Source organism: Bos mutus, chromosome 5 (assembly GCF_027580195.1).
Source record: "Bos mutus isolate GX-2022 chromosome 5, NWIPB_WYAK_1.1, whole genome shotgun sequence".
Taxonomy (NCBI): Eukaryota; Metazoa; Chordata; class Mammalia; order Artiodactyla; family Bovidae; genus Bos; species Bos mutus.
The window spans coordinates 27,868,708-27,929,655 of NC_091621.1; the positions used below are offsets into that span (position 1 = coordinate 27,868,708).

General features: G+C 37.5%; 1 protein-coding gene across 5 annotated transcripts; it reads left to right on the forward strand.

Moving 5' to 3' along the window:
- The first annotated feature begins 16,033 nt into the window (after positions 1-16,033).
- On the forward strand, positions 16,034-48,572 carry CPSF6 (cleavage and polyadenylation specific factor 6). 5 transcript variants are annotated; one of them, XM_070370566.1, is made up of 11 exons: positions 16,034-16,269; positions 24,214-24,423; positions 25,819-25,922; positions 29,317-29,462; positions 30,376-30,549; positions 30,679-30,789; positions 31,240-31,744; positions 34,021-34,136; positions 34,932-35,085; positions 36,925-37,117; positions 37,198-37,436. In XM_070370566.1, the coding sequence occupies exons 1-10, from the start codon at positions 16,210-16,212 to the stop codon at positions 37,112-37,114; spliced, it is 1,770 nt and encodes a 589-aa protein (XP_070226667.1). In that variant the 5' UTR covers positions 16,034-16,209; the 3' UTR covers positions 37,115-37,117; positions 37,198-37,436. The 5 variants fall into 5 exon arrangements, with proteins under 5 accessions (XP_070226667.1, XP_070226666.1, XP_070226668.1 ...); XM_070370565.1 differs by lacking the exon at positions 37,198-37,436 and adding an exon at positions 43,789-48,572 and having other exon boundaries at positions 16,036-16,269; XM_070370567.1 differs by lacking the exon at positions 37,198-37,436 and adding an exon at positions 43,789-48,572 and having other exon boundaries at positions 16,038-16,269; positions 36,928-37,117.
- Positions 48,573-60,948: the final 12,376 nt, after the last annotated feature.

A 60,948-nucleotide genomic window follows, 5' to 3' on the forward strand; every position in this document is an offset into this window, starting at 1 on the left:
CCTTAGAAAGCATCACTACAAACAAAGCTAGTGGAGGTGATGGAATTCCAGTTGAGCTATTCCAAATCCTGAAAGATGATGCCGTGAAAGTTCTGCACTCAATATGCCAGCAAATTTGGAAAACTCAGCAGTGGCCACAGGACTGGAAAAGGTCAGTTTTCACTCTAATCCCAAAGAAAGGCAATGCCAAAGAATGCTCAAACTACCGCACAATTGCACTCATCTCACACGCTAGTAAAGTCATGCTCAAAATTCTCCAAGCCAGGCTTCAGCAATATGTGAACCATGAACTTCCTGATGTTCAAGCTGGTTTTAGAAAAGGCAGAGGAACCAGAGATCAAATTGCCAACATCCGCTGGATCATGGAAAAAGCAAGAGAGTTCCAGAAAAACATCTCTTTCTGCTTTCTTGACTATGCCAAAGCCTTTCATTGTGTGGATCACAATAAACTGTGGAAAATTCTGAAAGAGATGGGAATACCAGACCTCCTGATCTGCCTCTTGAGAAATTTGTATGCAGGTCAGGAAGCAACAGTTAGAACTGGATATGAAACAATAGACTGGTTCCAAATAGGAAAAGGAGATCGTCAAGGCTGTATATTGTCACTCTGTTTATTTAACTTATATGCAGAGTACATCATGAGAAACGCTGGACTGGAAGAAACACCAGCTGGAATCAAGATTGCCAGGAGAAATCTCAATAACCTCAGATATACACATGACACCACCCTTATGGCAGAAAGTGAAGAGGAACTCAAAAGCCTCTTGATGAAAGTGAAAGTGGAGAGTGAGAAAGTTGGCTTAAAGCCCAACATTCAGAAAACGAAGATCATGGCATCCGGTCCCATCAGTTCATGGGAAATAGATGGGGAAACAGTGGAAACAGTGTCAGACTTTATTTTTCTGGGCTCCAAAATCACTACAGATGGTGACTGCAGCCATGAAATTAAAAGACGCTTACTCCTTGGAAGGAAAGTTATGACCAACTTGGATAGCATATTCAAAAGCAAAGACATTACTTTGCCAACAAAGTTTCATCTAGTCGAGGCTATAGTTTTTCCTGTGGTCATGTATGGATGTGAGAGTTGGACTGTGAAGAAGGCTGAGCGCCGAAGAATTGATGCTTTTGAACTGTGGTGTTGGAGAAGACTCTTGAGAGTCCCTTGGACTGCAAGGAGATCCAACCAGTCCATTCTGAAGGAGATCAGCCCTGGGATTTCTTTGGAAGGAATGATGCTAAAGCTGAAACTCCAGTACTTCGACCACCTCGTGCGAAGAGCTGATTCATTGGAAAAGACTCTGATGCTGGGAGGGATTGGGGGCAGGAGGAGAAGGGTCGATAGAGGATGAGATGGCTGGATGGCATCGCTGACTGGATGGACGTGAGTCTGAGTGAACTCCGGGAGTTGGTGATGGACAGGGAGGCCTGGCATGCTGCAATTCATGGGGTCGCAAAGAGTTGGACACGACTGAGCAACAGATCTGATCTAAAGAGGGCTGTCCCTCCCTATTCTAAGGTTGGCAAATGTGGTTACTAATCATATTACCCTATATTGAGAGTCCAAAGACCATGATGTTTGGTTTGCTAATGAGAATATTCATAAATATTTTGTAGTTAAATAATAAATCTCTTTTGGCTTCTCCAAATGCTGGGTTCTAGGTACTTAAAAATGAAAATAAGCTTGGGACTTCCCTGGTGGTACAGTGGATAAGAATCTGCCTACCAACACAGGGGACAAGGGTTCAATCCCTGGTCCAGTAAGATTCCACATACAACTGAAGACACTACTGAGCCCGAGCTCTGGAACCCAAGAGCTGCAACTACTGAGCTCAACAGGGAAGTCACGACAACTAGAAGCCTGTGCACCACAACGAAGAGGAGCCCCCACTCACTGCAACTAGAGAAAGCTCCCACACAGCAACGAAGACCCAGCGCATCCCCCCACCAAAAAAATAATTCTAAAAAAAGAAAGAAAATAAGCCTGTCCTGTACAGGCCCTTATCTATGGAGTTTTAACTAACTGCAGTACCCTGAGCTAAATTTAAATAGATGCGAATTGCTTTTTAAAAAAAATATTCATATGCTGTCTTCCATTTACCTAATAAGAGATGCATGCTCTCAGCTAATTTCTCTGACAAATCACTGTCATAAAATGTGAGTACTCTTCCTGGCAAATAGTCCTCATGGCTGCCATTTTTTCCTCAATGGTGCATGAAAAGGAATAGAAATTCCCCTTCTGCATATAGGAAAATCATCGAGGAGGTGACTTTAGTAATTGTTCACATCACTGAGCACTCTTTGCTTAAAGTGTCAGTGCTACAGAACGAAGCTACATCCAGATGATGATGGCCCCATGAATTCAATACAACCTTGAAGGCTGAGGTCATCTCGCATCAATATGGTACATTTCATCTCTTGTTCTAGCCCTCCATTAACACCATCCATCCGCCCTCCCGCTAACATTTTGTCAAAGAAATATCCACCTCTAAGAACTGCTGTGTTGGCTGCTATTTTGAAGGATATGGCTCAAAAAGATATAATTTTTCATCTTCTTGTCCACTTGGTTGGGTGTATTAGTTACATCTTAGAGCAATACACCATGCTGTGCTTCTACAGAGAAGAATTAGGTCTATCCCATAGCCAAAGTGGATTTTATACACAACTCACTGCATTTCACTACACAGTGAAAGAAACACTTTCTTTCACAGCAGCTGGTTCCATGTTTGCTATTTACCCATACCTTTAAGTACCACCATTACCCACATCAACTGGACAGTACCTGAAGAAGATATAAGCCACGAGAGAGAGCCTGCAGGAAATCCTCCTACTTGCCAGAAAGCAACCTGTGTTTATTAACACTGAACATCAAGGAAATGCACTGAGTGGAGGACATCACTGTCTAGTTATTTTTCTAATGCAAACATATTACCTGCCCATTATAAAACTGGCATTCCTCCAGGTCTTGAAAAACCTTAACCTCATGGCTTACTCTATCAGTTAGAGCACTTTGCATTACAAGTGACAGGAAATCCAATTTAAAACCATTGAAACAACAAAGTCAAAGCCTTTGGTACATCTTAACTCAAAGATCCAGAGTGAGGGTTGGTTCTAAGAAGCCTGAACCAGCAGTACAAATTATATCATTAAGGACTGGGTTTTCCTCTCTCTGTCTCTCCACGTAGTGTTGACTTCATCCTCAGCCTCTGCAACAAGGTCCTCAGTAGTTCTAGAATGCTCTAATGATGACAAGATGGCTGCAGCAGTTCCAGCACATTCCATCATATCACATCATCCAGCAGATGCAAGCAGTTCGTCAGGAACTGAGAGGATTTCTTAGAAGCATATATTCCTTGAATCTCATCAGCTGTGACTAACGTATACGACCATCCCTGAACGAATAACTGGTACCTAGGAAATAAGATTGGAGCTTTCTACCCCAAAGGAAATCAAGATGTGGAATGGATTTGGGGCAGTGAAACAAAGTCTATGCAAGTATCTTACTCATGTGCATTTACCCTATCTTCTACAATTTTCATGCTACCTGACACCAAGTAAAGAAATCTTTGCTTCTCTAAACTGATAAAATTTTTCTCCTTTCTACTCAGGAGGTCACCTTCCACAAGTTATCTCATCTACTGCCAAGGCCTTAAATAACTTCTGTGACGATGCCTCTCAAAGTAGCACCTTCAGGCCAGACCTTTCTCTTGAATGTTAAAGAGATATGCCCAACTGTCTACTAGATATCTACATTTTTTTACTCAAAAGCATTTGAAACTCTTCTTTTTAAAAAATCTATGTGCTTTAGAGATACATGCTAAAATATTTATAGAAGAAAGATACAATATTTGGAATTTGGTTCAAAATATTCCAGTGGAAAGAGGGGGATGTGTGAGTTTAGCTTAAATCAGATAGATGAAGTGGTTATTGTTGAAGTGAAAGTTAAGTATCCATGACATTACCTACTATTCTTTCTACTTTGCATATGTATAACACTTTTCATAAGAAATTTTAAAGGCACCTCAAACTCGACATGAATATGAAAGTTAAAATATGGTTCCAGCCATACAAATAAGACTTCAAATAACAGTGGCTTCACAGGAGAAAAAGTATTTCTCTTTTATGTAAAAATCTGATAAATCACTCCACAGTGTCAGGGGTCCAAGTTCCTTCTATCTTATTGTTTCCCTATCCCTATGGTGTTCTCTTGGACTTCATGGTCCCAGATGTAATATCATATAACATTTCAACCAACAAGAAAGAAAAGAGGAAGGGAATATGCCACTCCTTTTAAGAGTGCAACCTAGAAGTCACAAACATCACTCCCTCTCAGATCCCATTCAGTTAAGTTCAGTTCAGTTCAGTCGCTCAGTCGTGTCTGACTCTTTGCGACCCCATGAATCGCAGTACGCCAGGCCTCCCTGTCCATCGCCAACTCCTGGAGTTCACTCAGACTCATGTCCATCGAGTTGGTGATGCTGTCTAGCCATCTCATCCTCTGTCGTCCCCTTCTCCTCCTGCCCTCGATCCATCCCAGCATCAGGGTCTTTTCCAATGAGTCAACTCTTCGCATGAGGTGTTGGAGAAGACTCTTGAGAGTTCCTTGGACTGCAAGGAGATTCAACCAGTCCATCCTAAAGGAGACCAGTCCTGGCTGTTCATTGGAAGGACTGATGCTGAAGCTGAAACTCCAATACTTTGGTCACCTCATGCGAAGATCCCATTACCTAGGTCTTAATAAATTAGCTGTAAGCAGGCAGGGAAATATACCGTCTTCCTGGGTAGTCATGTGCCAAACTAAAGAATTCTAATATTAAGAAAGACTTCTCTGAGGGGCATACTGAGGGGCAGTTAATAGTCTTTGGCCCATTCTGTCCCTCAAGTCACCCAAATATCCACATACACCTTTCTTCTTATGCATTGATTTCCTCTCTAGGGGCAGAAACCACCAAAGTCCCATCTAGTTTTTGCATCCAGCTCAAAGTTCACAATCTCTGGTTAATTCTCATTCCTATTTATGACATCCACTTATAATTCCTTATAGTCTGGTAGCCTCTAAACTAAAAGAAAGTCACCTGCCTCCAATCATCCTGTTATAAATTGTAAAACAGGAATAGGATTGCCTATTATATACATATATATATATATATATAGAGAGAGAGAGAGAGAGAGAGAGAGAATGAGTAAAGAGAAGAATGGGAAAGAGGGAAAGACACAGCAGCCTCTGGTTCATTCCAACCATCAAATGCTACAGATGAGTAATTGCAGAGATTCCCTGCCCTGGTATTGGAGTGAGTCCCTAGGTTATCCCATATAGCAGTTGCTATTATTGCTGCCTGGGGGATGTGGAGATCTCTCTTCTGAATCCTTGCCCTTTACTCTCCATGACCCAAATTTTACCCTATGGGAGATTCTTTCTGTCCATTCTTGTCTCTGGTTACATCTAAAATAGTCTTTGTAGAATGTGCTATACTTGGGGCTGCTTAGTTTTCAAAAGGAATATCTGTGCTACAGGCTTGGGGGCTATTGTGCACATAATTACACAGTCAAAGGTTTCTGCTAGATATTTTTAAGCTGAAGACTGATCTTTTATCGAAAAGGCATGAAACAGATTCTCCCCTGAAACCTCCAAAAGGAATACAGTCCTGCCAACACTTAGATTTTAGCCCAGTGAGACTCATTTCAGTCTTCTGACCTCCTGAACTCTGATTTTGGAGGTTACCTTTAATTTTCTGAGTAACATATCTAACGTATATAGCAATATAACATATAATCTGTATCTACCTTTGTCTGAAGTTTTTCAATAGATCTATCATAATGCAGAACAGAACCTTAGCACAAGCTATTGTATTCTGTATTTTGCCCCAGGCCTTCACACCAACAAAGATAATCTAATACAATGTGCTAATTTTACAATGGAGGAAGGTGACTTGCTCCAGATCGTAATTAGAAGGGATGCATTTGGTCCCTTTTTAAAAACCGTTATCAAGTTTTACAAAGTGGAGAACATAGGAGATAACACTTCCTCATTTCTTTACGTTCTATGCTACACATTCTTCTTGGTCTCTCCAGATCCACTTTCTGCTCTCTACCCCTTTATGGTACATCTTCCACCCTCCCAGTTGGCTTCATTCAATGAGAGGCTCTACCAGGAGATCCAAGGTCAAGAGAGGAGAAATAACAGGTATTTACTGCCTAGGCTTTCTCTGCCGTGTGCCTCTACTGAAGGCCACAGCCTAGGCAAGCAGTCTTCTCTTAAAAGTTACAGATTTCTCCCTGAGCTTTAGCAACTGATGGCTCTCTTTGTCCCTTCAGGCTTGCCCTACAGTGCTTCATCATCCTTAATTAGTTTCTCTTATCCCTGCCCATGTTCTCATAAATGATTGCTCAATTAAATTCTCTATTTTCCCCAGTGAGCGCGGCATCCCTTTCCTGCTGGGTTCTGGCTGGCACATATTCCCAGAGAATTCCAAAGGAATATCTGTGTTTCTAAGGATTACCAGCTCCCCTACACCACACTGTACATATACTTTCTAATTTGAGTTGATGCTTATAAAGCATTCATCTCAGGGGCACGTATTACTAGATGCTCAATAATTGTTGGCTCTTTCCTGTTTCTTAGGTCTTCAACCTAGAACTCCATATCCTTATTTTTTTCAACAGGTCTTATTGAGGTTAAGTAACTTTTGCTCAAAATGTCACAGTTGGGTCTCAAATGACAGAGCTGGGTGTCAAACCAATATCTGTTACATTGCAGGCTACCATACCACTTCTTATTACAATATGATGAAATTTTATTTACATTTGTAACACTTGTTACTACCTACTACAGTGGTCCACACACAGTAGTTGGATTAAAAATATGTGTTGAGGAAATACCCTGGTGATCCAGTGGTTAGGACTTTGTGCTTTCGCTGCTGAGGGCCCAGATTCAATCCTGGTCTGGGAACTAAGATCTCTCAAGATGCAAAACAAAAAGAGAGAAAAAAAATGTGTTGAATAATGGAACGAATAAATTCTACATTATGTAGAATTTATATGTAGAATTTATTTGTTCTGTTATTCAATTCTCTCTTTTTTTTTTCTTGTGTCTTGCAGAATCTTAGTTCCTGGAGCAGGGATTGAACCTTGGCCATCAGCAATGAAAACACAGAGTCTTGGGGCTTCCCTGTTGGCTCAGACAGTAAAGAATCTGCCTGCAATGCAGCAGACTTGGGTTCAGTCCCTGGATTGGGAACATCCCCTGGAGAAGGGAATGGCAACCCACTCCAGTATTCTTGCTTGGAGATTTCCATGGACAGAGGAGCCTGGTGGGTTACAGTTCATGGGGTCGCAAAGAGTTGGACAAGACTGAGTGATTAACATTAACATTATACATTTGTTTAGTTGCCATAGAAGTTGTAGGAAAAAAATAAACAGTATGATTACTAACTTTGAGCCCCATTACTCCATAAAAAGTGATTTTTGATGTTGAAAAATACTTCCATTCACATTAATATTATTGTATTTTGCTGAAGTACAATCCTTCATGTGGATTGTATATTTCTGTTTCACCTCCAGTAATTTCCAGAAACAAATCATTAAGAATACAAAGACAGGGAGAATGGCATTGAAACATGTATAATATCATATGTGAAATGAATCGCCAGTCCACGTTCGATGCATGCTCAGGGCTGGTGCACTGGGATGACCCAGAGGGAGGGTATGGGGAGGGAGGTGGAAAGGGGGTTCAGGACGGGGAACACGTGTACACCCGTGGCAGATTCATATTGATGTATGGCAAAACCAATACAATATTGTAAAGTAATTAGCCTCCAATTAAAATAAATAAATTTATATATATATTTTTTAAAAAGTAGTTTCCTAGGGCTACCTACAAATCAGCTTTAGTTTTTAAAATAAGTTTTAATATTTAATAAAAGTTATAATTAAAAAAAATAAAAATAAAAACACAAAGACAAATACATTTTACAAAGCACAAAATAAGACTAATTGTAACAAACAATACACTTTAAAGTCATGGAGAGAACCTTTTATTTTTAAACATTCAGTTCAGTTCAGTTCAGTTCAGTTGCTCAGTCGTGTCTGACTCTGCGATCCCATGGACTGCAGCATGCCAGGCTTCCCCGTACATCACCAACTCCTGGAGCCTACTCAAACTCATGTCCATCGCATCGGTGATGCCATCCAACCATCTCATCCTCTGCCATTCCCTTCTCCTCCCACCTTCAATCCCAGCATCAGGGTCTTTTCCAATGAGTTGGTTCTTCGCATCAAGGGGCCAGGCTATTGGAGTTTCAGCTTCAGCATCAGTCCTTCCAATGAATATTCAGGACTGATTTCCTTTAGGATGGACTGGTTGGATCTCCTTGCAGTCCAAGGGATTCTCAAGAGTCTTCTCCAACACCACAGTTCCAAAGCATCAATTCTTCAGTACTCAGCTTTCTTTATAGTCCAACTGTCACATCCGTACATGACTATTGGAAAAATGATAGCTTTGACTAGACGGACCTTTGTTGGTAAAGTAATGTCTCTGCTTTTTCATATGCTGTCTAGGTTGGTCATATCTTTTCCTCCAAGGAGCAAGTGTCTTTTAATTTCATGGCTGCAGTCACCATCTGCAGTGATTCTGGAGCCCCCCAAAATGACGTCTCTCACCGTTTCCATTGTTTCCCCATCTATTTGCCATGAAGTGATGGCATCAGATGCCATGATGTTAGTTTTCTGAATGTTGAGGTTTAAGCCAACTTTTTCACTCTCCTCTTTCACTTTCATCAAGAGGCTCTTTAGTTCTTCTTCACTTTCTGCCATAAGAGTGGTGTCATCTGCATATCTGAGGTTATTGGTATTTCTCCAGGCAGTCTTGATTTCAGCTGGTGCTTCTTCAAGCCTAGCGTTTCTCATGATGTACTCTGCATATAAGTTAAATAAGCAGGGTGACAATATATAGCCTTGACGAACTCCTTTTCCTATTTGGAAAGAGTCTGTTGTTCCATGTCCAGTTCTAACTGTTGCTTCCTGACCTCCATACAGGTTTCTCAAGAGGCAAGTCAAGTGGTCTGGTATTCCCATCTCTTTCAGAATTTTCCACAGTTTATTGTGATCCACACAATCAAAGGCTTTGGCATAGTCAATAAAGTAGAAATAGATGCTTTTTCTGGAACTCTTGCTTTTGTGATGATCCAGCAGATGTTGGCAATTTGATCTCTGGTTCCTCTGCCTTTTCTAAAACCAGCTTGAACATCTGGAAGTTCACGGTTCAAGTATTGCTGAAGCCTGGCTTGGAAAATTTTGAGCATTGCTTTGCTAGCATGTGAGATGAGTGCAATTGTGGGGCAATTTGAGCATTCTTTGTCATTGCCTTTCTTTGGGATTGGAATGAAAACTGACCTTTTCTAGTCCTGCGGCCACTGCTGAGTTTTCCAAATTTGCTGGCATATTGAGTGTAGCACTTTCACAGCATCATCTTTCAGGATTTGAAATAGCTCAACTGGAATTCCATCACCTCCACTAGCTTTGTTTGTAATGATGCTTCCTAAGGCCCACTTGACTTCACATTCCAGGATGTCTGGCTTAGGTGAGTGATCACACTATCATGATTATCTGGGTCATGAAGATCTCTTTTGTACAGTTCTTCTGTATATTCTTGCTACCTCTTCTTAATATCTTCTGCTTCTGTTAAGTCCATACTGTTTCTGTCCTTTATTGAGCCCATCTTTGCATGAAATGTTCCCTTGGTATCTCTAATTTTCTTGAAGAGATCTCTAGTCTTTCCCAATCTATTGTTTTCCTCTATTTCTTTGTATTGATCGCAGAGGAAGTCTTTCTTATCTCTCCCTGCTATTCCTTGGAACTCTGCATTCAAATGGATATATCTTTCCTTTTCTCCTTTGCTTTTCTCTTCTCTTCTTTTCACAGCTATTTGTAAGGCCTCCTCAGACAGCCATTTTGCTTTTTTGCATTTCTTTTCCATGGGGATGGTCTTGATACCTGTCTCTTGTATAATGTCAGGAACCTCCGTCCATAGTTCATCAGGCACTCTGTCTATCAGATCTAGTCCCTTAAATCTATTTCTCACTTCCACTGTATAATCGTTAGGGATTTGATTTAGGTCATCCCTGAATCAAATCATACCAGGTCATACCTGGTCCAGTGGTTTTCCCCACGTTCTTCAATTTAAGTCTGATGTCAATATAACATGTCTCAATAAAATAATATTTATATTTTCATATTTTATGGCTGCATGTTTTAAAATATACTAATAGGGGTAGGTATTTTTAAAAGTTTGGGGACCATAGGGCTAAACTATGACCTGTAGTATGTTAGAACCAAAATCATGTTTCTGTAGAGGTCATGGCCTTGACTTATTTGGGGTAAGTAAGAATGATAGCCTGTGTTAAGTATTTATGGACTGGATTTGCTGTCTCCAACCATCAGGTTTTTGTCTATGTGATGTCATTCAATAAGAGGAATGTGTTAGATAACAAGTGGAGTGTCCGCTTGGTTCAAAACAACCATCTTTCGCTCACAAGTCTCCACACTTCCCTAACTCACACAGTAGAAATTGTAAGCCAAGTTGTTACTCTGGGACCCCACTGCCTTAGACAAACTTGGCTGGACTAGGAGTAGACTTCTATTACAGCTGTGCTAAACAGTTGCTTTCTCCTTAGGTTTTATAATTGAAACTAAGACAGATGGCCATTTTCTTGAATAGTGGTTATTTGAATTCTGCAGCTGAGGCTGCCAATGTTGCAAGACCATGTGCGTGGAAAAGGAGAGAAGGTTTTTCCATACAGAGAAAAAGCAGATGTATAGGGAATCTTAGAATACGATCTCTCTTCTAATCCCTTTGCTAATCTTATATATTTTAATTTTATATTATTTATATTATTAGAGTGATGAGATTGTGGAAAGGGGGTCATAAAGAGAGCATGTGGGCAGCCTCGAGGAGACGGATAAAGCAAGAAAATGAATTTTCCTCTAGAGCAGGGTCCTCAACTCCTGGGCAACATCAACTCCTGGGCAACAGACAGGTACCAGTCTGTTACCTGTCAGAAACTGTGCTGCACGCAGCAGGTGAGCAGTGGGAGAGTGAGGGAAGCTTCATCTGTACTTACAGCTGCGCCCCCGTGCTCGTATTACGTCATTCTCACAATGTAATAGTAATAACGGGCACAATGAAAGCAATGTGCTTGAATCATCCTGAGCCATCCCTGTCCCACCCCCACCACACACACTGTCTTCAACAAAACCAGTCCCTGACGCCAAAAAGATTGGGGAACGCTGCTCTAGAGCCTTCTGGAATGCAGGTCTCCCAACACCTTGATTTTAGCCCAGTGAGATATATTTTAGACTTCTGATCTTCAAAACTGTAAGATAAGATACTTGCGTTGCTTCAGGTCACTCAATGTATGGTAACTTGTTACAGCAGCAATAGGAAACGAATGCAGGTGGGCCAGTAGGAAACTCCTCTACGATATTTAATACACGATTGTCACAAGGTACCTTGAACTTTCAGAGAATTCTCTGTAGCTTTAAACAACAGAAATTTAGAACTGAGAGGGACCTTCATGGAGAATTTGAGGGAAAGGACTTGTCTAAGGTTACTTGGCTAATCAGTTGTAAAGCCAGTACAAGAACCCAAGTCTCCTATCTTTCATCTATGTACAATAACAACTGTAACATGCCTAACAAAGAGACTGTTATGTAGAAGATACTCAATAAGCCACAGAGTTTGTCACTGCTGTCATTATTATTATGTATTTTCCTTTGTAATTCACTACAATGCCATTTTGTGGCCAAATAAGGAAGTACCCTGGAACAACATTTTTAAATCATCGAAAAGTTGGGGGAATGTGAGATGCAAATTACTGGGTGTAAGATAGGCTCAAGGATATATTTTAAAGCACAGGGAATATAGCCAATACTTTGTAATAATTGTAAATGGGAAGTAACCTTTAAAAGCTGCATATAAAAATCCCCTGGCAGTTCAGTGGTTAGGATGCCACACTTTCACTGCCAAGGATAAGGGTTCAATCTCTGGTCGGGGAACTAAGATTCTGCAAGCCACTCAGCATGGCCAAAAAAATTAAAATTAAGAAAACAAAACTGTATAAAAATTATTTTTAAAAATAAAATAATCAAAAAGCTAACCAAGAAGTGAGTTAGGAATTACCTGACCAAGAAGCAGAAGGGAATAGTGTCTATACATTCATAGTGCTTTTGTCCTAGGGGGCATTTTAATTTAATTTTTGTTTCTTTTTTTTTCTCTTTATTTCTTCTTTTTAAAAAATTTTTAATTTTTTAAAACTTTTTAATTTATGTTGGAGTATAACCAGTTAACAATGTTATGACAGTTTCAGGTGCACAGCAGGAGCAACTCAGCCATATATATATATATATATATATATATATGTGTGTGTGTGTGTGTGTGTGTATTCATTCTCCCCTGGGGGACATTTTTAGATTCAAAAGAGATGACCGAGAGGTTGAACCCCACTTTTGACAACTAGAAGAACAAAATATGGAGTCTTGGATCTGTCAAAAGTGTAATTCTGGACCCGTCAACAGCGGGTGATTTTCGGGACTTCCCTGGTGTCCAGTGGTTGGGGATCTGCCTTGCAGTGCAGAGGACGAGGGTTTAATCCCTGGTTAAGGAGCTGAGATTCTACATGCTATGAAGGAACTAAGCCTTTGTGCTGCAATTATGTGCACCAACCTGATGCAGCCAAATAAATATATATATATGTATTTAAAGTGATGATTTTGGCATACCACATTTTGGGCTGGTCTTCACAAGGGCAGTACCCTGGGAAGTAAAGGCCAGCCAAACTAAAGCAGTCTCCCCAAGGTCCCCAGTCCCCTGGGTTAGGGTGATCCTGTTTGTTGGTACTGCAACATGCCTCAAAGAAAATGAAAATCATCTTCCAATCATGGAAGAAAATCATATCCATCTCACATTATTTCTTCAAATGTTTCAATTACGATGCCCAGCTTACAGTCAGGTAACAAGACAACATGAGTGAGAATCAGCACAATGAAGAATAACTAGAACAATGAAGCAATAACAGATACAACAAGACTCCAGATTATGGAATTATCAGAGACCAAAACCGTATACCAGTGATGTCTACTATATACAAAGAGACAAAACCTAAGATTGACAGTTTGAGCAAAAAAAAAAAAAAAAAATTGATGCCATTAAAATGAACCTAAGTTTTAAAAAGAATCAAATAGAAGTTCTAGAACCTAAAATTAAAAAAAAATAAAAAAAATAAATTACAGTTCAGTAGATGAATTTAACACTATAGGAGAAAGAATTAGTAACCCAGAAGAAAAGGAAAAAGCTATTCAAAATGAAGCATAGGGAGATACAGATGTATAAAATAAAAGAGAGAAGGTAAGAGAACTAGTGGATAGAAAAGATCTAACAAACATTTAAATGGAGTTATATGAGAGAAGAAAGAGTGGGGCAGAAACAATATTAAAATAGGTAATATCTGAGAATTTTTCAAAACTCACGAAAGGCATCAATCAATATATTCAAAAGGCCCAATGAATTCAAGGCATCATAAATAAAAAGAAATACACCTCCAGACATACATAGTAAAAGGGCGGAAAACCAAAGTCTAACAGAAAGAAAATCTTTAAAGCAGCCAAAGGGGGAAAAAACTCCAATGACCTTCAAAATAACAGTCACACTAAGAGCTGTTTCACAGGTAGCAATAGAAGTCAGAATCTTGAAATGATTTTTAAGTGTCCTGAAAGAACAGAAACTACTTTTATCCTCATGGTCTCCTCAGATTCTTGACTTGCTCTTTCACTTGTTAGGACTCTTGTGATTCCTTTGGGCCAACCCCAGGAAATCCAGAATTCAAGGTTCTTGTTTCAAGGTCCGTAACTTAATCATATCTGCAAAGTCTGTTTTGGAATATAAGGTAACATAGTCCCAGATTTTAGGAACTGGGATGTGGACCTCTATGACAGGCATTATTGTACCTACCGCATTACCAGTCTAAAAAGTGCTCTTGCCTTTTATGAGGAGTGGTTCTTTTTTCCTATAAAGCCCTTTGGAAAAAGGGGAAACCAAGTGTTTCCAAGAAGCAAAAGTGGATAGGCATTTTTTTGTACATTAAACCACTATCAACCTTCAACCTTGATGTGGTAAACATTACCACCCCAATTTTAAAGATTCTGAGATTGAACCTGAGAGCCCGTAGGTATCTTGACTGAGGTCATCTAGCTGGTAAAGTAACTGACTAGAAATTTGTATCCAGATCACCAGACCTGTCTATAAAACTTCAATGAACCAAGGTTTTCCACCATATCAAGTACAGTTATTACTTTTGCTTACCATTGTATCAGTAATTTCTGGGCAGGATGTATCTTATAAACACACTCTAACTTGGTGGGTTTTTAAAAGGATGAAAAAGAATAGGAGGAGGTTTCAAACTGGAGAGACTAAGGCGATGGCACCCTACTGCAGTACTCTTGCCTGGAAAATCCCATGGACAGAGGAGCCTAGTGGGCTGCAGTCCATGGGGTCGCGAAGAGTCGGACACCACTGAGCAACTTCACTTTCATGCATTGGAGAAGGAAATGGCAGCCCACTCCAGTGTTCTTGCCTGGAGAATCCCAGGGACGGGGGCGCCTGGCGGGCTGCCATCTATGGGGTCACACAGAGTCGGACACGACTGACGCGACTTAGCAGCAGCAGCAGCAGCAGTCTCCACTTGGGGCTTCTCAAGTGGCTAGTGGTAAAGAACCCCAGAAGGGATATGCTCCAAGACCCCTAGTGGATGCCTGAAACTGCTGCTGCTGCTGCTAAGTCGCTTCAGTCGTGTCCGACTCTGTGTGACCCCTGAGACGGCAGCCCACCAGGCTCCCTGGTCCCTGGGATTCTCCAGGCAAGAACACTGGAGTGGGTTGCCATTTCCTTCTCCAATGCATGAAAGTGAAAAGTGAAAGTGAAGTCGCTCAGTCGTGTCCGACTCTTAGCGACCCCATGGACTGCAGCCTACCAGGCTCTTCCGTCCATGGGATTTTCACACGCTGCAGTAGTACCCAAAGCTAAATATACCATGTCTTTTTTCTGGACTAACAGGTAGTGTATAAAAGGTGCTAGACAAAAAGATGATTCATTTCCAGGGATGGTTGGTGTAGGATGGCTAAAGATTTCTTGGATGCTACCCAGAACTATAGCTACTTAAAACTTAGAAACTATTTCTGGAATTTTCCATTTGACATTTTTGGACTGCAGTTGACCCCAGGCAACTGAAACTCTCTTTCAGGACAGACTACTACATTGGCTGGCAAACGCTTTTTTATTAACCACGTGACTCCTGTTAAGCCGCTTAAGATTCTTTAGGCCTCAGTTCCCTTTATCATCTGTAAAATGAGATGTTTGGACCTAAAGTCATCTTTTCTAGTTCCCTTCCTTCTCTGACATTCTATGAGTATAAGAGAGGAGTCCCCTCGTCTGAAGATACCTCCACTTTATGGGGCGGGCCCAACGGTGACCGCATTCAAGTTTGAGACATTTAAACTATCCCACGAACAACCAACTGCAGCTCAAGGAGGTTAAAAATGACGGGCGATGAAAAGGGGGCGGGGGGAGGAGATGAAAGAAGACGATGCAGAAGATACAAATGGAAAGATAAACGGTATGCAAATGACATAAGTAGCATGCAAATAACTCAAGAAAACCATCAACCGGTAACTAGCATTTACGAGGCAGACGAAATTCTGCTGGTCTTTTGAGGATGCAGAGGTAAGACATCCTCTGGAGGCGCTCACGGAAAGCCGGGCTACACTTTTGGTGTTTCATCTAGACATAAAACTTCCATCTCCCTAAAAGCCCTGGCTGTGAGAAACGTAAGAAAAACTGAGAAATGAAAATATCACAAAATGCTTAAGTGTGCCAAAGACAACGTGGAAACTGTCTGGAGACAACTGGGACCACCCCCGCCCCGCCCCCCAAGCCTAATCCAGACACACAAAAGAAACCGCCAGCGCCTTCGGAAACGCAGTTTTCTGTTCTCCGCCAGCCAAGCAAGCGGTGGCGGAGACCCGCGCCCCCGGCTGCCCCCGCCTCGGCCCTCGGGCCTCGGAAGTGACGCAGCGCGCCCCGCCCCCGCCGCTAGATCCGCTGCTGCTGCCGCGGCGGGCGGACCTGCAAGAGGCGGCGGCGGCGGCGGCCGAGGCCGAGGGAAGATGGCGGACGGTGTGGACCATATAGACATTTACGCGGATGTGGGCGAAGAGTTCAACCAGGTACGTGTGGGCCCGGGCTCACGCCGCCGAAGTGGGCGGTGCTGCGGCCGGGACGCGGACCTCGGGCCCGCTGCGGGCCACGAGCCGGCGCGGCTGCAGACCGTGCGCCCTTGGCGCCTGTGGGCCGCGCCGCCCGATCCCGGCGCAGCGCCCGCCTCGCCCCTCGTTCTACCGCGTCGTTTCGTGGGCGGCGGGCGCCGCCACCCTCCGCGGGGCCCCGAGCGCGGACGCCGGCCACTGTGCAGCCGCCGCCGGCTCCTCCCTCGCCGCCGCCTCGCTCCCCATTGTTGGAGGCCGGCGGGCGCTTCCCGCCTCGCTAGGCCCGGGCGGCGGGGCGGCGTGTGCGCGGCGGGGAGAACGGGCCGCCCCCGCGCCCCCACCCCCGCGGCTAGGTCGAGGAGGAAGCCCAGCGGGGCGCGCGCCGGCCTTCTCCTTGCCCCCGGCCCTGCCGCTCGGGCTCCGATTCCTTCGGTCGGTCCATTTTGTGTCTCTGTCGTCACTCGGTCGCCTCATGGAAGGCCGTGTTCACGGCCCTTTGTATCCCGCGCGCCCAGCTTCCTGAGCTCCCCTGCCCACGTTTGCTACAGGTTTCGGCGTGGCGCCGTCCCTGTCCTTCTCTCACTCTTTGGGAAGACGGCTTCGGTGCGGGCACGTTTGCAACAAGTCCTTTGACTTTCGGACCCATGGATCGTGTTTTGAAAGTCGGTGCACTGGCCCTCCCTCGGTGGTCGAGGGCTTGCAGTGCCTCCGGGGCCCAGTCGTTCTCGGTCTTTGTGATGAAAATATCAGTGAAGCTAGGTGGCCCGGGCCCAAAGGAAGACTTGGAAGCGCGAGGGTTGGATGGAACAAAAAAGATGGTAGCTCACCAAGAGAAGAGATCAGAGTAGTGATTAAAGAATCTCACCCAAAATTCACATGGTGTTTGTTAGTTTTATAGCTGTTTCCCGATTTCCGAAAGCAAAATGTTTACTGTTCTCCGAGGGGTTTGGAAAGGCTGGAGAAAGTGAGAATGCAAGGTTTTCCCGGTATCTCATAGGCCACAGTTGCCTAGAAGGACTAGCCGCGGAGCTATGATGTCTGATGTTGTGCATCCTTGCAAAAGGTTGTTACTAGAGCAGTGACGTTTAAGCTGTAAGCATTCTGGTCACATCTGCTGTCTTTTATATAGTAACACATTTTAAAAAAGCAAATTGTGTTTAACTGCAGTGTTCCTAATAGCTTTCTTACATTTTCCAGGTCCATGTGAGAAGCTTAGTAAAATTCTGGTTAATGTGTTTTTGTGGGGTTTTTACCCCTCCGTTAAGGATTTTATTTGTGCAAGGAGTTTAAGGATTTTTTTAAATAGGGAAAACTAGAAATCCGGTGTTTTTTTTTTTTTGAGGGATGATGGTGCCCTTACGTTTAAATATTAGAAGAAAAGTTCAATTAGCTTTAAATGTTTTCTACTCCGTTAAAAAAGAGTATATTTAAACGTAACTCATTGTTATCAAATGTTAAGTTTTAAAATCTTTATTGTGTTGCGCTTAAATTTTTTTTTGCTATGCCTGAGTTGTGTCAGTGACAATTTAGAAAGTTACCTTGAGTGCTAAACACAGTCGGATTCTAATGCTTTTTTTAAGATCAGTAAACAAAGACCTCTGGGAAATTTCTTTTCCTTTTATTTATCAAATGAGTGTAACATTCCATCGACAGGAGGTCCGTACCTGCAAGTAAAAAAACAAATGTTCAAGGCAGTCTTCATTAGCTCTCTTCCAAGAAAATATATTTCCTTTTGTCTTTCTAGTCTAGCTAGAGTCTAGTCTACTAGAGTCTAGCTCTAATAAAGGAAGAGCTGGACTACAGTTTTAGAAGTTGAGCATTGTTCACAACCTTTTAATGAAATAACTTTTTAGGCTTTTGCATACTTAATTTGGGATGGGCATTTTTGTCATCTGTATAGCTGGATGGAGTGATACTTGCTTATCCCTGTGCACCAGCTAGTGCTGACTGAACAGGAGGTAAGAAGAGATTAAAATTTGGTAGCCCTGATGAACTGCTTAATAGGGTTCTTTCAAAAATAACATTTTGTGGATTTTACCTATAGCATTATATTGCACATGTATTTGAATGGTTTTTACCTCTAGGATCTTTATACTTTTGAATCAATTAATGGCATTAAATAGAGGGTTTGTTTTTGTTATTATTTTGTGTATCACTGGCCTTTGTAATCTACTGCTTGCTGTGATAATTCCTGTTCACAATATGGCCATAAATAGATAGTTGATGGTTTTTTAAGGTACATTCTTAATTTTTAAAAATGTTACTAGTATTGAAATATTTACCTGAAATTTTATCAAAATTAGAAGCAACTACAAAATTGTTGGTTGATTTAATTTACATTCTTATTAGCTGGTGACATTACTTCTATTGGTTGCTAAACTGACTTTATTTTGTTGTAGTTGAGTAGAATGTTTTGCTAAGTATAACAGGTTTTATTTCGGCTTCTAAACTGTTGTAAACATTTAAAAAATCTCTTCATTGTGAGCTGTAGTTTTAATTGCATTGTATACTTTGAAATTCTTTGTAATATATGTGTTTTTTATTTTTTCTGTTTTAAATAATTATACTTGTATGATGTTTATTTCATGTATATACTTTGGTAAAGAGCAGTGTAAACCTATTTCAAAAAGTGAGACATTCAATTGTCTTAGAAACTGTAATTTGGAGATGGTGTGAGAAAAAAGTTATTGAAGCTATAGAACAGCTCCTTTCTTCACCAGATGAATTTAGAATGAAGAATAAAATTGGAGAAGGGAAGAATGCACAAGGGCCTCAGTTATCCTTTATAGCTGCTCTTTAGTTCTTAAATTGAAGATCTTTGGATGGAACCAAATTGAGAACAGTTGCTCAAGTGAAAGAATTTGAACTCCTTCCAAACCTCTATATTACTTGGATTTGGAGTTGAAAAGAAAGCTGTTGGTTTCAGTCTCTCACTGAATTGATAGTGTGTATCAGTGCAGTTTGAACTGGAATTTGTACTTGAAGGTAGTAGTTACTAGTCTCATATTTAATAATTACAGACTTTTATTTTGACCTAAACTAAACTAAATTTATTTTAACTCAGTTCAGTATTTTATATGCCAGCAAGGTAGGGCTTCCCTGGTGGCTCGGAAGTTAAAGCGTCTGCCTGCAATGGGGGAGACCAGAGTTCGATCCCTGGGTCAGGAAGGTCTCCTGGAGAAGGAAATGACAACCCACTCCAGTATTCTTGCCTGGAGAATCCCATGGAAGGAGGAGCCTGGTGGTCTACAGTCCACAGGGTCTCAAAGAGTGGACAGACTGAGCGATTTTCACTTTCACTTTCAAGGAAGGATACAAAGTATATATAGTGTCTAGACTAAGTGCACTGTAGTGGGATTACATAAAAGATATGACACACTGACAGGTCATGTGTTACAGAAACCACTCTTCTATGTCTGTCTGTATGTGTAAACTTTTATTGGCAGAGGAGAGGAGAGGGAAGTCAAATTCTGAACTTCAGGAAAGCTTATCCTGGGTGCACTGAAGTAGTGTGTATTTTGCTTGTTTGGGGAGCAAAGCCCTTCATGTAGAATGTAGTTTTTGATGTACCTGGTGGTAGGTCACTGAGAGCAGTGCTCATTCAGTGATCTGACATTCAGACTTTAAAATGAAAATGTATGTAGATAGTGGGAAAAAATTCGTTCGGAAGTTACAGACGTAGACATCCTTATAAGTGTGCTTGTCTTTATATCATGACTCATTATACTTTACATTGAGTTATTGTGTGTCTACTATAGCCAATGTTTAGCTAATTTTGGAAAATAAGTTTTATTAGGCAAATATCTGTGAAATCTTATTTCTACCAAATTTATATTGAATAGAGAACCCTTTAAGATAAGGCATGTAAGATGGAAACTGAAGTAGGTAGAGACTGATTCAGAAACTTGGGTAGAAATGTTTAGGGGAGCTGTAACTCTTAATTATTTTATTATTTATAAGTAGTTCATTCTGTTGTTCACTTTGTGATTTATGTGCCGTATTTGTAGTACCAAATTGGCTTCCTTCCATTAGTTGAGCTTTTAACAGGGATTGGAAACTGATTTTAATATCTACTTGAAATGTAAACAAAATCAGAAACTGAAATATTTTCTAAAAAGATAGGTATGTATTAGATTATCTGTTTTGTGGATTTTGTGGGTTAGTGTATTCTTTTCCATGGTATAGAAAACATGTTATAAGTGCAAACTTGTATTTTGCTTGTATTTCTCTAAATGGAAATTTTTTTTTTCCAATAGAGGAACTTTGAACAAGTGGCCTTTGCTGTGACATTAGTGGTGGTAACATAATGCAGGAGTGGCATTAATACAGTTTTAGGAACACCAAAAGTAGTGTTGTGCCTGTCAGGAAGAGTGAAGGTTACAGGACAACTATCACAGTCTTCCCAGTAATGTACAGAGTATCTGACATTAAAATTACATGGGAGGTGATTAACAAAAGTATGTCCCTCTTCAGAGCAAGGGCATGGTGATAATGAAAAAAAGGTTGAGAAACATTGCTTTTAAGAGGAGCTAATTGAAATTTGGTTATTTTACTATCTGTCTTAATTTGAGTGTTGTCTCTGACCTGGCTACAGCTACTCATTTGTCGTGAGGAACATGATCTTGAGATGCAGAATCTTGAAAGGCTACCTTGCCTTTAAAATAATTATTGTAATTAAATGTAGAAAATGAAATAACTTAGTGGATTTTTTTAACAAACCCTAAGAGCTGTTGCCTACTGGAAGTTAAATATAGTGTATAGTTCTATTGGTTATTAGTTGCTATGAACAAATTGGGCAATATTTGTAATCTAAAATAATTAGAGGGGTAATATTGATTATTTTTTGTTTTTGAGTACCTTTACAATTTCCCAATGGTAATAATTGAAAAGACTGCATATAGAACTTGACACTGTTGACTGTTATTCTTTGACAAAGTTTGTCCAAATAGACTCTCAGAGCTCACCTTCTTTGTATGTGATCTGTGGTGGTGGTGGTGGTGTTTAGTCCCTAAGTCATGCCCAACTCTTTTGGGACCCCGTGGATTGTAGCCTGCCAGGCTCCTCTGTCCATGGTATTCTCCAGGCAAGAATACTGGAGTGGGTTGCCGTTTCCTTCTGGGGATCCTCCCGAACCAGGGATCGAACCTGGGTCACCTGCATTGCAGGCAGTTTCTTTTCCACTGAGCCACCAGGGAAGCCCTGACTTGTGATACTCATTTTACATAATTTTAGAAAGTGCATGTTTTCCCCCCTTTTAGAGTGGGAACAGAAAGTAGGATGTGTTCTGTATATAATTATTTTTTTAATCTGGAGGATAGGTGTGATATGGTGAAGTTGAAAAGGAAGGTTACTGATATTACAGAAGAGTGTGTGTTTTAAGTTGCCTCTTAGTAATGGTGGTAATGTATTCAAATTCATTAATATTTTTTCACCAAGTCCAAATGCATACCATGGGGCTAAAAGTACAGGCTGTGGCCTTGGAACTGAGTGAAGCTAACTAGTCTACTTGGAAATCAAACCCCAGGACTGTGGTCTCAGTTAGCATCATATTTCAATCAGTTGGAAGCAGTCCAACTACCAGACCAAGTGACTGATATTAAATATCGGTAGAATCGTATCAGTATGGAAAATTGATTAGTATCAACACAGGAATTCAGGGATGGACAAAAATAGTAAGTTGTGACTCACCAGGTTAGTGTAGCTGCAGTTATTATGCCTGTAAATTATTGTCGACTTATGTGAACATTTTCCTAGATTTATAACTAGTGAAAAGTCAAATAATATTTCATCAAAGTATAGATTGAAATACTTTTAGTGCTACTATTAATAACCCTTGCATTCTGTTTTACTCTCCCTCAAACCATATATTGTGATTATAGTCTCTGCAGAGGAGGATGGAAACACAACTCCTTTTGAATAATAGTAACAATAATTTACTTGATGTGCAAAACTGGATTGCGAACGATTTCAAAGTGCCTGCTACCCCTTGTGGGAAACTTTGGTATCTTAAGTGTGTGGAATCAACTGCTGCAGCCGTGCCACCTGAAGCCTTAGCTACACTGAAACTTCTTAACAAAACTCAACCTTCTTTTTTCTAATTTTTACTATCACTGCTTTTTTCTAATTTTTTTTTCTTTTTTCTAATTTTTACTGTCACTATCACAATTTTTACTATCATGTTCCTTGGTTTCAAAAAACTCAGTTCTCAAAGGTTATTTTGGTACTGCTGTGGAAAGAAAATTATGGCATTATTCAGTGATTTGTGGTCTTAGTTTCTGCCCATTGCTAAAGAGGGCTTTCTTCTCTGATGTACCTTAAGATTTTGTCCCTTAATAAATAAGTTACATACATTCAGCCTCATAACAATATTGTTATGTAGAGATTCTGTTGCATAATCAGCGAATTGGATAACTTCATTATGCAGAAGATTACCTGATATGCTATGTGTTATGAACTGATAAGTGGTATATTTCCCCTTCTAGATTTTTTTTTTCTTTTCCTGTTTCTTTTAAAAAAAATCTTTTTCTGGCTTCCTTCTGAATAGCAAAACAAGAACCATGTTCCCTTGGGACTCTTATTATAACAGTATTTTGTTGATCTGTTCATAGTCATATTATTCATGCCTTTTTTCAATGTCATTCTTTATCCATAAAATGGTTAGTTCCTAAAACTATTAGTTTCTCCTTATCTACCATTTGTATTCATTCTTACTGAATTGTAATAATGGAGAAGATAAGAATTATATTCGTTTTCTAAGTGTAATTGCCTTTCTTTTATTACCTTGACAGAGGAGCCTGGTAGGCTACAGTCCATGGCCTTGCAAAGAGTCAGACATGACTGAGTGACTTCACTTTCACTTTTCAGAATGAAGTAGTTCACATCCATTTAGATACTTTGTGGTGGAAAGGAAGATAAAAATAGAGCTTTTCCTCTGTTACTGGCTAGTCAAGCCAGTGGCCCAGTAACTGTTACCAAAGGCAATTTAAATGATGCTCAGTGTTCTGCCACTACCTGCATTTCATTTTTCTTGTGCTTATTTACAGGTTGAACCCTATTTTTCTGTTTTTCTCCTGTTCACATATTTGCTTATTATTCATTTTCCTTTTACTTGCATATTACTTAGGCATGTAAGTGGCATCTCCTAGCCTTGTTTTAATTCTGCTGGTGACACTTGATGGCAAAACTTTACTAGATTCTTCCGTGTTCATGTCCCTTTTCTCTTGACCATGTAGATGTTTTGCTAATTGACTGTATATCTAAGAAGTCAGGTAAGCATTAACTCTTTGTTGACTGAGAATAATAAAACTTAATATAGATACTAATTTGGATAGTTTAACCTGTATTTTCTCTTTCCCTTGTTCATTTATTGTAACATATAGAATCATTACATAGCCATATTTCTTTATCCCTTTCCTGTGGCTTAGCTTACTATGCTTTTTCTAAAACTAACAGCTTCCACAGAATTGGGAAGCATGATCCTGAATACTATAGAAAATAATAGTTGTATTTTTCTGCAGTTAAAAATATTATTAAAGATTCATAATGGCTCTGATTTCTGTTTGTGATATTTTTGTATTGAAAATTTGTAGTCAGTGTTGTTACTTTTAGAGTATTTCGCTTCCATGAAAAGTTCATTATTTTATTTTGTCTACATGTTATTCTGTTCCTAGAGGAACATTAGTTCTTATAATAAGTATCAGTGGGGAAATAGGATTCATTGTATAGAAATTCACTTTATAGGCACTGTTCAAGAAGTGCTGTAAAGTGAAAGATTTGTACTAAGATCTTTGACCTATGTCTTCTACCAAATTTTTAAAAGAAAATTGTTGAATAAATTTGCATTCACATCTGTTTTAGAAGTCATCTGACTATTGTATAATCTAGAACATTATTTCTGTATCTCAGGAAGCTGAATATGGTGGGCATGATCAGATAGATTTGTATGATGATGTCATCTCTCCATCTGCAAATAATGGAGATGCCCCGGAAGATCGGGATTACATGGATACTCTCCCACCAACTGTTGGTGATGACGTGGGTAAAGGAGCAGCACCAAATGTGGTCTATACATATACGGGAAAGAGAATTGCATTGTATATTGGGAATCTAACATGGGTAAGTGACTTGATTTGAATTAAATCCTTGGTGATTGATTTCAAACTATTCCAGTAGTTAATTTTTTCTCCAGTATATAAAAATAGGAATTTCAAGTTATTAAATTGGTTCTACATGCTTCGTTATGCACCAAGGGGGGGACATGCATGTACCTTTTAAATATAGTAAGTACCAGAATCTTCTAGTTCTGAATTTTGTAGACATTCAACTTGTTTTGGTAGAGATTCCAGTTAAATGTAGTTCAATTATTTTATCTTTTACTACTCCTACACTTCAGCTATCTCAGTTTACAAAGGAAAATGCTCACATAAAGGCTCAAACCAGGATTCAGTAATGTAGGAGAGAAAGATACACAATATAATTCTTGTTTTTAAGAGTTTTCATTATTCAAACCATAATTACACACACACTGAATTTCATTTTTGCCCTTAAATTTGAAATATGATTTACAGAAATACTGCTATTATACATTGTATTTTAATTTGGTTTATGATACTACAGTAGTAGTAAACCTACAGGTTTATTGATTGGAGTTTCATTAGCTGAATGTTTAGTAGTATTATTATCTGTGTTTTATTAGCATTGAATCTTAAATATTTACTAAAATAGTCCGGTAGAGTTTTTGCATCTCTATTTAAAAACGTTTATTACACATACTTGAAAATTTAAAAATTGCCTAGAAATCAGTTGTTACTGTACATTTCCTTAATAGTATTTTATTTTAAATGTTTGCATATTTAAAAAGCTGGCCAATCTCCCATCATCTGAGCAATTTTTATAATGTTGGAGACAGTTGCATTGTAGATAAAAAGAGTGTGGTTGCTGAGGAAGACTGAGTTTTGGCTCCTATATATGTTTTATAACCTTGGACAACTTCTTTAACCTCTCTATTGCATAGAGTGTAAAACAGAAATTATATGTAAAATGGGACTTCTGTGTTTTGAGAATTAAATATTTGGTAAAAGGGTATGGTAGGCACTGAATACACATTAGGATTTTGTTTTGTATACTTAGAAACATAAGGTGGAGTTTATTTCCCCAAATAATTTCTTTTAAGAAAAAAAGCGGCAGGTGAGATTGGTTTATTGAAAATTTAAAGTCACAGCAGTTGAAAGCTGGAAGAGACCAAAAACTCATTAAGGGTTTTCTTTTTTTAATTCTATATTCTCTCTGAGGGTATGTACCTTCTATTTCCAAAACTCTTATCAAGGGACGAAAGTATGTCTTCAGGTGCTTTTGTGCTATTTAAAAATTGGAGACTGACTGGCGGTAATTGTACATAGTTTGCACTAAGGATTAATTTTGTCTGTCCTGAGTTTACCCTTACAAACTAAATTGAAACAATAAAAATCTTAGATATGTTATGATGGTTAATGAGGGGGAAATATCTTGCAGTGGACAACAGATGAAGACTTAACTGAAGCAGTTCATTCTTTGGGAGTAAATGATATTTTGGAGATAAAGTTTTTTGAAAATCGGGCAAATGGCCAGTCAAAGGGGTAAGAATTTTGTTTTAATTCTTTTTTTTTTTTTCACCCAATGGGAGTTTGTAGCTAACAATTACAATTTTAGGGGTGACTTTCCTTGAAGTTAATACTTATCTACACATGTGTAGGATGTTTCTTTTCTACACTGACAGGAGGTTCTTGGGCAAAGATTCATACTCATTTAATGTATCCTGTGATCTACCTCCCTAAAACTAGTGGAGCTGGGAGATTAGGTCTCTTTTCCAATTTTCCTGCGTTTTCTCCATTGTGGTTGAACAATGACAGTTTGAAGAAGCATCACTATCCCTGTGGTTAAGGGGTATTGGAAGATGGGCCACTGAAGAATACTGTAGCGTGGATGTTTTGCATTATTTGTTTAACTATTAAACTACACAGATGAGGTAGGATACTTATAAAATCCAGATGTCCAAAAGTAAGACAGTAAAAAAATAGAATGTCATCATCTGTAGGTGATTACTCTTGTCATTTTAGTGAATATACTTTCAGGTATTTTCCTAGTGCTTTATTTTTATTGCAAAAATAATAGGATTGCAATTTACGTTTTATAGTGTGTTTGATACACAGTAAAAAAATTAGTAAATATACATCTTCTCTAATGTATTAGTTCTTTCCATCATACTTTGCTACTGTAACTAATTTTACCATTCTTATTTTTGGTTATTTGAGTTTTCAGTTTTTGTCTATTAGAAATAATGTTTTATTTAAATCTCTGGTATAGATTTTGGATTTTTTAGAAGATAATTTGCTAACTACAGAATGATAAAGTAAAAAAATATGCTTAATGTACTTATTTAATATCCAGTGTGCCAGTGTGCAATAACTAGGAATATTTTCAAACATGTGCAGAGTCTGACTGCTTTTCATGAACTCCACTCTACTGCCTGGTCCAAGCCACTGTTATCTCTTACTTGAACAGTAGCTTCCTACCTGATGTACCTGCCTTCACTCTAATTCTCTACAGTCTATATAGAGACATAGCAGAAGTTGAAAAAAAAGTGACATCAGTATTTGTCTCCTCAGAATGTTCTATTGATTGTCCATTTTATTCAGAGTAAAACCCAGAATCTTCACTGTGGTCTATAAGGCACGAAGACCTGTTTTCCCCACTCTGTTACCATCTCTGACCTTATCTCCTACTGCTGTTTACTTTGCTATGCTGCTCAGCTACATTAATTAGTCTTTGCTGTTCCTCAGACATATTGCTACTTGAGACCTTTACACTCTTTCTTCTGTTTGACTTACTTTTCCCCAAAATATCCACATTTGGGATCTTTTCACTTCAATCAGGATTCTGCCTGAGTTCCCCTTATCTGGCCACACTGTGCAAGAGCTTCGACTCCTATCACTGTTCCTTTTTCCTCCGCTTTTCTTACATTGTATGTTACTCGTTTATGGTCTTGTCTCCTACTAGATTTAGATTGTAAGTTCCAAAAGAGCTTTGTTCACTACTGTATTCCCTAACCCTAAAGTGAGGCATGGCATATAGGAAGTGGTGCTCAATTAAATTAGTGAATTAATTAAATTGTCTCTAAATGTTGTGACCCAAGGTAATCTTGAATCAAACAGCAGACTTTGTTGACCAGGATCTAATTAAAGGACCATTTTGAATACTAGGCAGTAAAGACTCCTAAGAGACCTTCTGAGAATAATTTAGAATATTATATAACTTTATGAATTGACACTCATTCATTTTTTTTCTGTTCTAAATTTATTTTTCCTAGTGAGATACAATTCACATACTATAAAATTCACCCTTTTAAAGAATTCAAATCAGTGGACTTTATTTATAAAGTTGTACAACCATTATTATTGTCTATTTCCAGAATGTTCTGATCACCCCCAAAAGAAATCCTGTGTCTGTTAACAACTGTCTTTGTGGATTTGCCTGTTCTGAAGAGGTGTCATAGAGAATGTGGTCCCATGTGCCTAGCTCCTTGCTCTTAGCAGATTTTCAGGTCTCATCATGTTGTAACATGTGTCAGTACTTATTTTTTTAAAAATATTAATATTCCACTAAATATTATACTATGTGAATACACCACATTTAAAATGTTAAAAATTTAGAAATTCTGAAAATTTCATCCATCATTTGGTGGACATTTAGGTGGTTTCCATTTTTGCTATTATGAATAAGGCCCCTATGAATATTCATATATGAGTTTTAGAATGAGCATTTTTTTTAAGGAAATTGTTTCTTTTATCTAAATAGATTACACTGTAGTTCCCGTATGATTTGCAACTGTTCCAAAGCCACCCTTTTATATAGACAGAAAAATCTTTAGTGAAAGAAGTTAAATTTATCAGCATTTATAAAAATTTCTAATTTTGTTCTTAAGAATACTCCTCCTCTGTATTCATGTACCAGTTTGTATGAACGTAATATTTTCAGTCAGTTCTGTTAGGTACATGTATACACTCAGGAGTTTTGTTTCTTTTGCTGCCATAAGGCTTTTAGAATTTAGTTCCCTGACCAGGGATTGAACCTGGGCCATGGCACTGAAAGCTCCAGCTCCAAACCACTAGACCGCCAGAGAATTCCCAGGAGATTTATTGGATCATATTTTAACTCTGTTATATTCAACCGTTTAAGAAGCTACTGGGATATTTGTCGGAGTGTCTGTACTATTATATATTTTTTCATCAAGCAGTGTATGAGGGTTCTAGTTTTTCCCACATCCTCACTAGCACTTGTTAATTATCTTTTTGATTAGTGGGTGAAGTGGTATCATTACGATTTTGATTTACATTTTCCTGTTAGCTAATGATATTGAGCATCTTTTTATGGTGATGTTATTCGTAATAATTAAATTTGGGTTCTGGAAACAACCCAAATGCCTGTCAGTTGGTGGATTTTGAGGAAATGTGGTATATCTATATAATGAAATATTATTCAGTCATGAGAAAGAACTAATCACTGACACATGTTTTAACATGCATTAAACCTTGAAAACATCATGCTAAGTGAAAGAAGCTAGTCCCCATGAAGGACCACACACCGTGTTATTCACATTTAATGAAATGTCCAGAATAGGCAGATGTACAGATTTGTTCTTTAGGGTTGGAGGATGGGAGGAAATGGAGTGACAGCTGACAGTTATGGGGTTTTTTTTTTTGAGTGATGAAAATGTTCTTAAAATTGATGTGGCTGTGATTGTAAAACTCTGAGTATACTAAACAAACAAAGCATTGAATTCTGTACACTTTGAATAATATGATGTGTTATTATAAAAAAAGTTAGAGCTGGAAGTGTGACCATTGTATTCTAAGAAATATTTTGGTTTGTTTTGGTAGGTAAAATTAAATTCAAATCATTTCATTTTTAATAACTGCAATAACAGTTAATCCCTCCTCACTTTCTACCCACATCCCTTTAAACACCTTTTAGGTTTGCCCTTGTTGGTGTTGGATCTGAAGCATCCTCAAAAAAGTTAATGGATCTGTTGCCTAAGAGAGAGCTTCATGGTCAGAATCCTGTTGTAACTCCATGCAATAAACAGTTCCTGAGTCAATTTGAAATGCAGTCCAGGAAAAGTAAGCACCCCCCTCAGAGGCTTTTATTAAAAGATGTGCATTTTAACCAGTCTTGTTAGCATTTGTTATATGTTGTATTGGAGAAGTCATCTTAATATTTATATTTAGTTCATTGGAGAATCCATTTTAGAAAATCCATGCTTTGAGTTTGATTTAAATTACTGATTATGATTGGTTCCGTGTACTGGAAACCTATGCCCATTTTTCTCTAAATGTTACAGACCCAACATTATACGACAGTGTGCAAGTTTTATAGCCCTGCCATTCTTATCCTGTCATTCCCATCCTAAAGAAAGGAAGAAACTACATTCTAATCCTTAGGTTGAAGGAAAGTTATGTGGATGTCTGTTATGGTTGGGGAGAAACTACTGATAACCAGAAAGTATTCGTTGATTTTCTGCTTGGCACCAAGACCTATCACCACTTGGTAAAGTGACTATAGAAAAGATTTGCCATTATATACTTAAAAATGTTATCACTTAAAGAGATAAATGAATGATAATGTAATTAATAGAAATTTGAGTGGTTGTTTTTCTTAATGTTCTAGCACTTAAAACTTAACTGATGAATGTTAAAAAGTTTGAATGATTTATACTTACTGAAATTTAGATTTCTGTTAGAGAATTTTGGTCTTGGCTGCTGCAGAATACTGGTATTTTGAAAGTAACTCATTATTTGTTTATCAGAAATACATTTAAGCCTAGATCTTTGAGACTTCAAAAGAATTTAAATAGATGTGAAGGTTTTCCTAAATGGGTACTTCTCATGTAGTTTGGACGGGCCCAAGGCATCTGGAAGTTAGTAAGCAGTATACCTAAACTTTGATTTAGAGTTGTTTCTAATATCTAACAGTGGTTACATATCAGATAACTATTTTAATAAATGCTATTTATGAGTATTTGGATATTTGCAGCTACACAATCAGGACAAATGTCTGGGGAAGGTAAAGCTGGTCCTCCGGGAGGCAGTTCACGTGCAGCATTTCCACAAGGTGGTAGAGGACGGGGCCGTTTTCCAGGGGCTGTTCCTGGTGGGGACAGATTTCCTGGGCCAGCAGGACCAGGAGGGCCACCTCCACCTTTTCCAGGTAAAATTTTTCTTAAATTGCCATGGATAAAATGTGTCTACCTAATACCTCTTTTCCTTTTCTCTCTTTTTCAAGTAATGCATTATTAATGTGACTTACTCTCCTTGTTATGCTATTTTTGGAATCCAGGAAATTTGATCAAGCATCTTGTTAAAGGAACTCGGCCTTTGTTCCTGGAAACTAGGATTCCATGGCATATGGGGCACAGCATAGAGGAATTACCCATTTTTGGCCTAAAAGGTCTTTATTTTTCTCCAAACTTGCTTGACTTATATATAGAATATTTACATCCGTCTTATTTTCTTACCTCTTAAAAAATCCTTTCAAGACCATTTTTCCTTGTTTCACTTTCTAGCTTGTCATCAGAGTAGACTATAAGGTGGGTGATTTCACTGTAAGAAGTGTGTGTATGCTGAAAGATGGAAACTATCTCTAAGCATTGTAATCTGTTAAAGTTTTTGTTTCAGTAGTTTTTCTTAAGCATTAAATTGAGCTAGTTAAATGTGTAAGGATATACTTCATCCTTGTAACTTGTTAGTGTAGCGTTTACCATATGGGTTTCATTTAAAGAGAAAGAGTCTTGGTCTATGAGTTATGCTTTAAAAGTATAATTGTAGCATGAAGATTAAAACACCTTATTGAAGTGTTTTTTTTTCTCTCTCTCTCTCTCTCTCCCCCTTTATTCTGTAGCTGGACAGACTCCACCACGCCCACCCTTAGGTCCTCCAGGCCCACCCGGTCCGCCAGGTCCTCCACCTCCTGGTCAGGTTCTGCCTCCTCCTTTAGCTGGGCCTCCTAATCGGGGAGATCGCCCTCCACCACCAGTTCTTTTTCCTGGACAGCCTTTTGGGCAGCCTCCATTGGGTCCGCTTCCTCCTGGTCCTCCACCTCCAGTTCCAGGCTACGGCCCCCCTCCTGGTCCACCACCTCCACAACAGGGACCACCTCCACCTCCAGGCCCCTTTCCACCTCGCCCACCTGGCCCTCTTGGGCCACCCCTTACACTCGCTCCTCCTCCGCATCTTCCTGGACCACCTCCAGGGGCCCCACCGCCAGCTCCACATGTGAACCCAGCTTTCTTTCCTCCACCAACTAACAGCGGCATGCCTACATCAGATAGCCGAGGCCCACCACCAACAGATCCATATGGCCGGCCTCCGCCATATGATAGGGGTGACTATGGGCCTCCTGGGAGGTAAGTTAGTATGCGTCTGTAAAAGTAGACTTAGTATATTTGATCTGCAAAAGCTATTTTTCACTCTTGTCTGTGAAGTTTTAAAAAATTAGGAGCTTTCCCGATACATAATGTTGTGTATGTTTTCTCTTACAAGAAGCAGTATGATACGGTGAAAAACATACTGAACAGGGTTGGGAATAATCCAGCTCTTCCACTTCCACAGGCTTGTGATTTTAGGGCAAGTCACATTATTTCTGTCATTTTTAAGTTAAAAGAGGTTGATAAAGATACTGAAGCAAGCTAATGGGATCCTCCAGCTACTTTTAAAATTTTAACATCAATATCATTCATCTACCATTGATGACACTACATAGAAAGTTAAAGTTTCTTCATTGTTTTAGAAATTAGGTCAGTTTATTAGATAGTATCTCATGCTTATCAGGAGTCCTGTATAGCAAAATTACTAACTTTTAATTAAAGTGGGGACATTAAATAATTTATAAACATCTTTGGGTAGACAAAGACTTGTAAAACACAGGCTTTATGGGAATTAAAATAGTTAATGGCCATCCTTAGAGAAAAGCTGCATGGAAACTAAAGTACTTTTAAAGCTGCTGCTGCTGCTAAGTCGCTTCAGTAGTGTTCGACTGTATGCGACCCCACAGACAGCAGCCCACCAGGCTCCCCCGCCCCTGGGATTCTCCAGGCGAGAACACTGGAGTGGGTTGTCATTTCCTTCTTCAGTGCATGAAAGTGAAAAGTGAAAGTGAAGTCGCTCAGTCATATCTGACTCTTTGCGACCCCATGGACTGCAGCCTACCAGGCTCCTCCGTCCATGGGATTTTCCAGGCAAGAGTACTGGAGTGGGGTGCCATCGCCTTCTCCGACTTTTAAAGCTATCCATGCTCAAATCGTAATCTGGAGAGCTGTGTTAATCTTTAAAAACTACTTGAATTTGTCCCCTTCAGTTTCTTGATTTTATATTCTTTTACTGTTATCTTTGAATTACTCTGTATTTCAGTTTGTCTGACAATGTACTGCAGGGATGGATTTGAGCATCTGCCTAATTTCATACAAGGGTACAGGGCCAGGGAAATAAATTTGATGTTGTAGATAAAGTCTTCTGACAGTTATCTATCCATAGACACTGTGCCTGAAATATTTTGTTTTCTTTTGAGAAATGTTATATCTAGGAAGGTAGCACAATTTTTCTTCTATTCAACTTAAATCCAGTGAGCACCTATCTGTTAAGTGTTCATTGTGTGGGAGTGGGTTAGGTGGCTTGGTTTGGTAAGTTTAGTTTGAATTGCATGTCTTTTTTCTAACATAATAGAATTTCTGTAGTACCAGTTTTTCTAAAAATATTTGTGTATATATACTTGGTTATTATTGAGTAATTTTTAATTGGAAGTGGGAGAAAACTGATTTTTTTTTTTTTTTAAAGAAATAGGATGGGTATGAGTCACAGAATTTATCTGAAATCATACATGGATGTTGGAAAACTTGTAATTTGGTTAGACTGCTTATAAAGTTTTGAGAATAACAGTAATACCTTATAAACATGCAGAAGGTTGTATTAGCTCTTCCTCATCTCATCTGAATGAACTGCTTCTGCTTGCCTTGATTCAGCATCCTACCTAGTAACTAATAACTAAGATGGCAAAATGTTTACCTTTTCTGTACTACACATGTAGTCACAATTTTTTAAGTTGTCCAGCAGCTTTAGAAAATCTTGGGATTTTGTTACTTTTTTTTCAGTAAATATTTGTAGGTACTGAGGGTCTTTTATTTGCCAGATATCCTGGGGATTCAGTGGGGCATACAAGATAGGTCTAAGATATTGTCCCTCCTGAAATTTTATTAGTTAGACATTTATTATTCTTCTGTTGTGAGTTGGGCTCTGTGCCTAAAGGATCCAAATATAAATGAAACCAGATTTTGGCCCTGGCTTGTGTAGGGTTGCTTAGATATACATACATATATAGACAGACATCAAAACAATTTTTTACATGGTTTTGTATGACTAAAAATATTTTATTGCAGTTATGTAGATATAGCATTTCTGACCTCCAGAAAGATATTTTTAAGTTGCTACTTTATTTCAGCTGAAAGATAATAATTGTACAAGGGAATTTTTCATACACCTGCTCTGTACGAAAAATAGTATATTTCAATATGAGAAAATAACTGTTAGCTCTGAGGCACTTGTCAAAAGCAGTTATTTGAATTGCATTACACAGTTATGACTAATTTAGAATTTTGAGTATGATTTAAGGTTTATTTTGATTTTATAGGGAAATGGATACTGCAAGAACGCCATTGAGTGAAGCTGAGTTTGAAGAAATCATGAATAGAAATAGGGCAATCTCAAGCAGTGCTATTTCAAGAGCTGTGTCTGATGCCAGTGCTGGTTTGTATATTTCTCTCTGTATTCATATTTCTTATTTATGTTATTAGGAATGACCTAAAACTTTTAAAAAATGATTTTTGTTTTGGCTGTGGGCAGGCTTTCCCTGGTTGCAGCACGCAGGGGCCACTCTAGTTGCGGTGCACTGGCTTATCACTGTGGTGGCTTCTCTTGCTGCGGAGCACAAACTCTAGGCACACAGGCTTCAGTAGTTGCAGCACCCCGGGTCAGTAGTTGTGGCACGTGGGTTTAGTTGCTCCGAGGCATGTAGGATCCTCCTGGACCAGTGATCGAACCTGTGTCCCCTGCATTGGCAGGCAGACTCTTTTCCACTGTACCACCAGGGAAGTCTAGGCATGACCTAAAGCTTTTAAGTACAACTTTGAAGATGGGTCATCTACATGTAGTAGTTATTTTTATATTTCCCAATCATTATCTATCTTATATTTAAAAGGCATGGAAGGAAACTATATGTCACAGTGTAGTGAAATACCCCTAATATAAACATTTTAGGTATAAATTTAAGTATTAGCCCTGACATTTAATGGCTTAGGGGCCTCAAGGCAGCTCATTTATTCCTATATTTACTAAATGATCACATGTTTCATACAGCTATAACAATAACAAACTTCATGTACGTTAAAGCCTTTCCCAAAATGATGAAACTGAAAAAATTAAGACATCGTCTATAATCATTTTGAAGTGCTTTGCTTTTTTAAAATGGTTGCCTCAAATGGTTAGGTGATATTTTTGAAAACAAAATTTGTTTGACTTAAACCTCTCTCTTTCCACTCACAGGTGATTATGGGAGTGCTATTGAGACATTGGTAACTGCAATTTCTTTAATTAAACAATCCAAAGTATCTGCTGATGATCGTTGCAAAGTTCTTATTAGCTCTTTGCAAGATTGCCTGCATGGAATTGAATCCAAGTCTTATGGTTCTGGATCAAGGTAAAACTTTCCTGTCTCATGTCTATATAAAATTGCTGCTTTGCAAATAGAGAAAAATATTGTGTTTGGGACTCTATAGGACTTTGATTTTACTTATTACTGTTTATTTAGCAGCTAATGTGATTTTGTTGTTATTTAATAAATGTCAGGTGTTTGCTTGCTTAAAACACCTCAAAGGCTTTCAGTTGTTCTCACAATTCTTAGAATAAATGTAATAATGCAAATGTAAACATTGTAAACAGTATGATACAGTTTGCCTCATTATGTACCTCTCTTGCTCACTATTCTCTAGCAATATTGGTTTCCCTTTTCTTCCTCTTGAAACTCTTGTTTCTGTATTAACACTTGGTATTTCTTCTACTGGGAGCCCTTTTCCTTGACTCTTCACATAGCTGTTCCTTGTTCTTCTCTCAATTCAATCTTTCTAGGATTGAAGACCCCCTCTAGGAGGGGGTCTTCTCCCAGGTTATTCTGATTATTTCTTTAATAATTCTTCTTGCAATCTGTTCTTATTGTTGTTAAGTATTGTTACTTATTGTTCTTATTTCTTTTCAGTAGAACACATTGAAAAATGGGAGGGGTCTTATTTACCTGTCTTGTTGATTACTGTGTTGGTAATGATGTAGAGAATGGGTGCTAAATAAGTATTTCTTGAACAAGAGAGTTTATGATCATTTCTTAGGGTTTTTTTTTTTTAAATTAGGCAATTCTTTTTTTGGCATTACTGCTAACGTTGAAATTTTACATATTTTAGAAAGGTAAAGCTTAATCTTGACATGATACTTTCCGGTCTTTAGTATACTTACCAGGTGGTAGAGTCATCTTCGTTAAGCTAGGAAAAGGAGCTTGTCTTTGTCATGGTCCCCAACTTTATAATTATTAATTTTGTGACCCGGTTTAAGGATCTTTGAATCTGAACAAATTTTCATAGCTAAAGGCTGTATCTTACATAGTCTTTTAACTTTTTAAGTCCAGAATAACTTCTACCTTGGTCACAAGCTTAACACCTAATAATGTTTGCTAAGTTGAGCTGCCTGGTGCAGAAATACAAAATAAGGATTAAACTAATAGGCAGTTATTTCCTAATTGTGAATTTTAGAACTTAGATTAGTAGGATTTCTAAGATACATACTTTGGTTAACGTACCTGTTTTTTGTTTGTTTCTAAAGGAAGTTCATGCAGCGTTTCTCTTTATTAAATAACAGTATGAATAATTTATCAATCTTTTCTAGTGGTCGTGTTTACTAAGTTTCTTCTTTGCGTCCCACCATGCTTCTCAGCACTACCATCCTCCAAAGCATACATATGTATATATTTCTTTGGAAAGTTTCTTAGCAGGGTAGCACTTACGATGAACCATATTTTGGCTAGTTATAAATGTAAGATTAATATTTACATACATGTTTACAGTAATGGGTGATAATTTTAAGTAGTTAAGTCTCATTGTGTATTGAGTGATTTCATGAATTTTATTTCTAAAAAACTACTTTTCTATATATTCTTTTGGTTAAAACACAAGTTCTATGAGATTTTCTCTACTTTACCTTTCTGCTTTTCATTCAGTAAATATTGCATGTCTCTTTTAGGCTCCTGGTTATAATAGATGATATGATGTATTGCCATGATGTGTCTGGTTCCCAATTTTTAGGTGAATATTTTTTAAAATGGGATTTCTAGTTCTTGGTTGTTGCTGAGTTGATAAATCATTATTGTCTGTTCAGGATATTTTAGTCTAAACTATATTTGTAGGTTACTTTTTTGCCTTGGGTATTTTTAAACATCAAAATACTAAATTTTAAAGCTAATTATGGAGAGCATTAATCCAGTAATTTCTTTTAGAAGACGTGAACGATCAAGAGAAAGGGATCATAGTAGATCACGAGAAAAGAGTCGGCGTCATAAATCCCGCAGTAGAGATCGTCATGATGATTATTACAGAGAGAGAAGCCGAGAACGAGAGAGACACCGGGACCGGGACCGAGACCGGGATCGAGAGCGTGACCGAGAGCGCGAGTATCGTCATCGTTAGAAGGTGGGTATTCCTTGTTCCTGTTGTTTTTAGCATACCTATTATTAATAGTAATTATAACTCCAAGGCTATTGTTTATACAGTATATACCCACATTTTATATCGTCCAACTACTTGTTCTGAGTTTAATCTTCTGGAATCATCTGAGGTAAATGACAGGTGAGTAATGACAGGTAAACATTTTGACCTCTTATCCTTAAATATTGCTTGTTTGAGTTACAGCTTTTAGGTTTCAGACTGTTAATGATCCTAAGAAAGCAAGAAAATAATCAAGAGGACTCATTGTCTACTTCTAAAATCTAAAAATTGGAATTCTCTTAATCACATACATAGTTTGCATGTGATTTAAAGTATAAAATATGAGTTAATTCTTATTATAATATGCTTGGACTTCAAAAAATAAATTTAAAGTTTCTCTCCTTGAACTAACTTTATTTATCCCTAAAAATTTTATAGACAATCTGACACTTGTTGCTAGTTGGAAGGTGGTTTGTTAGCATTGAGAAAAACTTTTTTTTTTTTTTTTAAAGAAAAGACACTTTTCCTGCCATCTGGGCTTTGTTTTTAAAAGAAAAGAAACAGTATTCTTTGATTTGCAAAGAAGATAAGAAAGTTACTCAGTTAAAATGAATTCAGGTATTCCATATAGAGAATTTTAAGCTGTATCAAATCATACATCTCAGGTTAGAATAACCTTGAAGTAATCTTCTTTGATGTTTCATTCATAAACCATAATCATTGTGTCTTTTTTTTCTGTATTTTAAAACTATTGTGTACATTTTTCATAAAGCGGGAAGAGTTTGTCTGTTTATACTTCATTTTCACGTGTAATTTTATTTTTATATTTGTGAACAGCATTTATTCATGTGAAGAGTGGGAAGAGGGCACTATAAGGCTTGTGCATGTGACACAAAAGTTATTCTGTAAACAGATTTTTTTTCTTCATAGGTTGGTGGCATATCCAAATTAAATTAGACTAAAACAAATCCCTTATAGGTTACTACTCTTTACATGATTATTTTCCATAACTAAAATTGGTAAATACTTTTGAAAATTCAGTAATTGTTAGTGTTTAGATTGTTATGGGCAAAACCAAAGACTTGTGTGTAATTCTGTGACAGAATAGCAGTTTCTTTAAGTAAAGTAGATATATTTTAGCAAATGAGATCATTTTTTAAGTAATACTACTTAGAAAACAAGCAATGTAAGTCTTATTTTTGTGGTTTACAAATAAGTTATCATTATTTACAGTTTTAAGAGCTTTTTGAAGGGAAAGGCAAGTTTGAATGCTTTTCCTTGCATTTTGAATATGCATCTTGAATATATATCAAACTGTAATTTTAAAATAGTTCTCCATGTACTGTATTATAGAACTTAATACGATTTTCAAAACATTATTTTAATATAAGGCAAAATTTTTTTTACTTTTAAAACTAAGCTTTTTGGAATTGATACTGTTCTTGGATGTAAGAATTGAATGTTGTGTCATGTAAAACTAAACATTAGATTTTTTAGATGTAGTCCCCCACCTCTCCCCAAGTTGAATGGGCCTAATCCCATCTTAAAAAAAACTCCCAGTGCTCATCAGTTGCTTTAGGTGAGTTATGGCCACCTTAGTGAAATGCTTAATGTTCATCAGTCATTTCATTTAAAGTAAGATACAGGTCCTTCAAGTTATATTTTTACTTAGACTTTGTCAGTTACCAACAAGCTGCTAGTTACTGAAGTCATGAGAATGGAACTTGCATACCTTTTCAGTCTTCTCCAGGACTGAACATGCCCATTAGGGGCATTCTGAACCAGTTTATATCCAAAGTTAATTAACAGGTTTTCTTACTGGTTTTAGTTAAACTAGCATAGATAGATAGGTAAACTCTTTCTGAAAAGCCCAGTGTTAATTTTAAATACCTTAAATTAACTAACATTACATTCCAGTAATGGGTACACCTAACTATATCATGGTTTGAGTTTCATTACATTCAGACATTAACTATGAATTCTTAACTTGCAAACTAAATATTGTTGGCATTTTTTCTTAATCGCTGATGTGTACCATACCAAAATTCCCATGTTTTGTTTGTACATTATAATCAGAATTGAGTTGTAATATTGTTATGTGCCTTCATCCAAGCAAAATTTTACATACGCATTTCCAGTGCAAAAAATTTTGTTAACCTGGAATATTGTACCTTTGCTATATACCAAAAAGTATTTATTGCTGATGTAGACATGGAATAAATGGGGTGGGGGGAATTGGGATTAAATATATCCAAGTGAAAAACTTTCTTAAGCAAATAAAAATATTTTCATATTTAATCACCATCAAAATAAGGTCTATTGACCTTTTTTAGAAGTTTTAAAATATGAGTCCTTTTGAACTTTCATGTAAACCTTAAATGGACTAAATGGAATAAGAGTAATTTGGAAGCTGAAGTGAATGTCACTGTTAAGTCTGTATACAAATAAAACAATAATGTGACCTATTATTAAAGTGATCAATGGCTAAAAGGGCAAGTTCTTAATTTAACTGGAAACTTAATGATGTTGGCAAGCTGTTAATGTCTGTCCCATCTTAATTTTTTTGTGTTTGAACTGTTGGTAATGTTAATTGCATTCTCTCATTTAAAAAATGTATTAGTTTTTCTAAAAGCATTTAATATCTAAGTTCAAATATATAATATTTTAATGAGAATATCAATATTGTGAATTTCAGCATGTAAATACATTGTGCTTCATATTCTGTAATTTCTGCCTCAATTCTCAGACCACTCTGAGCAAAACAAAAGTAGTTCAGTGTTTTTAATATTGTATGCTTTTTACAGAAATAATTTTATTTTCAAAGTTATTTTCTTTCATGTTTCTGTTATTACTTGTTGGGAACAACCCTGTTGAGCAAATTTCTGTTAATGGTTCTGCTTTTGTTTGTATACTGAAGAGTAATGAAAGGATTTTTAAAAAATACTTTTTATTCATGCTTTTCCTCTTCCCGACACATGACTTGACACATTCTCAAATCATTATCCATTCCTTTGATTAGATTTTTAAACATCATGTATGGGGTATAGGTTAAATAATTATTCTTTCCTTTGCTATATGATTTCTCTTCTCCTATCGTAAGTATTATAATCTTAGATTTTGTTGTCATTGTATAAGATTTAGGGTGTTTTACATTCCTTACTCAGTTTTTTAGCTTTGCATTAATTTGGGAAAAACAAACCAAAAAAGCCGAAAGAATCGAATGTTCTTTTTAAATGTTAAGATGTTTTATCTCCTTAAAAGTTAGTGTTACTTTGAGTCTTAGTTGAAAATTAAGTACTTCTAATTATCTGATGAATGATACCGGTGGTGATGAGATTTAAAAATTATTTCTGCAATTCTTAGGTCATCTGAGATCACTAATATTACCCATCCCTGTGTTTATGGTTTCCCCATATATTTTAACTGCTTCATCTGGATATGCTACCTCTCACTTTTAATTTTCCTTGCTTTTAGTAGAAGTAGCAAAACCTGTGTGACTACACAGATATGTTAATTGCAGTGAAAATAAGGTAGTAAGTGATCCCTAGAATGTATGTGTAGTGTGTTTTGCTCACTGTGGTTTAAGAATATGGTTTTATTTACAAATAATTAATGTTCCCTGTTTCTTAAAAAAAAAAAATCAGTACCAATGTGAGTCACCTTGATCTCTCACCTTCATTTCAGTGTAAAATTTGCTACCATTGGTTTAGTTTGTGAGATTGTTTTGAATAAATACTTAATTAGAATGAACAGTTACCATTGTTTAAAAGAAGCCTAATAACCAAAAAAGGAGTAAGGGTGTCATGTATGCTATCCAGATTTACTAATATAATGCCTTGGTGGTAGCATGTTTTAACTCTAAATCACAGCTTATTTTGAAATGGCCATTTTGTCAGATTTTGGAGCAAAGATGAGTATTTCTTTGTGAAGTTTATTTCTGCCATTTAGTGGACTGCCTGGAGCAGCAGTCATGTTATATTTCATAGTGTAATAAAATTCTTTAGTTAAAATGAGGTAAGTACTGTCTCTAGAAGTGGAAAGATAAAAGTACAAAATGTTTTGGTAGTAAGGAGGTTTTTTTGTAAATATCTACCATAAGCAAGATTTTGTGTACTATGTTCTAGTCAATGCAAGAAGGGATGTTGATTTTAAAGAGTTGTTTTAGATACTTCTCTGTCTTCTGCCCACCTCATCTCCATTCCTCTCTGAAATTTTCAGATAAAAAGTGAATTTTATTATACTGAGTTAATAAATTAGAATCCTTCAAATTCAGTATATTAATGTGAAAACCTGTAAAAGATCCATATCTAATATGGATCAGTTACTTCATGAAAGATGAAGTACCTGATACCAGTACATTTTCTTGGATAAATTTCTAACAGAAGCATTCATTATTTGAGTTGTTAATACTGACTTGATCTTAAATTATCTTGGGATTCCCTGGTAACTCAGCTGGTAAAGAATCTGCCTGTAACTCAGGAGACCCCTGTTTGATTCCTGGGTTGGGAAGGTCCCCTGGAGAAGGGATAGGCTACCCACACCATCATTCTTGGGTTTATCTCAAAATCCAGGTGCTTCTCTGTATTGAAATTTTAACTTAGTGATCACTTTATATACTCATTAAAGAGCCATAGATTCCATCTGTCTCAGTTTTTTTTTACATCTGTTTACATAGATCTTCCTTCTATAACTGATAGCTAAAGCAAGACATTGTGTAGCTTTGACATTATAGATTTGACTGCATGGTATTCTGAAAATATGACCACTGAATGTATTTGTTACTTTTAAGCTTCTTTTTTATATCTTTGTTTATGTAGATTTCTGCCTAGAAATTTGAGACTATAATATGGAATTGGGTTATTGGAAATGGGTTGTATTGCCTTCAATTTTGCCTTTTTTTGAGATTGTAAAATTTGTATTTCCAAATGGATACATGTAAAGTGTTTAGAAATAGAAATAAAAACTGTCAGATTATCCCCCAGATTTTATGTCTGTATGGTGAAAATTAGAGATTTATTAGTAGTAAAAGTCTTATCTTTAAAGCAAACAATAAATGTATTCATCCTAAAGATACATGTTGTAATTTCACAAACAGGATTCTTTACATATAAAGTAGTAGAACTTCTCCATTCAGAATGATATAAAATTGCAGAATATGCCATATGGTTTTTGGAAGGGTTGGGTATTTTTGTTTTGCTCATTGTGACTTAATTTTTCCTTCTTAATTAACCCTTTCAGTATGACAGAATAATTAGGGCGATAGTGTTCTCTTACAGTAAGAATTGTGAATTTCCTATTAATTTTTTTTTGGTTAGAATATATGCCTTGTCTCTCTTTAATGCTTCAATACCAGTTTGTTTAAGTGTACTGAAAAGTAGTAAAGATATGTGAAAGCCAGCCATCTTCCAGATTTTTTCCATGAAATAATTCCACCAAAAGCTTTATCAACATAAGATAAAGTACAATAAAAGTTAGCATTAAAAAAGGCTTAAGTATCTATATGAAAAATAAGGGCAAATAAAAATAGTTCAAAAGTTTCAGGATTATAGTGTCTGCTTTTCTCTTTGCAGTTGTAAAATTTAGGTTTTTACTGCTAGGCAATGTGAGTATGTGTATTGATGCTCTTAAGATGCTTACACCCTAGTTGAGAAGGAAAGGACATGAAAGAAAATTTATAGTTAGTTGTGACAGAATACTAATTATTCTTAATTGTAGAGCAAAAAGTATTTTTCTTAATTTTATGGAAGACTGTCACTAAACATTGTGCCCTTTTGCCTCTTACATCATCTTATTATTGACATGCTCTCTTGGAATTTATATTTCAAATAACTGGTGTTTCAGTGGTCACTAATATCACATTAATTGAATATGTTTCCTTTGTGAACCTCTACCTGAAGTTTGCATTTTTATGTATTCCAAAAATTTTAGTTTATCTCATTTATTGGGTTTTTTTTTTCCTTTTTGTGAATTTTCAATGAAATTTGTAGATTCCCATTTAGCTTGTTTTGGTTTAGTTTATATACATTAGATATTTTGATATAGGTGAAATAGAGTGACAGTACTGTTATAAATTTGTATATGTCTAAAGATTTGTACGTGAATGTCATATTTATTTACATGTGCATACTGAGCTTATATTTACAAGTTTTGTAACATGGAGGTCCGTTTGATTTATATTTGCAGAAGTTCCTGTATACTGTCAAATACAACTAATTTGTAAAATAATTTATTGCATTTATATTCAGTTCTCATTTGTTTATGAGTTATATAGAATTTATGTGGATGAATGAAAAATATTTACATTAAAATCATACAGGCATTTTCCATTTTTGTAGTATGAATACTTTAGAAAATGACTTACAAATGTTTCCATTTTCACAGAAACAGTAGCTGCTACAATTTCATTTGTTTCAGTCATTAAATTTATAAGGCAGTAATACTTAAGAAGAAGGAAATCAGAATGTCTCTTTTAATCATCACAGAAATTGGGAGCATTCTCCATCACAAAGGCAGCTACTGTTTCAGTTATCTTATTTTGTGTTAGAATACGTAACAGTGACGTAGATGCACGACTGTGTATGTATAGTTAAGCCAGCGTTTTTCTGTGTATTATGGGGAATAGCAAAATCTACATCATAAATTTTGACACATTACAGCTGAAGGAAGAGGAACACCTTCCAAGACAAAACAGTCTTCTGGAAAAATGACGCTTATCCAGCAGTTTGCTTCTTGTGATTGAACTGAACCTGTAAGGATTCATGGATAAAATGAACAGGAATAGATCTGAATAAAGCAAATCTGCATAAATGGTAACCAGTAGCTCTACTTTTTTTTTATGTTGCTTAACTGTTTTATTTGAAGGAAACCTGTGTGATTTAAAAAGTTAAAGCTTTTGCAACTTTATTACTGGTTATATACATTTGGCCATTATAATGTGCAAGCAATTGGAAAAAAAAAACGTCAAGTAAATGCTTGTTTTATAGTAGTTTGTTCTTGTTAAAAAAATGTTCATATGATAATGTCTGTAAACAGCACCACTTTGATTACAATAGATGTAGTGTTGTAATAAACTGTTTAATGGGGCTGATGTGTAAAGCTGTTCAAGTTATTTGATGTTTACACCTCAGGGAAAGTCTTGTGTTCAGCAATATCTAAAGATAATGTTACTATGACATTTATACTGTCGTTAAAAAAAAACATTGCAATAGCGTTTTTGGATATGCATCAACCTAATCTTGCGTTCAGTGAATTAAACATACTAATTAAGTGTCTCTTGCCCTTGATTTTGATATTAGAATAGGTGATTACCTGGATATTTAATATTTCTATATTCTGCTTTTCTAGCTGTTTTTACCTAGTTAAGCTTGTGACTTTGCTGAATGGTATGTAAACTTGTAAAAAACTGAAATTTCACGACATAGCAATCCAGTCATTGTGTTAGGGGTCAACAAAGATTTTGTGATTTTAACATTTTAGTAGAAACCTACACGTGATTTGCTATAGTAATGCAGCTTAATTACAAGACACATGTACTGAAACGCTTAATTGTAAACTGCTAGCATTGAAGAAATATTTTGACAATTCTGATTTGATGCAGCGGTTATTTGCTATTTTATATTGATAGTGCTTATGGTTTATTTTTGAAGCCATGGGCGATGTAAATATAGGCAGCCGTGCAGCAGACAAATGTGAGTAAAGAAAGCCTTAGTTTTATTTTCCAGTTACAGAAAATAGACTTCTGAAGGGTGTGAGGCTTATTAACATTGGGTTGTATTCTCCTGTATGTGTAATGGGAGATTATAGGTGTACCTGTCTCCACAGTTTAAGGAGTTCTGTGTATTCATGCAGTCTGTTTAATTCACGCTAAAATTATCTAGTTAATCAAAGGTTTTTTCCAAACCTGCCTTGCATATGAGCCCACATTAAAAGCACCTGGCTAGCATGTGTTCTTAATCAGCATAGGCAGAGTGTCAGTTTAGGAAGGTCATTCTGAATCACTGCTTCAGAAATTTGAGTTAAAACCTTTAAGCTTGTTTTTAATGTTTTTAAAATCTAATTATCTTTGAGAGATCTTCTGATAATACACATTTTTAAAGTATAGCTAAATTTTAGGACAGTGCTAGTTGAAGCACCCTGGTATAACATAACGTGCAACCTTAGAAGCCCTCCAGAGAACTGCAGTTCTTCACTTTCATGTTGTCCACCATCGTACTAGCTCTTATAGAATTAGCTGCTCCAAATATTGCCAGTTTTATTTTAAAACATTTTGTGATTAGGGTAAATGCATGGAATCACTGGTGTTCATCAGAACTATTTGCTCTCAGAAATGATTTTTTAAGTGTTCTGTCTTGTTGAAAACGCAGTTGGCTTTTTAACATTTGAAAGTTGTATCAAAATCAGTTTTCTTGCTTTGTGTATAGGTGGTGTTAGTTTTTATTATTTCTTAGCTTTTTTAATATTACAATGCCGTAATGCGAAGAAGTATGGACATAAATATTACAAGGGAATTAGTTAATAGTTTAAAAGGTAAGTAAATGTCCATGAGGATACAATTTTCTCTGAAAAGTTTAAAAATGGAATCATAAAAATCTTAACTGTGCTTGAATTTGAAATGAAAACTGGAAGTTTTATACTAATTAAATCCTTCATATATGTTTTCATTTTTTTTTTATCAGTGGAACCCTTTAAATTGCTCATTCTATATCATTCTTCTCCCCGCTTGGCTGATCTCATTACGTACTTTTGTTGCAGACAATGTGAGTGTACTATACTTGTTTGCTGTTAGTCTATTATTTTTAAGTGTCATCAAAAGGGAATAACTTTAGATTTGACCAGTTTTTGCAAAGTCTTTATCTGATACATGAATGTATAACAGTAAAGGTGAAAATGCAAGCTTTGTTTTATTCTTCATACCCCCCCCCTTTTTTAATGGGCTGATGTTACTGAAAACTTTTTTAATGTTAAAAATAATCCAAAGAGATTCATCTTTACATGGACACCAAAAAAGAGTCCCAGAGATCTTTTTTATTTCTTTTTAATAATAACTGTAATGGCTATGAAATCAAAACTTGAGTTTAATTTTAAGCCATAGCATTTATTAGTGCTATGCAGTCACATTCCTTTTAGCTGGTAAAGTTATGAATGAGTGATACAGCACCTAGATGGTATTACTTCTGAAGCAGCCCTTTGAATTGAATGTGCTTTTGGTTAAAGGACATAGGTTTTGGAAAGGATATTCCAGTATAAATTTGTGAGTGTTTTGTCGATTTTCATAAGCAAGATTTGGAGTAAGTTGCAGTGGCTAATGATCATAATTTAGCCCATTTACCTAGAATATTCTTAAGCAGTTAACTACAATTTGGAGTTCACAAAAAACTTATGGATTGTAGCTTAAGGTATTATTTTCAGTTAATTCTCCTATGGAGATTATTACTTTGTTTTCTACTAGTTTATGGTCCGTTCTTAAAATAAACATGGCGGTTTTAATCAATGTTGTATAACATTTTATAGTGAAAGAGGAAAATAATTGGAATGGTAAAGACTTTTTTTCCTTTATGTGTTAAAATGTGCCAATAACCTAAATACATACTGTTTTATACAATGAGATACTACTGCAAGACTTTCTGTTGCAGTGCTCTCGACATTTTGGTTTTCATACCTGAATGATCATTGTGTTTTCTGTATCTTGTAAGATGGCCTCACTTTTGTGTTTTAAGCATTAGCTTGTTTTTTTAAGAGGAAGTTTATGTTCTAATTCTTTACTGAGAACACAGTATTGAGATCCTAGCTGTTTTACATATAACTGCCTTTTAAATTTTATCCATTAAGTTCGTTTGCATCCCATGGCCATCTGTAATGTTTCCTGTAGTTGTATGTACTTTTAAGTGCACGCTTATCCATTGTACACATTAGACATTTTTTGTGCTGAAATATATTAAGTGGGATTTTTGTAGCAAACATTCTATTTTTCTGTTCTACAGTATTTGTGTTGTTGTTTTCTACATTAACCTTCAGTTTAAACACTGGTGTATGTGTTTTATTTTTTTAGCAACTTGACTCTTAGAAGCCTTAGACTAATTTTTTAATAAACACTAAACCAAAAATTATAAATTTATTAAGATGTGGCCTTAAATATAGCATTCCTTGTGTTTGTAATGTGAGATTTTTGATTTAGAGATTTCAAAAGATTCAGGATTAAAATAATTGTAAGCTGAAATAGAAAATGTGTTTTAAAATGTCTAGGCTTCTGGGAGGAAGTTCTTATACTCTTCTTTCTTGGAATCAGAAAGAAGTAATATGAAGTTTTATAAATACTCAATAGGCAGTTGTATTGTGTTTGGATTGATTTAGGTTTGTCTTAACCAATTTCTTTAAAGTTTCAGGTTGTTGGTATTCACTCTGAATGTGCAGCTATTATGGTTTTTTATGGGACATATAAACACTTGGTTAGGTTTATGTAGATTTTAATGTTTTAAAGACTTCCTGCTATGTTAATTAGCCTCTTGTAATGGGAGTTTTTAAAAATATTAAGTAGAGTTTAATTGAAGTCACACAAATCTTGAAACGGTATCTGCAGACAGTAAATACTTAAGAGAGTTTTTCATGTGGGAGTATCCTAAAACTCCTGCCATAGATGTAAATGTTTTACATCAGTTTCATAATTGGACAGACCCTGCCTTTAGTGGAAACATTTCATTTGGAAGATGTGTTCTTTTCGTCTCATTGTTACTGCGTAATCCTTCCCAGCATTTGTAAGTTAAATTATTTTAAAATGGTGAATTCATGTTTATTTTTTTACTTTGAAAATTGTAGTACTCAGGTGGTATTTAATGGGAAAAGATCCTTTGGGGTAAATCATAATGTGTTCTAAGGAATGCATCTATAACATTGATGACTTTAGCCTTAAAAAAAAGGTCTATTATTCCTCCTTCCTCTTCATTCCATGATATATTAGCAAAGTAGTTTACAGCCTTGTACAGCCTTACAAAGTTGTTTTACAATTTTTAATGGAAAGCCCTTAACAAAAAATTGTATCATATTACCAGTATACGTGAATTACTGAACCACGGTTTGTAAATAATTTTATCTAATACCAGAAGGCCAAAGAAAGTCTTAAAATTTTAGCTATTGACTCTATGGTGACTTCACAATAAAATTTCTGTGCAAAAGGTAAGGTGATATTTGATCAAATAAACACATCTTTTTGATGTCCATGAGAAATAGACTTCCATATTAGCTTCTATTAAAAAGCTCATTCCATTTTATTAAAATGATTGTAATTGCAATTTTGTGTTTAATGTTTACTTTCTGTCTTTTCTTTCTTTAGCATTTAGGTGACTGTTCAGCAGTTTGCTATATGGCCATTGTTGGCCTTTAAACTGCACTAGTAACGAGCATGGTATTTATCTTGTATTGAAAATAAAACACAGTTTTTATAAGACTTTGCAGTTTGTCTTTTTTGTTTGACTTATGGTTTGTTAACTGTTGTGTATGGTGTGAATAATAAATCCATATATCTGCAATATAACAAATTGCTGGTATTTTATATTTAAGCCACCCTCCTGGATAGTGGTTTTTTTTTTTTTTTTTTTTGCCATTTTGATGGTCTTTAAAGCAGATGATATCTGACTAAAATTAGGATTTAGAAACCTAAAAGATTTTTAGGCTGTTTTATTTTTAAATCTAAGTTTCAGAGAACATTTGTTTAATTTTAGAGGATTTTAACCTTACTAGACTTTAATCAGACCTTTTTCTCCAACTAGAGGCTTAACTGGCAGCTAGACATCTCTACTGGAATGTCTGCTAGGCATCTCAAAGATAACATGCCAAGGCTGAATTCTTTTACCCTTGTGCATTCCCCACCACCTGCTCAGCCCCAGCAACTAGCATCAGCATCATTTCAAATGCTTAGGGCCAATACTTTGAAATTATTGACTCTTCTCACACCCTACGGCCAGTACAGCAAGAAATCTTTTTGTCTACTATATCTAGAATCTGACAACTTAATTACCACTCCCACTACTTTAATTTTTTGCCTGTATCACTGGAGTGATTCCTAATAGGTCTCCATGCTTTCTGCTCCTGCCTCCCTGTAGTCTGTTCTTGGCACAGCTGTCAGAGTTTCTGTCATATCTCTGTTCAAAGTCCTGCTATGACTCCCCATTCCTATTAGAGTAAAGCTTCAGTCCTTAAAATGTTCCTCTGTGATTTGGCTCCTAGTTCCTCTCTGGCTAGACCTCCCAGTACCTCTCTCCCTGCTCACTGCATTCCAGCCATTCTGGCCCTCCTTTTTATTTATTATTTTCAGCTACATCACATGCCTTGTGGGGTCTTAGTTCCCTGGCCACTCAACCACTGAACCTGGACTTTCAGTAGTGAGAGCTTGGAGTCCTAACCACTGAACCACCAGGGAAGTACCCTGGCCTCCCTTTTCAGTCCAGGTGTGTTCCTCTAAAATTCTTAAAGAACAAGGTGACGAAGGGTGAGATTGTTGGATGGCATCATTGATTCAATGGACATGAACTTGGGCAAACTCTGGGAGATAGTTAGGGAAAGGGAAGTCTGGCATGCTGCAGTCCATGGGGTTGCAAAGACTCAGACATGACTTGGTGACTGAACAACAGCAAATGTTCCCTCAGCATTTAGGCCATTTTCCTTGCTTGGAATGCTTTGGATATCTGCATGACAGTGTCATCTTAATGAGGTCTATTTTCTCCTTTGTATTGAATAGAACCCACTGTCTTCCTTCATTCTGCTTTTTCTAAAGTGTTTTTTAGCTAAGAATACATAATATTAGCACAATATGTTACGTTTGTTGTATGTAAGACTGTAAGGCATATGAAGTTTCAAGTGCCTACATAAATAAATTGCATGTAGATGTTCAATAAATAATGAATGAATATCCTGAAAGTTTAGGTCTACCACATTATCCTGTTAAGCTTATGACAGTACAGTGATAAGAGCGAATTCAGCATCTTTCAAATTTTAAAGTATACAACACAAAACACTGGTCATGGCAAACACACTCTTCAAACAATGCAAAAAACGACTCTACACGTGGACATCACCAAATAGTAGTACTGAAATCAGATTGATTATATTCTTTGCAGCCAAAGATGGAAAAGCTCTGTACTATCAGGAAAAATGAGACCTGGAGCTGACTGGCTCAGATCATGAACTCTCAGATCATGAGATCCTTAGCAAAATTCAGGCTTAAGTTGAAGAAAGTAGGGGAAAACACATAAGCCATTCAAGTATGACCTAAATTCAAATCCCTTACAGTAATACAGTGGAGGTGACAAATAGATTGAAGGGATTAGTTCTAGTAGATGAGTCTATGGACAGATACACAGGAAGCAGTGACTAAAACCATTCCAATTGCCTCAGATACACAGATGATACTTTAATGGCAGAAAGGAACTCAAGAGCCTCTTGCGGGTGTCAGAGGAGAGTGAAAAAGCTGGTATAAAGCTCAACATTTAAAAAACTTAAGATAATGGCATCCAGTACCATTACTTCAAGGAAAACAGAAGGGGAAAAAATTGAAGCAGTGAAAGATTTTGTTTTCCTGGGCTCCAGAATCACTGCAGACGGTCACTTCAGCCATGAAATTAAAAGACCCTTGCTCCTTGGAAAGTTACACAGGCCGAGATGTATTAAAAAAGTTAACACTTTGCCAACAAAGGTCCATATAATCAAAGTTATGGTTTTTCCAGTAGTCCTGTCCAGATGTGAGAGTTGGACTATAAAGGCTAGTGAGTGGAAGAGTTGATGTTTCAAATTGTGTTGGAGAAGAGTTCCTTGGACTGGAAGGAGATCAAACCAGTCAATCCTAAAGGAAAGAAAAAGAGAAGTGACGTCATTCAGTTGTGTCCAACTTTTTGTGACCCCATGGACTGTACCCTGCCAGGCTCCTTCGTCCATGGAATTTTTCAGGCAAGGATACTGGAGTGGGTTGCCATTTCCTTCTTCAGGGGGATTTTCCTGACCCAGGGATCGAACCTGGGTCTCCCACACTGCAAGCAGACTCTACCTTCTTAGCCGCCAGAGAAGCCCTTCTAAAGGAAATCAACCCTCTATATTCATTGGAAGGACTGATGCTGAAGCTCCAGTATTTTGGCCACCTGACGCGTAGAGCCATCTCATTGGAAAAGACATACTGGGAAAGATAGAGGGCAAGAGAAGGGGACACAGAGGATGAGGTGGTTAGGTAGCATCAACAATTAAACAGACATGAATTTGAGCAAACTGGGAGACAGTGGAGGACAGAGGAGCCTGGCTTACTGTAGTCCATGAGGTTGCACAGAGTTGGATATTACTTAGGGACTGAACAACCACCACCACAAAATAATGAAAATTGGCCATTTAAACCATTTTAGTGGCCTTACGTATATTCACAGTGTGCAATGCAGCCATAACCTCTATACATGTCCAGAAAGTGAAAGTCGCTCAGTTGTGTCCTACTTTTTGTGACCTGATGGACTATACAGTCCATGGGATTCTCGAGGCCAGAATACTGGAGTGGATTGCCTTTCCCTTCTCCAGGTGATCTTCCTAATCCAGGGATCAAACCCAGGTCTCCCACATTGCAGGTGGATTCTTTACCAGCTGAGCCACAAGGGAAGCTGTACATGTCCAGAACTTCATCCTAAAGAAATCCTGTACCCACTAAACAATAACTGACCATTCCTCTCCCACTTCTAGACCCTCCCTGGCAACTTCTGTGCTTTCTATGAATATGTGTATTCCAGATACGTTATATAAGTAGAATTACAGAATATGTTGTCTTACGTGGCTGGCTTATTTCACTTAGCATACAGTTTTCAGGATGCATGTTGTAGCGTGAATAAAAATTTTATTCCTTTTAAGACAATATTGTGTTGTATGTATATACCACATTTCGTTTATCAATTTGGCCATTTGGGTTGTTTCCACCTTTTGCCTGTGGTGACTAATGCTGCTTTGAAGATCAGTGTATTAAGTATCTGTTTAAATCTCTTCTTGCAGTTCTTTCAGATACATATATGGGAGTGGAATTGCTGAATTTTATAGTAATTCCCAGGTGGTGCTAGTGGTAAAGAAGCCACGCACCTGCCAGTGCAGAAGCTGTAAGAGAAGTGGGTTCAATCCCTGGGTCAGGAAGATTCCCTGGAGGAGGGCATGGCAACTCAGTCCAGTGTTTCCTTGAGGATTTCATGGACAGAGGAGCCTGGGGTTGCAAAGTCAGACATGACTGAAGTGACTTAACATGCACGCACATGATAATTCTGTAATTTCCCATGCGGTGCAGTGGTAAAGATACTACTTGCCTATACTGGAGACACAAGAGACATGGGTTCTATCCCTGGGTTGGGAAATCCCCTGGAGTAAGAAATGGCAACCCACTCCAGTATTCTTGTCTGGAAAATTCCACAGACAGAGGAGCCTGGTGGGCTATACAGTCCATGGGGTCACAAAGATTCAGACACAACTGAGCACACAGACAAGGTAATTTTATATTTAACTTTTTGGGGAACCCTGAAGCTTTTCCACAACAGCTGTACTGTTTCATATTTTCCATGAGCCATGCATGAGAATTTCAGTTTCTCCATATCTTGAATAAACTTTTTATTTTCCGTTTTTTTTTTTTTTTTATAATAGCCATCCTTTGGGTGTGAAGTATGACACTGTGAACTGTGATTTTTATTTTTCCTTGAGTTTTACCATTTTTGCCTAATGTAGTTTGACAGTGTTGTGAGAGATGTACACATAAAGCGTTGTTATGTGTCTTGGAGAATTGACCCTTTTCTCATTATGTAATGTCTCTCTTTATCAGCTGTGATTTTTAAAATGACTCATGTTTAGCCAGTCTTTCCAAAGCATTTAATGAAGTTTTCTTTGAACCACTTGTGTTTGCACTCATATTTTGTTGCTTCCAGTTCAGTTCAGTTCAGTTCAGTTCAGTGGCTCAGTCGTGTCCAACTCTTTGCGACCCCATGAATCGCAGCACGCCAGGGCCTCCCTGTCCGTTACCAACTCCCTGAGTTCACTCAAACACGTCCATCGAGTCAGTGATGCCATCCAGCCATCTCATCCTCTGTCATCCCCTTCTATTCCTGCCCCCAATCCCTCCCAGCATCATAGTCTTTCCCAGTGAGTCAACTCTTCGCATGAGGTGGCCAAAGTACTGGAGTTTCAGCTTTTAGCATCATTCCTTCCAAAGAACACCCAGGACTGATCTCCTTTAGAATGGACTGGTTGGATCTCCTTGCAGTCCAAGGGACTCTCAAGAATCTCCTCCAACACCACAGTTCAAAAGCATCAATTCTTTGGTGCTCAGCTTTCTTCACAGAAAAACCATAGTCTTGACTAGATGGACCTTTGTTGGCAAAGTAATGTCTCTGCTTTTCAATATGCTGTCTAGGTTGGTCATAACTTTCCTTCCAAGGAGTAAGTGTGTTTTAATTTCATGGCTGCACTCACCATCTGCAGTGATTTTGGAGCCCAGAAAAATAAAGTCTGACACTGTTTCCACTGTTTCCCCATCTATTTCCCGTGAAGTGATGGGACCATATGCCATGATCTTCGTTTTCTGAATGTTGGGCTTTAAGCCAACTTTTTCACTCTCCACTTTCACTTTCATCAAGAGGCTTTTGAGTTCCTCTTCACTTTCTGCCACAAGGGTGGTGTCATCTGCATATCTGAGGTTATTGATATTTCTTCTGGCAATCTTGATTCCAGCTTGTGCTTCTTCCAGCCCAGCGTTTCTCATGATGTACTCTGCATATAAGTTAAATAAGCAGGGTGACAATATACAGCCTTGACGTACTCCTTTTCCTATTTGGAACCAGTCTGTTCCATGTCCAGTTCTAACTGTTGCTTCCTGACCTGCATATAGGTTTCTCAAGAGGCAGGTCAGGTGGTCTGGTATTCCCATCTCTTTCAGAATTTCCACAGTTTATTGTGATTCACACAGTGAAAGGCTTTGGCGTAGTCAGTAAAGCAGAAATACATGTTTTTCTGGAACTCTTGCTTTTTCCATGATCCAGCGGATGTTGGCAATTTGATCTCTGGTTCCTCTGCCTTTTCTAAAACCAGCTTGAACTGAAAGTTGACGGTTCACATATTGCTGAAGCCTGGCTTGGAGAATTTTAAGCATTACTTTACTAGCGTGTGAGATGAGTGCAATTGTGCAGTAGTTTGAGCATTCTTTGGCATTGCCTTTCTTTGGGATTGGAATGAAAATGGACCTTTTCCAGTCCTGTGGCCACGGCTGAGTTTTCCAAATTTGCTGGCACATTGGGTGCAGCACTTTCACAGCATCATCTTTTAGGATTTGAAATAGCTCAACTGGAATTCCATCACTTCCACTAGCTTTGTTCATAGTGATGCTTTCTAAGGCCCACTTGACTTCACATTCCAGGATGTCTGGTTCTAGGTGAGTGATCACACTATCGTGATTATCTGGGTCATGAAGATCTTTTTTGTATAGTTCTTCTGTGTATTCTTGCCACCTCTTCTTAATTTTGTTGCTTTACATAATATTAAGTCATGAAATCACAGGAAATACTATCAGTGTAGTTTCAGAACACACACACTGAGTCTTGTGTAATTAGTACGAATTTTTTCTATACGAATGTGTAAATGAGTTTTATAGAGACTGTATAGCTAGGTTAGGTGGAGGGCATTTTAATCAGTTCTTACCATTGGGTACACTCAGATTATTCCACTAGATTTTTGACTTGTATAAAGGATACTATAATGAATATTCTTATGAGTAATTATAAATGCACATATTCTCCAGAAAGTAGTTTCTTGTGCTTGATTTAGTAAATATGAACAGTTGATGTTTTTGACACATAAAATTGCCCTCTGACCACAGCTGTATGTGAAAATGGATATTTCTCCATTTCCTTTTGAATAATGAATGCTTTTAAAATTACTGATTTTAGATATGAAAATTGGTATCTTTTTAAAAAATGTGTTTTTTTAACAGTATAATATTTTAAAATATTTAGTTTTAAAAATATCTTAACAATGTTTGCTGCCATCTAGTGATAATTTTATTTAAGAAATAAAACGGTAAGTCATAATTTAGTAATTTCGTCTTATAATTGAGGAAACAGTTAAGTGTACGCATTCAGACCCCAAATAATATACCAATTAAGAGCAAACTCAAGAGCTGAAAAATCCAAGCCAAGCTCTCATCCAAGATCTGAAAGATTCTTTTCTAAGCCGTTGTCCCTGTTAAGTCACAGCAGTACAGTAAAACCAAAAGATCAGGTGATGATGAGAATAATACTCTTGATGATTCTGATGAAAGCCATTAAGAAAATTTTATATCTTTATATTGTAAAGGTATAAAACTTTATATTGTAAAGTGTTACTTGAAGGGAAGGAATTTTGTACCTACATATTTTGTATTTACATGTAGATTATTTATTTGGAGAATATATTTACTTTTCTTTCAAGAGTATATAGTATTCTAATGCCATTCTGAATAGAATTCTCAGGGTAGGTGTAAGAGTGTGGGCTTAATTTGACTTAACTACATAATACCTGTTTTATTTTTAATCCTAGGTGAATTGCCTTTTTTTTTTTTTAGCATTTGAGTGTCCACTCTGTGCTATATGTGGCATTCAGAAAGGATATATAAGCCAAGGGATATTCATTTTGTCCTTTGAGAGGAAATAAAATAATTTATACCCGATGAATATTCAAAATGACTACAGAGTACAAAATAGCATGAGAACACAAAACCATGTGCTGTCTGGAAGAAAGCAGTTGAAGTGACAGACATCTACTGGCCACTGTCCCATGTGGTATTTTTAAGAAATCAGTTCCATTGGAGTTCCTCATTTTATAGGTGAAGAGAGAAATTTAGGAAGATTCAGTAGCAAAGCAGTAATCCACTTTTGGGTCAAAAGAGCCGATATAGAGACTGTGACAGTGGGACTTAGTTGTCATTACTTATAGAAGATAGGAGATGGTGTGGAAGACTACAGTTTATTAGAGTCAAAAGATTATGAAGCTCTGTGAACATTAGTGTAGAAACAGATTAAGTAGTACTAAATTTAATAAAAGATGTGCAAGTCCTTTTGAAGCAAGTTTTGAATATTTGGAGTCCTTTTGATTTGATATGGACTCAAATCAATGGACAAACCCATGTTCGTGAATCAGAAGGTTTAATGTAAGTATAACAATTCCCTCCAAATTGACTTACAGATCCAACTAAAATTTCAAGAGGTTTGTCAAGTCTTACTGTATATTACAGTCTGCTTCTAACCTTTATGTGGAATTAAAAGCAAATAATATGGACTTCCCTGGTGGTCCAGTAGCTAAGACTCCTGTCCCCAGTGCAAGGGGCCCGGCTAAGTTCCATGGTCAGAGAACTAGATCCCACATGCCACAATGAAGATAGAAGATCCATCTTGCCACAACTGAGACCTGGTGCTGCCAAATACGTTTTTTTTTTTTTTTTTAGTTAATAAAAATTAAAAAAAAAGAGGAAGGGAAGAGTTGCTGTCGCATACCAAGACCTGTAATAAGATAGTGCAAACTTTATACAGCAATAAATTAATAGGCCCTGGAACAATACAGAGGGGCCAGAAACCACATATAAATGAAAACTAGAGTTTATGCTAAGATGGAAATTGTAAAGATTATAATGAAAAAGAAAAATGAACTCTTTACCTAATGCTACACATAAACATCAATTCTAGGTGGATTAAATGTGGATTTAATGGGACAGACAAAGCTAGACTATTAAGAAAAAATACATAGGAAATAATTTCATGACCATGGATTAGACAAGGATTTCTTAAGATATAAGTGCAAATCATAAAGGGAAAGATTGATAAACATAAATAAGAACTTCTGTTCATTAAAGACACATTAATAGAGAAAAGACAAGCCCCAAAGTGGGGATTTGCCAAAGAGCTGACTTGTTAGACCCTGATACTGGGAAAGATTGAAGGCAGAAGGAGAAGGAATAACAGTGTGAGATGGTTGGATGGCATCACTGACTCAGTGGATGTGAGTTTGAGCAAGCTCCAGGAGATGGGTGAAGGACAGGGATTGCAAAGAGTCGGATGCAACTGAGTGACTGAACAACAAAGTGGGGAAAAATACTTGACACATAAAACGAATAAAAGATAGTATCAATATATAATAAACTACAGCTCTATAAGAGAATAACAAAAATCCAGTGGAAAAATGGGCAACAGACATGAGTTAATATTTCATACAAAAATATTCCATAAGTACATGAAATGTTCAACTTCATTAGGAATCTGAGAGATGCATATTGAAATCACAGGTGCCATTTCACACTTAGTATATAGGCCAGGGGAAAAAAAAAGTTTGATAAGTTCTGTGTTGGCTAGGATATGGTGCAATGAAGAGTACTGCTGGAAAGGATGTAAATTGTTACAATGACTTTGGAAAACAGTTTAGCATTACTTTGTAAAGTAAATGTGCATATATATACACCACGGAAACTTGATTCTTTGTGTGTGGAGGCTTTTACAAGAATGTATATAGCAACATTATTTCTAGTAGCAAAAAACTAGAAACAGCACAGATGACCACCGACAATAGATTAATAGTAGGACATCTGTACAATGAAAATAACTACTCGAACTGAAAAGATAACTCTAGCTGCACACAGCAACATAAATGAATCTTAAAATTATGTTGACTAGAAAAAGCAAGTCACAGAACATTCACACAGTATATTTCTATTTATATAATGTTCCAAAACAGGCAAAATTTTGAAACTGTATTAGAGATTCCAATACAAGGAAAACCCTGGAAAAGTTCAAGGAAGTCATGAACAACATTTAGTATAGTACTGGAGGCAGGGAGGCAGAGGAATACAGTTAAGGGAGCATGCCACAGGAGGCTCATGAGGTGGCATATTGCATTTGTTAATTGTATGGTTTGAACTGTAAATATATGTTAGATATATTTAATACAAAATAAGATTGCAGTTATAGAAATTGCCTGTTGTGTAAGTCCAGATGAATTCTAGATTATGCTATCATACCTAGAATACCTAGATAATGCCACTAACAAGTATTTAATACTTAAGGTAGATCTCCAAAAACGTTGCAAATGCTACTTTAAAACAACTGATTTCCTATTTGTGTTTGAAGATTCATTTGAGTACCAGTTTACTTGAAGTAACTGTAAATAAATTTGGTGGCTCAGAAGTTAAAGCATCTGCCTGCGTCTGCCTGCAACGCGGGAGACCTGGGTTCCATTCCTGGGTCAGGAAGATCCCCTGGAGAAGGAAATGGCAACCCACTCTGGTATTCTTGCCTGGAGAATCCCATGGACAGAGGAGCCTGGTGGGCTGCAGTCCACGGGGTCGCAAAGAGTCGGACACAACTGAGTGACTTCACTTTCACTTACTTGAAGTATGAGTTAGCACAATCTGTTGAGGGCATAGTGATGGTAGACAGATAATGTTATAATCAGTCTCCTGGTCTAATCAGATTCTTAACAAGAAAGAAGCATGTATAGTCTAGAAAAGTGTATTTTAAACTAATACTGCTTTTATGTTTTATTTCAAATTTTCAAATAATGTAAAGCATTGTTTTTGTTCAGTTGCTAAGTCAGTGTCTGACCCTGTGACCCCATGAACTGCAGCACGCCAAGCTTCCCTGTCCTTCACTGTCTCCTGCAGTTTGCTCAAACTCATGTCTGTTGAGTCGGTAATGCCATCCAACCACCTCATCCTCTGCTGCACATTTCTCCTATGGCCCTCAATTTCCCCAAGCATCAGAATCTTCTCCAATGGGTTGGGTCTTCACATCAGGTGGCCAAAGTTTGGAGCTTCAACATCAGTCCTTCCAGTGAATATTCACGGTTGATTTTTCTTTAGGATTGATTGGTTTGATCTTGCGGTCCAAGGGACTCTCAAGAGTCTTTTCCAGCACCGTAAGGTTTATATTTATCAGAAGTGAGCTAATGACAATACTTTCTCTCAGAATAGCCTTAAAATACAGTACGGGTTAAAGGAAGCCAACTGCCTGGTGACCAGTGTCCCAGGGTACTGGAATAGGCAGTTACCAACAATGGTCAGTAACAAGTAAGACGTTCTGAAATTTCAGTTAGATGGGAGGCTACACAAAAGTATATTCTGTGTATCCGTTGTCTTGGAGGGAATGCAGTGGGCAATACAATCAATGTACATGGATGTAGACTGAGAAGTCACCCTCCCTCACTGAGCAGACTATTCTGGAGTTTTCTGCCTCCTAGAGCCACTCTTGCCTGGAGAATCCCAGGGATGGGGGAGCCTGGTGGGCTGCCATCTATGGGGTTGCACAGAGTCAGACATGACTGAAGCAACTTAGCAGCAGCAGCATTAGAGCCACTCTGGGTGAAATTTTGTACTTAGTAATATACCTGTGCCAAGCCATTTCTGTCCTCCTTATGTGATGTGGTGCCTCCTTTTTTCAAAAACTGTTTGAAAAATAACTATTCATGCTAATGACTCCCACATTGGAGGCAGTCTACTTCTTGAAGAAATTAACTAAGATGGAGATAACCAGAGCTAGAGTCATCTTGAGACAAAGGGGGCTCTAGCGTAGTGTTGGAGAAGGCAATGGCACCCCACTCCAGTGTTCTTGCCTGGAAAATCCCATGGGCGGAGGAGCCTGGTAGGCTGCTGTCTATGAGGTCGCAGAGACTTGACTTTCACTTTTCACTTTCCTGCATTGGAGAAGAAAATGGCAAGCCACTCCAGTGTTCTTGCCTGGAGAATCCCAGGGACGGGGGAGCCTGGTGGGCTGCCATCTATGGGGTCGCAGAGAGTCGGACACGACTGAAGCGACTTAGCAGCAGCAGCAGCGTAGTGTTGGAAGCATCTGCCAGTAGGTGGCAGGCCAAGATTGGTTAGGGAAGCTGGTATATGGATGGCAGTGAATAATGTCTTCCAGATGAAAGGCCTTAATTACCAATTACTGAGTGCTTACTAGATGCCAGGCACTCTTCTAGGGCCACATTAAAAAAAGACAAACACAAAAAGCCTTCATCTTAAGATTAGTGAAGAAAAGGTAATTTTTCTCTGAAGCAGTGGATTTATTTTCCTCAGTTTGGAGGGCTCCTGTCTGTGAGTTCTTTTTGAATATTATGGAGCTAAATTGGCTGAAGAAAACATAGCTCAGGAACTTAACTTTTTGAGTGTCTTTTATGTGCACTTTTCAGGGTTAGTCCCAAAAGAGGTGTTGCTGCAGTATTTAGGATATCTTGGGAAGAGGGGTTTATGTGAGGTCAAATATGGTGTTCAAATCAGAATTTGTATAGATAGCATCTCTCTCCAGGTAGGAGAGATTCATTCATTTAACAAGTGTGCTGACCACAGATCTAGGAGCTAGATATGCAGCCCTGGCTGTGACAGATAACATGCTTCTTGGAGCTTGTATTTAATGTCAAATTTACCAACTGGTGTTAAAGTTATTAAGTGAAGTAAAGCAGGGTATTTTTATACAGCTTCATCAGGGAAGGCCTTTATAAGGTGCAGTTTGAACAGAGATGCAAAGACAGTGAGGGTGTCAGCCGTGTGTATATCAAGGAGGAGACCATTCTAGTGGAGGGAATAGCAAGAGCAAATGCCCTGAAAGGTAAGTGAGGCAGCAAAGGATAGGAGAATGAAGGAAGGAGAATGGTTGGAAATGGATTTAGGAAGATGTTTGGGGGCATGGCTGGGTAGGGCTTTACGCTGCTGCTAAGTTGCTTCAGTTGTGTCCAACTCTGTGCGAACCCATAGACGGCAGCCCATGAGGCTCCCCCGTCCCTGGGATTCTCCAGGCAAGAACACTAGATTGGCTTGC

Coding starts and splice junctions, on each gene's coding strand:
- CPSF6 (XM_070370566.1), top strand. CDS start 16,210: ATGGCGGACGGTGTGGACCATATAGACATTTACGCGGATGTGGGCGAA. Junction 31,745..34,020: donor GACTATGGGCCTCCTGGGAG/GTAAGTTAGTAT, acceptor TTGATTTTATAG/GGAAATGGATACTGCAAGAA. Junction 35,086..36,924: donor TCTTATGGTTCTGGATCAAG/GTAAAACTTTCC, acceptor AATTTCTTTTAG/AAGACGTGAACGATCAAGAG.